Source organism: Hoplias malabaricus, chromosome 17 (genome assembly GCF_029633855.1).
Source record: "Hoplias malabaricus isolate fHopMal1 chromosome 17, fHopMal1.hap1, whole genome shotgun sequence".
Taxonomy (NCBI): domain Eukaryota; kingdom Metazoa; phylum Chordata; class Actinopteri; order Characiformes; family Erythrinidae; genus Hoplias; species Hoplias malabaricus.
This window is the reverse complement of record NC_089816.1, coordinates 24,044,964-24,117,052: the sequence shown is the minus strand read 5'-3', so window position 1 is coordinate 24,117,052 and position 72,089 is coordinate 24,044,964. Positions and strand designations below refer to the sequence as shown.

The 72,089-nt window shown below is 41.0% G+C and overlaps 2 protein-coding genes across 5 annotated transcripts in view; one reads left to right on the top strand and one right to left on the bottom strand.

The window, feature by feature from the left end:
* glrbb (glycine receptor, beta b) overlaps positions 1-5,426 on the bottom strand; it is a 27,460-nt gene extending 22,034 nt beyond the window's left edge. For all 3 annotated transcript variants that reach the window (XM_066649006.1, XM_066649007.1, XM_066649008.1), the window contains exons 1-2: positions 5,188-5,426; positions 396-541 (exon numbers count right to left, since the gene is read on the bottom strand). In XM_066649006.1, the coding sequence (XP_066505103.1) occupies positions 396-541; positions 5,188-5,190 (149 nt within the window). In that variant the 5' untranslated portion in view covers positions 5,191-5,426. The remainder of the gene's footprint in view (positions 1-395; positions 542-5,187) is intronic.
* Positions 5,427-11,517: 6,091 nt separating this feature from the next.
* Positions 11,518-62,502, top strand: pdgfc (platelet derived growth factor c). Of its 2 annotated transcripts, XR_010795943.1 has the most exons (7): positions 11,518-12,896; positions 39,823-40,018; positions 48,554-48,734; positions 58,976-59,171; positions 59,292-59,512; positions 59,935-60,608; positions 60,708-62,502. XR_010795943.1 is itself a non-coding variant. In XM_066649169.1 (6 exons), exons 1-6 carry the CDS (start codon positions 12,788-12,790, stop codon positions 60,046-60,048), a joined length of 1,017 nt encoding a protein of 338 aa, XP_066505266.1. In that variant the 5' UTR covers positions 11,518-12,787; the 3' UTR covers positions 60,049-62,502. The 2 variants fall into 2 exon arrangements, 1 of the variants encoding a protein (XP_066505266.1); XM_066649169.1 differs by having other exon boundaries at positions 59,935-62,502.
* Positions 62,503-72,089: the final 9,587 nt, after the last annotated feature.

Genomic DNA, 72,089 nt, shown 5'->3' with positions numbered 1-72,089 from the left:
AAAATGGCTAATAAACAGAACTTCTGATCCTTGATCCTCATTACTTTGGGTATAAGTCAACTGTGGCTCATTCTCATTTAAAGGAACAGGCACCAAATTAATTAATTGATCCTTGTTGGATTTTGACCAAAGCATTTATTAAAAACCCTTGTGAATGTATAGACTTGTGAAAAAATGGGTAAAATGTGTTCCTATAAAAAAATAATAATAATAAAAATTAAAAAAAATAAAAACTTTGGCCTGTGCCTTATTACTGCTATAAGATACCAACCCACTTTCATTTAAAATGATTTTCTGACCCATACAGATAAACAGCAATGTAGGTATGGTATTGATTTGCCAACATCAGATTGTTACTCAGTTATACAACAGCTTGAGAATGTCAGGAAACTTACGAGGGGCAGTAGACCTGCTTCCCTTTCTTCTTGCCCTTCTTTGTGGATTTTTCTTTGGCAGATCCTCCCTCTATCCATAGACAGAGGACACAGAGCAGCAGAAGCACTTTCAGGAACGTCATCTTCCAGCAGCTCACTCTGACAGACTGAGAAAGAGGAAAGAGACCATGAGGATATTTACATTAACCTTCATTTAGCTGTTTTCTATTTTTGAAAATACACTGAAACTATACCAGCACATATGTATATATATATATAATATAAAGGCAGCTTAATTATATTTCCTAATCCTATGTGCTCTCTCAGGACACTCTGAAACCCTTTGTTGTGCTCTGGACTGATGACTGGCTCAGGATTCTCCTGTAAATGGCTACCCAAACACAGTGGGTGGTCTCACTGTGTCATCCTGTATTACAAGGGGCTTCTCTCAGATTCCCCTCAGAGATAAAACTGAAATTCTGTAGACAGGCGCTGTAATTCTTTAGTTTATTTCTGCTGGGGAAGCATTAGAACACAGATGAGCGAATGATGAATCACTGTGATGATAAAGCTTCCTTACAGCAAATTATATATAATAAAGTTGAGCAGAGATGCAATGTTATTCTATTTGTTAGGATTATTTTAGTCATGACTCAGAGAATCTAGCATTGTATACAGTGGTGTAAAATCCTCTTGGAATCATATCTGTAATAATATACATTTTTTTCATCTGAGAGCTGCATTTTATTAATTTTACTCATTTGAAATCCTAAATCCTAAAATGTAATGATTGTTTTAGTTGATGCAGCCCCGGTCTCTGCATTTACAAATGACTTAAAGGGTATCTACAGATAGAATACTAGATATTCCCAATCCCCAAATCAGTGCATCTCTAATGCAACAATCAGCAGAAAAAAAATAAATAAACAGAGCTTCTTAGATTTAGACTTTAAAGTTTTGAATTGTTTCATGATAATATGCAAATTACAAAAAGTAAATGTGCTGATAAAATGCTGCGTAGCACTGTGGCTAACATTCGTGTGTCACACTTGTCTTCCAGAAAATCATAAATCTCTATGGTAATGTTATTTTTTTTGGCTAAATGACAAAACCTGCCCATTTGTATTCTTTTTTTTAAGATTTTTAAAAGTATATCTGATAAAAAAAAGGTAGACCAAACTAAACTTGTAATTCAGAGGATACAGTGGCATTCAGTGAATGCAGAATATATAAAAAAGTGCATAAAAAGTGTTTTGTTTCTACTAGACACGATAACAGCGATTGGTGAGAACCCCATTCATTTCTGTCAGTGAAATATTGAGCTTACGTCAATGATCTGATGGGAGCTACTGAGAGTCAACAGCAAGGAAATACGATTTAACTTATCAGCCGGTCTTGCCTCTTGGCCTGGGTTGCCACTAGTAACTTAACAATTACCTTCTTTTATTTCTTGATAGTTACAGGTCTCTTGAAATCCTAACTTCTGAAAGTGAAGGTCAATTATAAGAACCATTTCTCTGTTTATGACTTCAGATGTATAAATGTCAAAGTTTCTGTTAGGGAAGGTCACTGTGAGCTCTCGGCGAATATATGTCACATCCACTCAGGCAAGAGAAAAAAAGCCCTGGCTCAACGAAGGCCAGCAGATTTAACTGTCCCACCATCGCTGTCCAAAAGAGCCCTGAGGGACAGTGTCCTGTGTTAGAGAAGAGGGAGTACTGTAGTGGACTAGCATGAGGAATTCCCCTCCGAGGAGCTGTGCCAGAAGCTTCCCCTCTTCTAGACTCTCCAAGCCTCCACCTCTGGAATCCTGAGCCTCCGCCAGCACATTGATCATCGCCTTAGCAGAAATGGGCCAACAAATATACTGTTCCACATTCTCATTCTCTCTCTCTCTCCAATCTGCGCAAGCTGCTTTAAACATCTATTTCTTCTTGTTCTCTGTTTATTTCCCATTTCCCTGCCTCAGCAGCATCAGCCAAAGGATGTCCATAATACAGATAAATACACGAATCCACACTCTTACTTCACCTTTTAGTTTTGTCTACTCACTTTGATTTGGCTCATTGATGCTGATGGCTCTGAGGCTGAACAAGTGCTGATTAACATTTAAACAGCTTAGCTCTCATAACCGGACCAAGCAACCATTCATAATACTGGCTAACAGTGGAACATACAGCTCTGCAAATGGAGGATTGCAGGTAACTAGAGTGGAAAACTGAGTCTAATAATACACAAGCAGATGAATCCAGGCCTACTGCTACGCAACAGCCTGGAACATGCACAAGAATGGCTCAGTGGAAACTAAGTATTAACACTCCAACGATCTTGGAAATACATTTTCATGAAAAAAACAGCCTCTAGTGTGCTACACCTCAGTAACAAACTGGTAGCCAGCCAAAAGTGAGACTTGCCATTAAAGATTATGGCCTCACTGCCGTTCCTCTGAACTTCTATCAATGTGCATATGTCTCTAAAGTTAATAGCCTGTATAAATCATTCTTTAAACACTCAACCAGAGCTTGGTGCTTGGACTGATTTGACTAAACCCAAAATGTTTAAGAATTATGGATCAACTAGGCCTAGACTTCCGTGGTAGCTGCTATGGATTCATATAGTTAGGCTTTCCATGACTGTGAGATTTCAGTTGATGATTACTACCATATAAAAGACCCTTAGCTGTCAATACTTAGAAGCTCGCAACTGATGACAGAAACATGCATTACGCCAACGTTATTATAACACAAGCCTGAGGTTACAGTTTGTTTTTGTGATCTCTCATCTTCATGCCTCAATGAACAATGATCTTTCATATATTTATACAACTTTGCCTCAACTTGACTGAGGAAAATCCTTAATTTTTTGTTTGTTTTGGTGTGAATATGAGATTGAGAAATGCAAGAATTGTGGTATAACTTTGGTCAGCTTAAACAACTGCAAACAAGTGATAATGTAATGATAATAACATCTATAAGAACGACGGCGGCACCGTCGCACAGTTCCAGGGTCCTGGAGGTTGTGGGTTCGAGTCCCGCTCCGGGTGACTGTATGTGAGGAGTGTGGTGTGTTCTCCCTGTGTCTGTGTGGGTTTCCTCCAGTGAATGTTTGTGAGGAGTGTGGTGTGTTCTCCCTGTGTCTGCATGAGTTTCCTCCGGGTGACTGTCTGTGAGGAGTGTGGTGTGTTCTCTGTGTCTGCGTCGGTTTCCTCCAGGTGACTGTCTGTGAGGAGTGTGGTGTGTTCTCCCTGTGTCTGCGTGGGTTTCCTCCGGGTGACTGTCTGTGAGAATTGTGGTGTCTTCTCCCTGTGTCTGCGTGGGTTTCCTCCGGGTGATTGTCTGTGAGGAGTGTGGTGTGTTCTCCCTGTGTCTGCGTGGGTTTCCTCCGGGTGACTGTCTGTGAGAAGTGTGGTGTCTTCTCCCTGTGTCTGCGTGGGTTTCCTCCAGGTGACTGTCTGTGAGGAGTGTGGTGTGTTCTCCCTGTGTCTGCGTGGGTTTCCTCCGGGTGACTGTCTGTGAGAAGTGTGGTGTCTTCTCCCTGTGTCTGCGTGGGTTTCCTCCGGGTGACTGTCTGTGAGGAGTGTGGTGTGTTCTCCCTGTGTCTGCGTGGGTTTCCTCCGGGTGCTCCGGTTTCCTCCCATGGTTCAAAAACATACATTGGTAGGTGGATTGGCGACTCAAAAGTGTCCATAGGTGTGTGTGTGTCACCCTGTGAAGGACTGGCGCTCCCTGCAAGGTGTGTTCCTACCTTGTGCCCAGTGATTCCGGGTAGTCTCTGGACCCACCGCGGCCTTGAACTGAATAAGTGGTTACAGATAATGAATGAATGAATCTATAAGAATGAGAATTAAGTAGTCAGTCCAGTATTACATAGTTTTCAGTGTGTAGCTACTAAATAAGTCAATATATGAATATAAAGAGAGTCCATAACAAACGGCAATTTAACAAACTGTATGTATTTACACCCTCAGACAATACTGCATAATTGGGCAGCGATACAAGAAAAGAGCCACTTCAAGGAATAAAGGAATTAGGTGTCAAAGCTCATATCTGATATCTCTGATGATTATACTGTGGAAACAGCCTCAGCGCAAACAGACATCAGCAAAACTCCAGGAGAGTCATGTGCCCCAGTTCGTGCAGATCTGGGCTCGGCCCCAGCACTGCCTCCTGGGTCCATGGCCTCAGCAAACCCCCACTGCTGATACTCTGGAGGGTCAGGCCTCAGATACTAATACTGATACAGAAACATGTTAACATGTTATCATAGGACTTAATCCATAGTATCAGCTAGCTCTGTTAATAGAGAGATGTAGTAAAAGGCCACAAAACACTGATTAAATCCAAACATCTGTTTAATGCTGATATGTTTGTCAATGTTTTTCAAACTGATACTGATACCATCCCCATATTAATGTGCATCTCTGTACATTTTCTTTCGCAGTGTCAGCAACACACACCTAGCAGATACACCACTTTGCATTTCCTCTGCTTGTTTACAGCAACACAACCTGTGGATTATGTTAGGATTAAGTTAGCTGAAGTTTTAGGGGGGAACCCCAAGCATAGGGGATGAGAGAAGAAGCCACCAACAGCATCCTCCATCATGATGAGGAGGAGAAGGGGGTGGAGGAGGAGGAGGAGCAGGAAAAGGGACAGAGATGGAGAGGGGGTTGGGCAGATGTAGGCAGAGATGGCCATTAGCATGCATACCACGACAGCAATGCATGCATCATGTTATTCACATAGAGTCAACATGCATATAACACATATATAACAACTCCACAACACATAAACAACCTGCTGTGTACACTCACCATCACTGGGATGTGTGGAGCGCGCGCCTGGCGGGTCGCTGGTGCAGCAGTGATGCAGAGCGGGCGTTATAGGGGGATGACCGCGGGCATGCTGCTCTGTGTCCGGTCCCGTGTCCGTTTGCTCACGCCACGCGTCTGGGCACCATGCCGCGGTCAGCTCGTGCTGCTTCTTTTTTGGCACAGTATTCGGTAAATTTTCCGTCGCTCTCTCGCCGCCTAAACGCCGCCTGCCCAAGATGGAGGATCTGCGTGTGCGTGCGCGCGTGTGTGCGCCCGTCATGTAACATGCGCAGTAGAGCAGCCAGCAGCTCTAGGAGCAGCACATGCACAATATGGAAGGCCAGCAAGCCCCTGGCACTGTACAGCAAACTGCACGTGTGGGGATAAAACAGAGGGAGGAAAGAATATAAAACTTGTTTTTGAAATAATACCTTTGTTTTTGGAATAATAATCCATAAAAAATTGCATCTATTGAAGGACTAGTACCAGCTCTTACGTCATTTCACCATTAAAGTGCACGTTCTTCTTGGGGCAAAAATGGCGTGGAGTGTGAAGAGCTACTGAGCAAATGAAAACAGTTAAAGACGAACCTGACAACCACACATATACACCAGAGTGAGTGAGTGAGAGAGAGAGAGAGAGTCTGTGCTATTGTCTCAGAAAATTCTTAATGAGGTCATATATAAGTGTATATTAGACAAGAGGTCACTGATTTAATTGAAGATACATTGATTGAGGTCACATTCCAAGTTCATAGGCTGCGACTAATGTGATAAATTCCTTGTGAGGTCAGAAATATCCTGCCTGTGATGTCACTGATATGAGAGGAAATCATGGATAATAAACAATGTCACAGATTCATATTGTTTTCCAATATTCTTAGTGATGTCACATATTCTTATTGTTTACAATATATTTTGTGATGTCACAGATTCTTACTGGTTTCCCAGATTCCTAGTGATGTCACAGATTCTTATTTGTTGCCCAAATCCCTAATGATGTCACAGATTCTCATTGTTGTCATAGATTCTTATTGTTGTCACGGAGTCTTATTGTTGTCACAGATTCTTCTTTTTTATATATATGTATATTATTTACTTTATTTTATTGTTTTGATTGTCACAGATAATATTGTTATCCCAGACGTCAAAGAATCTTGCTGCTGTCACACAATTCTGGAGAGAACAGTGTTGCAAAATATGGCCAAATAAAAGGCAGAGCTGGATTAAATTCTATAAAACACAAAAAGTAGATTAAAATATTTAGAGACTTATAAAAGAATTATAAAAAATGTATACTGCCTTTGTAATAGTATGATTTTACAAATACTTATTGGCAAGGCAGATTTTGTGAGGTTACATATTCTAACAGAGAAGTCCCAGATTGTGCAAATTCTTCAGAGGTCAATAGAGAGGTGAGCATTTATAAAGGTAAACTCAGCTCTTTTTGTTCACTCATCCAGGAGTGCTTGCTCTGTGCTGTTTGCATTACACATGAATGAAAACAAAGACATTCACAAATCTCCACAGAGGGCTGTGAAGCTTAGCTTAGCTCCAAAGTCCAGAGGCACTGTTCACATGTGTCATTCTATACGTTTTCTTCAAGTTCTGGCAGAAACTTGGACGCCGGCGGCCTCGGATTCGGGTCCTCTTCGCGGGGGTCTGATAGTTTCAATAACACACTTATATAAACTAAATTACTGAATCAGGCCAAATGAATTAATATCTAGCCCGAGCACTGTAATATTATAATCAAGCTCTAAACGGTGGGGAACAAAAGGAGCCTTGTTTTTAAAATACATTCTACATTTGGAGAGGAGCCATGTAGCTGACGGACAACGCAGCACCAATCCAAAAACATGTCAGTACACTCCTGCACACAGAATACACTATTATATCTGGCATGTAAGCCCAGCTCTGCTATCAGTCTCCACACACCCGTCTGTTGACACATCCCTCCTTTATAAGGAAAATAAAATCAACACGTAGGACTTCCCTCTTTTGAAAAACTCTTTCCTTTCCCCCTGAGGTGGTGAGGAGCTCTCTGAAGGTGACTGACGAGCGTTCCAGAGGATGAGAATCTAGTGTTCAACAGAATGCAGAAAAGACATCTAAGGATTACATTAACAAAGACAAGTAATGTCAAACATAAAGGTGGACTGTATGGCAAACACTGTGATCATTATGCTTTCATTATACATTTAATACATACTAAGATCATTTGCAGATAACATGAAAGACTTTAGTTCCATATTTTTAAAGCACTAATACAAATATTATAATAATATTAGAGTTAGGAGTAACGATGATACCTATGACTTAATCTGGGAACTGTATTGTGTGCCATTGTAGGCAAAAGAGTTTGTCCGCATTTAAACATAGGCCTTCGCCTATAAGTGTGGGACACTGTTATCAGTGATGAAACTGTGAAGAAAATGGGCAAAGCAATAAAACAAAATAAAAGTCAAGTGTGGCCTGATTTTGCACAATAATGGTAATATACTGTTACTGTTTCTAAGCCTATGCAAGGTTACTGCTGGCATTACATGATGTGAGAAGCAGAGGGATGTTCCAGGCAGTAAGAAATCCTGGCAGGTCTAAGCCACTAAAAAGCAGATCAGAAAGCATTTAGAGAGAGCGCTGGAGAGCTGGGATTGATTGGTAGTCTATTAATAAGGCTGAGCAGAAAAGTCCATGTCTGATTTAGTATAAAAGTGCTTGTCATGGTAATTCACTGCATACTGCTGCTCCTGCCAAGACAGCCTCGTTTAAAGCATCACTTCTCCTGGATGCTCTTTTCGCCTTTATAGACTTTATAGACTGCGTTACAAGATGAAACAATCACTTTCCTGTGATTCTCATGTTCAGAAATGCTTGATCAGAATGAAATGATGGTCCTGTAGTGATCACTGACACTTAGTTGTTGTCCCAAGTGAATGGGACCTTCTGAGCTTTCAGGTCTTTATTGTTTTTAGTGGGAGAAAATTAAAGAATTAATTATAAACATGGCCTGCATTAATTTATTCATTAATTTATTTACCGTCTGAAACTGCCGATCCAGTTCAGTGTTGCGGTGGATACAGAGCCTACCTGGAATCACTGGGTGCAAGGCTGACCTGCGTTTAGTTTTATTCTATATTGTAAAGGGAGTTTAAAGAGTTTTCAAAAATACTTGAATCAGGGCAAATTCTCTGTATTTTTGGAAGCTGGGTGTGAAAAAGGGATGTGTATGGATGTATGTAGCTACGTATGTATTTATTTTATTTTTTTTTACATTAGAAAATTAAAAGAATATATATTTTATTAAAGCTTTATTCATTAACAAAATACATAATAGACAAACATCTGAAGTGCTGTATTTACTTGGATTAATTCATCACAGAAGATGTACGGCCACCTCAGTGTACACAATAACCAATCACAAATAAGACACGTTCTTAACCTGACTGTAGCATTGAAGGACACCACAAGGTGTCTCTAGCCTCCAAGTAGAACTTCATAATTATTACAAAGAAAACATTTTGGATTGACCAGCACATTTTTCTTTTGTGTAGTTAATTTTAAGACTCCTCCTGAAATCCTACTGTTTGATTACAACGGTTGGACTGTGAATAAAAACATTCTTTATGTGTTCTCAGAGTCGCCCACCCAGTGATTAATTTCATTTCACGCCCAACGTGACCTGTCGTGCTCTGTGAGATTGATATTTACCAGGACAGAAGGTGAGGCTGCGTTTGTTTACTCTGCATCCATTTCAGGGGAAATGTGCTTTTTGCTCTGGAAGATTTTTGGACCGGACACATAACAGTGCGTTCGCTGACCCTGCGTGGTGACCTCCTTTACTGAAACCTCCAAAAAAATCTGTGCTGGTTTTAATTTCACTGTTTACACATTGCTTTTTTCTGGTATCAAAGTGATTCGCAGGACCACCAAGAAAGCACAAAACATTGTAGTGTCTACACGGAACAAAATTCCAATCTTCTGAAATGCTCCCACAGAGGGGGAGAGAGAGAGAGAGAGAGAGAGAGAGAGAGAGAGAGAGAGATTCCTTCTGGCTGAGGTGCTGACATCTGCTGTAGGCTTTGGGGATGGAATGTGATCCTCTCCCACAGACAGCTCACGAACTCACAGTCCAGACGCAGCCACCAGATCCTTCTCTGTAGACCATACCTGCAGGCCCAAATACAGAAACATCCATGCTTTCATTATTGTCTTTTGTCTACTCCATGTTATAAGAAATCCCTTCAAAAGGACATCAGCAGAGCATAGACATTTGTGTTGAGCAAACTACAAGCAAAAGTATTACAATATATCCATTATCTGTAACCGCTTATCCAATTTAGGGTTGCGGTGGGTCCAGAGCCTACCTGGAATCATCGGGCACAAGGCGGGAATACACCCTGGAGGGGGCGCCAGTCCTTCACAGGGCAACACACACACTCAAACATTCACACCTACGGACACTTTTGAGGACCAACGTGTTTTTGGAGCGTGGGAGGAAACGGGAGCACCTGGAAGAAACCCACGTGGACACAGGGAGAACACACCAAACTCCTCCCAGACAGTCACCTGGAAGAAACCCACGCGGACACAGGGAGAACACACCACATTCCTCACAGACAGTCACCCGGAGGAAACCCACGCAGACACAGGGAGAACACACCACATTCCTCACAGACAGTCACCTGGAGGAAACCCACGCAGACACAGGGAGAACACACCAAACTCCTCACAGACCGTCAACTGGAGGAAACCCACGTGGACACAGGGAGAACACACCACACCCCTCACAGACAGTCAACTGGAGGAAACCCACGCAGACACAGGGAGAACACACCAATCTCCTCACAGACATTCACCCGGAGGAAACCCACGCGGACACAGGGAGAATACACCACACTCCTCACAGACAGTCACCCGGAGGAAACCCACGCAGACACAGGGAGAACACACCAAACACCTCACAGACAGTCACCCGGAGGAAACCCATGCGGACACAGGGAGAACACACCACACTCCTCACAGACAGTCACTCAGAGGAAACCCACGCAGACACAGGGAGAACACACAACACTCCTCACATACAGTCACCTGGAACGGGAATCAAACCCACAACCTCCAGGCCCCTGGAGCTGTGTGACTGCGACACTACCTGCTGCGCCACCGTGCCGCCCTGACATTCATTTATTCATTCTTTCAACACAAGATTGTGTGATTTTAATAGATTGCTAGTCTTGACTTGTCAAGTGTGTGAAGTTATTAAATAATTTTCTATGTGTTTTCTGTCACTACATGGTACATTGTTGTCTGTAAAAATAGCTTAGCTAAAAAAAATTAGATATTGTAGATGCTAAAGTATATTTGTTACGTCACATGATTTTGTCCACTTATAGATTACAATGTCAATGTCAGAAACTATCTAACAAGTATTTTTAGGGTTACTTTGATACTTGAAATGATTAGAGTCAAGTATGTGATGACATAGATATGGAGTTAGCATGATGTCATCAGCTTCCTTTGTACTAACTAGCTATTTTAGCTTTGTAGCTCCTGTACGTTTTGACTGATTTGAGGTAAAGCATGTGCTTGGTCAAATTTAAATATTGATTTGTATAGCATGATGCAACAAAAATCATATTTGTTTAAATACAAACTGGAACCACAGTATATTATGTGTTTTGGCACATCAGCCTTTTAGCTCTGTAGATCACAGCACTTTTCGTCTGACTAAAAACTTCCTCAGCATTAGACGTGTGCCGATGTCAGCTGAATTCGGACCTCCTCTGATTCACCCTCCTGGACGCATCCCTCTTCCCCCACCCCCCTTTCGTCTCTCCTCCTGTAGTGATCTGAGGCTGAAAGCGAAATTGCTTTACCATTGCATCATATGTCTGGCAGAATCACTTCAATGTGTGTGCCCTTGCTCGGATTGTTTAGTCTGCCATAGGAGTCTATGGGGGTAAAGGCACACGTAAGGAACCCATTGGCAGCAGGGAGATGAGATTAACCACATGAAAAGGCTTTTATGAGGTGATGTATTGAGCTGGCGAAAGGAAATGGCTTACACACAGGCGGGGGAGAGCATGCCGTCCACTGCTTTGATAAGACAAATTGAGGAGTCCACCAACATTTCCCAAAAGGCACATTAGACATTGTTCTCTTTTAACAATGAAGGAATCCCCCAATGCAACCATGGAAATTATTAGGACACAAGGCTCATTCATTGCCAAAACATTTTAATTGAAAGAGCACATGTTGAGGAAGCCTTAAATATCTGGTGCAGGTACGACTACAAAAAAAGTTAAGATCAAGCATAGCTGTAAAAATGGGTGGAATAGTATTGAGATGCTATATATTTATTTCTGTAGAAAACATGAAGAGAAACAGGTAAACCAGGTAAGTGACTTATTTCATGTGGAGAGCCAAAGTTTATTAAACTCTACACCTGCACAGTGCTGCACTGTAGGCAAATAGTGGAGAGATAAAAGTGGAGAAAAAGGGAGATTAAGTGCATATTTATAGAGCAGTGTGTACTGAATTAAGGTAAAGGTGTACAGTAATATCACATTTTAAGCCATTAGGGGACTATTTGTGTTGGAAATAGATTCTAAACAGAGGTAAGAGTGATTTTGATTGATGCCCTGAGGGTGAGTGTGTATAATTCCATTTTGAAAATCCTCAAGAATATACAAATCCATCAACAACGTGAACTCATTTGTAACTAACAAATGAATAACCTTGAATAATAAACACACAATTCATTTCACAAACTATCATTCATAGCAAATCTGGGCTTAATTCATGAAGACAAATTCAGCCCTTAGATCTGTGACTATGGAGCACAGCAGCAGCAGTAGTTTCTCCCAGGTCTCCGCCTTTCTGGGGAGGTTTTTTCATCAGCTTTCTTTTTTTTTTTTTTGGCCCCTGCTGAGTTTCCTTTGAGTGCAGCACCTGTTGGGTGGTCACTTTTCTCTCAGCTTTCCACAAACTCGACCCTCTGTCTCTTCCTCAGCTTTTCTAGCTTTCAGACTGCAGCTTTATACAATAATGTCTTCTCATTTTGCGTTACTGTATCCACTTGTTTCTGATACTACTGCTTCCAGTCTTGCAAAGGAAGAATGTCTAAGCTGACTTGCGCGCGGATGGACCACCGTTACCTCAGAGTTCCTCAGAAATGTAGAAACGCATTCCAGAAGTTTCCGAGAAGACTGCCATGAACTGTGGATGGTAACATTGTGTGTGTGTGTGTTTTTTTATTCTTTGAGAAACATTTCCTCGTGTACTGTGGCTTTGACGTGCTCTTTAACCAATATTTAAGTGTACATCGTCCACGAAGTGAGCAGGTGTGTGCTCCCCCTTTCAGCCCAGCAACTCTTGAGGAGAAATCAGCGCTAAGTTTTCGTCCTTCTCTTTCGAAGTATCTTCTTGAAAAAAACCGTCGGTTCGGCTGGGACTATGAGGTGTTTAGTCCGCGTTTTCTCTCTGCTTTGTCCGGACTGGGATAGCTGCTGCTGGGGCGTTAGGAAAGGCTGAAGGTTGAAGGCTCACCTGACTGAACACCTTCTCCACCGCGTTAGCATCCGCTGCTAACTCCGAGCCAAATGCCTCCTCTTCTCCTCCTCTGCCTGCTGTGGTCTTTTCTGCAGAGCTGCAGGGCTGAGTCCGCTCTCATCTCTAAACTCCAGCACTCAGAGCTCAAAGAGCACAACGGTGAGTTTGAACCCTCCATTTCAAACACAAACCCCATTACAGGCTTGTTTAAAACTCAGTTACAGTGACAGATTCCATTACAGACCTGCTTTAAACACAAACTCTCTTACAGACCTGTTTCAAACTCTTTGACATACACAGGCTCCATCACAGTCTCCATAGACAATTCTCTGACAGTCATAGACTCCTTTAAGATACTATCTTTATATCTGTCTATTTATCTGTAGTTCTCTCCCTCCAATCCTTCTATCCCTTTATCTTTATATATATAAATATATATAAAATCATCACTCTATCTACTGCTCTGACTGCCTACCCCCCCCCCCCCTCTCTCTCTCTCTCTCTCTCTCTCTGAATGAACTCGTTTGTTCGCCTTGAGCCCCATTATGGCAGGTAGGATGTGGAAATTACCTTTGGCTTTAAACTCAATCCCTGTGTATGTTTAAGCGTCCCGCAGGAGGGCTGCGTCTCTCTGATGGCAGAATGAATGTATTCATGTGGCTGCTGATGTGCTCACCTCTGAACCTTGCTCACACACTCACATCACTTACACACTCTGTAAAACTGACTTTTTTTTCCCCCTCAACATGAACTTGTAACACAACTTTGTTGACATGTTGCATAAACAGAGGTAGGTGGGGACAAACTTACCCTCAGCCTCCAACACACAGCAATAAATTAAATATGAATAATAAATGTTCACTTGGTAAATGTGCAGAGGGATATATGTATGTATATATAGCTCCAGAAAGATATACAAGCACTTAATCTGGGTGGAGAGTTGCATAAACAATGTATAGGAAAAGTTTTATTTAGAACTTGTGCATCATGATTTTAAATATTAATTTGAAATACAGATTAAAAAAGAAAGCTGTGTAAAAAACAAAATCAAACATTTCACCACACCTTTGTTTTTTTTTCACCATTGATGTAGTTATATAAGCTACCTGAAATAGCACTTCACTTTTTGGCATGTGTTTCACGTCAGTAAGCTAAGAGTAAAACCCCTGAGAAAGGGTTGGATGGGGCACCAGGTTCTAACTGCCCTTCTTTATCCCCCTTGACTGAAAGAAATAAAGAATAGAGGTGAATGAGTGGCGTACTCTGCCAAGTGTAACTGAAAGGTGAGGCTTGTTCTTGAGCCCTCTTTTATCACCTCAACAATGCGTGCCTTATCGGAGCTGTTCTTTACCCCTGTTGAATGAAGCTGCCACTAACTGTTGATTTGAGACCAGCCTACGTTTCCAGCTGGAGAAGGTTCGGATCAGGAATAGCATTTTAGACCTGTTTAGGCAAGGGTTAGCTCATTGTTTAAACAGATTCTCTTCAGGTGGTGGAGATCCACAACTTCTTGAAGTTTTAATGCAGTGCCAGTTGAACTTCATTGATTTTGGAATGTTAGAATAGTTTCTGAATGCATATGATAATGTACAAAAGGTATGCACTCATAGTTTCGGGTTGAAATAGGACTGCTGTTGTGTATGTGGTTGTTTCAGGTCAGCAATAGTTCACAACAATAATGAATTGCACAAAAAGGTCTTATTGAATTGAACTGTAATGAAATTTGATTCATGTTGCAAGCTCCTGCCTAATCAATAGATATAAACATGCATTAGAGTATGGCCTGTTGTGCTGCTGAATATGAAATGCTGATGGATTTGGCAGAGATTTTTCATAGGTTCTGTTCCTCATTGGCAACTTTACCCACATCTTTAGGAATGTTTCACAAATGAGCCCCATGAGAAGGCTTAAATCAGTGTGTTTTACTTATGGCTATTCAGTGCATGCAGTTTATGCAAAATCCCATTTTCTGAGCTGTGAAGGAGCTTATTGACAGCTTTCTGCAGTTTGAACTCACTGAAATACTTTTGCTCATGCAGTGATCTTAATCTGTAGTCTGAAATGTGACCCTGGAGATATTTGTAATGGCATTTATTTGTTGGTGGAAACACTCTGAACCCACTGACACCTGAAAACTGATGAGTGATTGCATGTAGGCAGTGATATAATATTTTAATATTGCACTCACTAAATTTATTTAGCTACACTTCTGAACCATTTTGAACTGCTCTGATGTTTCCAAAGGGCCAAATAAGGCTGAAGATTTAATACAAGAGTTAATTATATTGCTACATCTGGCACTAGAAGTTTGCTTGTTCAACAGGAACTTCAACTTCTGTGATTGGTCAAGAATCTCACTGCTTAAAGTAGCAGTTTTGAGATTGGTTAGAAAGATGTTGGCATAGTGCAGCCCTGTGCATTTATTTGTTTATTTATTTATTTATTTATTTTAAACCATCACATTAAGAATTAGCAAGTGGTAGATCATTTTGTCCAAACGCCAAAGTCCAGTAGGCACATACGCTGATTTTATTGTAAGTTTGTTGAGACTTGTTGCTGGATCCTCCCGTGAGTGCTACATGGTTGAGTATTTTCACCTGCAGGCATTTTGTGTTGAAGCCAAATTATCCCTCATTAATCTGCTGTAGTCCCTCCAGCATCACCCACAGAGCAAACAGGGATATACTTGTATAGAAGGACGGCAAACACTATCAGCAGCAGCATTCAACGTTTCCGGTATTTACAGGATCTACTGGATCACCCAGAGTGGAATGTGGTTAATATGACTCTTGAGTTAACTGGTAGTGCAGTTTTTGCTTCTTGACCACGCACAGGTGGTGAAGGTAACATAGGACCTATTCTTGTTCTTGGGGTGGCACAGTTATATGATTGTTGGAAGATTATTCCATACTCGAGTGAACCATAATGATCATAATAAGATCAGCATCAGCTGTAATTACACCGCAATTACACCACATTCAGAGAATAATAGATATGACCATAGAAAGAGCACAATGAGTATGTTACAGGGCATAAGTAATATTGCACATATTACCTCAATTTGTGAGTAGTATTGCAGATATTAGCTTTGTTTTATAGGCCTCTGCCATGGGGATTGTATGGTAGCTGGCAGGATTGTGTCTTGGCTTCTGCTTCCACATCACCAGTGTGTTGTGTTAAGTGGTTTCCATAGCTTTTATCTACTGTGCATGTACTGTGGCACTGTCGTAACCAGTAGGACTTTGCCAAAAGGATTTTCAGTGTCCCAGTTGTACTGTGAAATTAAACAAGATTTTCAGTGTGTGGCATGCATATGCACACACACACACACACTCATACAACTGAGACAAATGACTCCCTGTTAAAGTAAGAGGCTGCCCTGACCCTTTTTTACACCAAGCGCTCCTGGCTGCAATTCTGTAGGCATTGAAGCTAGCTGTCAGTCGACACCCTGTACCCTGCCAATTCAAAAGTCGCATTTCAAAAGCTGAAAGGGGAGCAAAAGCTTTCTCACTGAGCATACTTAAAACTCCTGGGACAGGGAAAAAAAACTGGCATATTCAGAGCATTAAGTTTACATGCAGCACAACACACGTGATTGTCTAAAAGCAAATCTCTCTTTAGGAACCCATTGAGGGTTGGAGATTACAGGGTAACTTTGTCCAGGACACTTTGGCATATAGACAGATTCTGCAAGAAGAGCAAGTCGGTGCCTGCCTGATGTTTGCAATGTCGTCCCGCCAGCACACATACCTCTCCGTAACAGGACTCCAGGCTGAAGGGACTGGGTGCAGAAGTGCATTTCCTTTAAGGATCTGGGTCACCGATGTGATTTGTTTTGTCATTCGTCCTACATTTTTCTGAGCCTAAAATTGTTGTGCTCCACCCCTCTACCTGCACCATCTGTGCGTCTGTTGACTAGTCACATATCTCTTACAGTTCTTAGAATTGACCTTTTTTGGTCTTGAAGTTATTGATTGATTGATTGATTGATTGATTGGAGGTTGCTGGTTCGATCCCCATTACTGGCAGGAGATTTGGGGTGGTCCTCTTCCCTCAATGCATTTGGAGTGCCCTCGAGCAAGGCATCTAACCCCCAACGGCTCCCCGGGTCCCCAGGATGGCTGGCCACTGCTCTGGGTGTGTGTTTAATGCCACAGATGAGTTAAATGTGGAAAACATATTTAAAAAAAAATTGTAACATGCTCAAAAAATCATTGGTAGCTTTATCAGGGAATGAAACGATGTTCTTGCCATTTATGTTAATATAGATAGTCTTGGAAACACTATTTGTAAAGATCATTTTTACAAAACCCTTATAAAGAGCTGTTATGTTCAAGTGATGTAGAGATTTGAAAGCCACATTACGCTGTGTGCATATCAAAGCCTATTGCAGTGCTTTTCACAACAGCAGCTATATGGGGCCGTACAATGTGGTAAAGAAGAAAATATGTATTTTTTAACCCATGTTAAATAATCATTATTTAGACCAAGATTTGTAGCACCATGTCCGGTAACCCCAGCCTGCTCTCGAATCAGTAACATTAGTCTTTGTGCTTGCTCGCCATTTGATTGATCTGGACATCTGTTTGAATCTCTTTGATCTGCATAGGGAAAGAGTTCTTCAGAGATAATAACAGGTTTAGAGTAACATGCCAGACCCCCAAAATTGGCGATGGAAGACCTCTTGCCTGTGACGGCCTGGCTCTTCCGTGACATAAGAGATAAAGAGAAATATAAATGAGGTCTGAAAGTCTATAATCTTGCAAAACTGTTTCCTCTTGGTGGCTGTTCATGCTGAAAGATTATATGTTGTGTCTTAGCCACAGGCCATGGACGTGCCCTTATAGAGTAGTTCTGGGCCAAAAGAAGATTGGCCATTTGATGGATCTCCAATAAAAAGAATGTTATGTGTCATTTCAGTGCATGGATGGCCATGGATGACTGATCTTTATTGAGAAGAAAATTAACATTTATTTATGCAATGCTAGTGTTTGGCTTCTACAGTTTGTCTGTTTTGGCCATTTGTTCCACTACACTATGTTCCTGCTGCATAGGTGGGTGATATTGACTTCTTTTGCTGAATTTTTGCTGTTTCAGATCACTTAAGTTGGAAAACTGAACCCCAAACTTGGGTTAAGGCAGACTGCACTACCTAAAGTGCTACAAAACGGAGTTACAATGAGTTTCTTTGGTAATTCAAACAGTGAATAAAAACTTAAAGACAAGGTAATCCACCTACAAACAACTGTCATTTTTTCCCCTCAATCACACCATTCCACTTTAAATAATGCAATGCTTAGTACTGTGTTTCCCCACAGTCATAGACGTTTCTTGTAAAGCATCAGTAGGTATTGCTGATGGAAGGCCTTGCACTAATAAAAGGCATGAAGTAAATGTGAATTTAATTATAGAGAACACAATGTTGGTTATGAAGCTGAGTCTGTCTAGTGTCTTCTGTTTCGTATGGAAAAGGTGGAGTAACTGGCCCTCAGGTCCTACTTACCTGACTCCATAAATACCCGTCCACCTCTCCCCAGACGACAGCACTTCCTTCACCTTGACACCTTTATACTGTTCTTCATACCCGTCATCCATCAAAGTCCTGACAGCTCTGAGACACTCGTGTCAGCCATTTTTAACCCTGACCGGCTGTCCTGCCAGCGGGACACAATTCAGTGTTACTTTACAGGTCTTTGAATGAATGGGATGCAGTTTCATTGATGTTGGATTTACACAGATACGACTAACTTTAGTTGTAAAGTCCTACTATTCAACTGCCTCCTATATGTGCGCACAGACACACAACCCACCCAGCTGTCAATCATAAACTTGTTACCATCACCTTGTTTCTACACTCACTGTGCGTACTCATTTATAGGTTACACTCAATACTCTGTTTACCTATTTTGACAGTGTTTTTCTGTGGTCATGACCCTGACAGGACCACAGCAAAGCATGCATTATTTGAGTGGTGGATCCTTGAGGGGGTTGAACTTCAATCTGTAATTGTAAAGCTGCAAAGGAAGGTGGTCATAATGCCGTGGTTGATCAACGTGTAGGCATAGTCATGAAGGCTGTATTATGGATGTTAACGAGTAAAGTCATGTGCCTATTTTTGGTACCATCTAGTCCAGTAAAAGACTGAGGACTGTGCTTAGATGCTTTCTTGGCCTGGGGTTAGTCACTGTTCTCAAAAAATCTGCCTCCAGGTCAAACTAAATCCTCCACGTTGAAACACGAGGATAACCTGTAACTGTTTGTGATTGCTTGCACCCTGCCGGAACAGATAATTCTGCGTTATTAGCCGTAAGCTGTCTGTGGATATTGCCTGTTTTCAGAGCAAACTGAATTCCTGAGGCTTTAGGGTTTTTTGGCAGGAGGTAAATGTGACGACTTGACCTTGCTTACCGTCTCTTCCAGGCATGTCTACATACCTTGGCAGATTTTAGCTCTCGCTGTCAGAGAGGTATTTTGAATGCCCCCCCCCACCCTTTTCTCTCCTTTCTCTCTGACTTTTTTCTGTCTCATTTCTCGTTTCCTTTCTCTTCATTTTCTCCGTCCCCAAGTGAGTCATTTTTATCCATGCTGCAGTCTTTCGGCTGCCTGCCGCTGATGACTGATGTCTGAGTCTGCCCCCAGATCACGTTGTGAAAGCAGAAGCGTGAAAACTGGCAGATGATTGGCTCAGAGGGACATTCATAAGTAGCCATGTTTATTTCTGCCAAACCATGATATTTGTCATGGAATTGTGAGCAGCTTTTGGCATTTAGTGTTGCTGAGACATCACATTGTCAGTCAGATGAATTTGGTATAATTTGGATTAATTCAGACTTTGGAATAACATAAAAGAATACTTGCTGTATGCTGTGTTTAATGAATATGACAACGTACAGGGGTCAGAACAGTGGTGCACGAGAATATCGAGAACGATCAATACAGAAAAACTAGTTGTGATAACATATTCAGCCATATCACCCAGCTCTAATTATTATACATAACTATTTTCCAGAATTAATAACTTGAATTTCAAAAGAATAACTTAGACTGTGAGTAATTAAATTTTTGACTGGATATTAAAGAACGGAAGACTGGCCTTTGCACATCGCTATATATCGTTACACCCCTCGGGAGCAGCCACCTGTTGTGGAGGAGACTAACACATTTTTTGGAATTGATTTTGGAATTATATCGTTATTGGCTGTGTTTGCCGATATTTCATATCAATAATTACAGACACGTATACGCTGGAAGAAGACTGGATGCCACAATCTTTCATAAAAATAAATGAATACAATAAATAAAATAAATTAAAATACTTAAAAATACTTAAAATTGTTCCCCATCTGCCAGTGGGGAGAAGCACAAAGGCAGTTCTGAAGCTTTTATTTCTGTAATACTGTATTGCTGACATTGCTAAAGGTCCATTGGTATGTATTTGTATTTAATTCTTTGTTTTAAGTCGCCTTCTCACAGTGGAATTATGGAAACACAAGTGTTTTTTTTTTTTTTTTTTTTTTTTCAGTTCATGTTGATTTTCTCCTCTTATAAAAATGAAACCTTTAAATGCTGCTTTCCTGGGAGGATATTTTGGTAGTTTACCAGATTTTGCATGATTGATATTAGTCCAATTTTCAATGTGTATTTTAATTAGTGCTGGGTGATAACAGAGCTCAGGTAACAGAGCTCAATAAACCTTCATTTCAACATTACACAGCCAGCTACATGCTATCAGGCGTGTATACTCCTTACGGTAAATGAACATAGGAGAACACATGAACGTGAGAACATAAACAAGACTAATTCAAGTGCTTGTATGTATTAAATATATATATTAAATATGTTAAATATGTATATATATATTAAATATGTCTTCTGTTCACGCTGTGTTTTGGGGTGTATTTTGTTTGGTGTGGTGACCCCTGTCAGAACACGTCCAGAAACTTACCAGGTGGGTTTTTCTTCCCTCAAAGTGTATTTTCCTCCCAGGAAATGTTTTCCTGTTTGCGAGAGCACTGTTCGTTGCCTCACTTTCCGCTCGGATCCGACACCATAGATGCTGCTTCTCTTGAGTAAACTTTTTCCGTGACTCTAGGTACAGGCCACCACACTGCGACCCTGAACTGGATAAATGGTTACACACAATGAATGAATATATATATATATATATATATATATATATATATATATATGTGTGTGTGTGTGTGTGTTTGTGTGGGGGTTAATATTGTGATAAATATCGAGAACGATCAATACAGAAAAACTAGTTGTGATAACATATTCAGCCATATCACCCAGCTCTAATTATTATACATAAATATTTTCCAGAATTAATAACTTGAATTTCAAAAGAATAACTTAGACTGTGAGTAATTAAATTTTTGACTGGATATTAAAGAACGGAAGACTGGCCTTTGCACATCGCTGTATATCGTTACACCCCTCGGGAACAGCCACCTGTTGTGGAGGAGACTAACACATTTTTCAGCATTGCACAACTGTCTGTAACAAGTCTGTAAGGATATGTCTCATGGGTGGTGATGGCTTGGCACTGAAGCCTGCTGGCTTTAGATGATCCCTATAATTAGGTCTTAAAGATTATGTATGGCCACGTTTTTTTCTTGGTTTTGCACATCTAGCGTATGACTGAGTCGGGATCTTTTAAGCATTTTACAGGAAGTGATGAGGACACAGTTTAAAAAGCAGTGCTGGTTTTACGGGAAAGTGTGTTTCGTCAGTGTTTGGTGGGTTGTGGCCTTGGTTTCAGTGAATGTGTGTGTCAGCCCACACACACACACACACTATCAGGGAAGAATGATCCAGAATTATGACTGCTGTATTTGTGCTCTGGCTCAGAAATGAAGGGAGTCTGTTCTGAGGAAATGTAATGTTGTAGAAACAACGCAACGCTATAATGGTGCCATACGGTCAGCTCGTTCCTCAAGAGAATACCCTGCATTCTTCCATCTGCCACTTGGTTTTTCATCCCTTAATTCCCTTTTTTCTATGTGAAGGGACAGAGAGAGAAAGCAAAACTCATGTATATATGTCTTAAAACGTTTCAAAGAAAGTCCCCTACTCACAAAGTCAGATTTATTTCATTCTTTCCGTGCGGTCTTTGTGTGAAAATATTTCCATGCCTTGGGTATCTCTGCAAGCTCCTTAAATTAGTAGTCTTGGGTGTGGGAATAGGTGAATAAATTAAATGTACATGTTCTTTAACTATTGTTACCGCCCTCTCTCTTTGCTTGTTTTTAACGACCAGGGGTAAGAGAGGACATAACATGAGATGTGTGAAAATCAGGTACTATTGATGACAGTTAAGATAACACACACCCACACAACTGCTGCTCTTTATTAGATTTAATTTAACACAGGTTACAATACAAAGAAAAACAAACATGGAAAAAGAAGGAAAGAGCACAAAAAAACTTGACAAGTGAAGCTACATTTAGAGTTCACAAAAAAGGTACAAAGGTGAGTTAATTCACATAGCCAACACACTCAGGTGGACTATGGACGGTGCCAAAGAAAAGAAAAGAACAAAACAACTTGCCTGCCTATCCTACTAACTTCCCTAAGATGAAGATAAAATACATGAGTGGCACTTGCCCCTTACCTAGTGTATACAATAATTTACTATCAGTACTGTTGGGTGTTTTACTAGCCTGTCCACACTGAGGTAGTGAACAACTGAAGGTTAGCACATAGTCACATTTGCTTACATAACAACTTTAACTCCACAAGCAAAAACAAGTAGCTTAGCCACAAACAAGCAAGTTAGCCACAAACAAGCAAGTTAGCCACAAACAAAAACAAAATGGCCTCCTCTCCCCAGCTCTCTCTCTCCTTTCTTCCAGCATGGGCCACCTTTAAACCAGAAGCCCCGCCTTCACTCCAGAAATAGCTCCTTTCATTGGTCAGATACGGGGGTTGCTGTTGATTACCTGTAATAGGACAGGATTAAGAGAGCAAGGAAAAAGGGGTGTGGAGAGAAAAAAAAACAAAAAAAACAGACAGCCTTCCAATATTAATTAATGGAACACTTAAGTGTTACATGAGCTATTGATGCCTGAGGTATCACAGTTTTCACCTACCAGCCATTCAATGATTTCTTTTGGATGAACCAAATTCAAGAAAGACCCCATATCTTCATTTCAAACAGCCACACCACCTGTCTGCAGATCAGTTTATTGTACAATTCCTAATTGAAATGAAGAAAGAATTGTTGGAAGAAGATGTTTCCAGTAAAGAGGCTGTAGTTTCATTATTAGCCAGAGTGACCAGGCCATTGAAAACGGGTGAGGTAGGAAGTCGCTAATGAGAAAATGAAGCCAGAAGATGCTGAGCCAGTAAAAGCCTGTGTTTTCTTTGGGAAAATGGTTGTGTTCATTTTGCTCTGTAGTGGCATTCCTGAGGTTTAGGAGATGTGCTATCATTCCTGTGGTTTTGCAGATGAACCTGAACCACTGTTTAAAGACACTTTACCCCAAAACATCGCTAACCAGTGCCTGATAGCTAGAAGAGGACAGTTAGTGTTATGCAAACAAAATCATGCTGATAGCGTTCAAGAACAAAAGCCAGAGATAGAACTGTCACTTGAACTCCTCTAAAGGGAATTGGGCTCATCATCCTTCAGTCCAGAGCCTCATTACTCGTGTAACTGATACTTATACATGGTGACAATGGGATTGTGTGGTTGCCCAAAGCATCAAGTTGACAGTGATTTTCCATGAAGATGTGGGAATTAGTTTCTTCCAACATATACATTGGGAATATACAATGGCTGGGATGTTTTGAATCGTCTTTCTGTTTTACTGAACAAAAATATAGAATCTCTGCTCATAACTGGAATGTTGTCTGTTGTTGATTTCCGTGTGCTGCCTCTAGTTATGTCTCTCAGATTTTTCCAGTATTTTAGAAAATACCCCTTGATGCTACGCTATGATGGTGGAATGCAGCATTCAGTGGCTTCACCATCATTCTGTCAACAGTTGAGCATTCACCACTGATATATGCACATTATATTTGTGGAAGGAAAAAAAAAAAGTAGCAGGGCCCACCTGTCGCAGGACTGCGCTGGTGGAGTGGCGGGTAAATTGCATTATGCGTCTGCACACATGCTGCGATTTGATATACGGCCGTGTGTCACACACCCCGGCGTGTGTAACTCAATCACACGGGGTGTGAGGAGAATGCTTGGCTTTGGGCCTGAGCACAAATAGGTTTACTGCGCACACACACACACACACACTATAGGAAGGCAGATATTTGGGCCTGGTACTGGCTCTTTCCCTGGAGACTTCAGATCCGTTTCTCGAGCCGCAAGTAGGGGTACAGCAGCTGTCTTCCTGTCGACTCAGGCAGACTTCGTCCATGATTTATGGTTTGCTGTGTTGTGTCCGCGTGTTTGAGTCAAGAGACTTCAATCAAGCCCCTGCTGAAGCTACATTTATGTAACAAATGACATTGGATCTATTCACGTTGTAACTGAGAAATATGTTCATCTATGCTGCCTGTCAAAAAGTATTTCAAATAGCATGCCTTACTCAAAAAAGATATATGGTACCATTTACTCAGTATGAATATTCATTCATTCATTCATTTATAGTCTGTGATGGCTTATCCAGTTCAGGGTCAGGGGGGGTTCATACCCTGCTCTGAACCACTGAGCACAAAGCGGGAACACAACTTGGACAGCGGGTCAACACACACTCACGTTTACTTATGAGTTGCCAATCCATGTACCAACATGTGTTTTTGGACCGAAACCTACACAGACGCAGGGAGAACACACCAAACTTCTGGAGTGGGGCTTGAACCAGGACCGTGGAGCTGTGTGACAGCGACACTACGCCACCCTGCCTGCCCTCAGTATTAATATCTTCTCACAAATTAGCTATCCTCATTCTTGACTATAGTTCTATAGTTATATTTATAGTATATTTCATTGATATTCAGCATGGTGGCGCTGCAGGTAGAGTCTCTGTCGCTGTCACACAGAGCCTGGGGTTGTGGGTTCGAGCCCCACTCCGGATGACTGTCTGTGAGGAGTTGTGAGGTGTGTTCTCCTCGTGTCTGCGAGGTGCTCCGGTTTCTTTCCACGCTCCAAAAACACACGTCGGTAGGTGTATTGGTGACTCACAAGTATGAATGTGTAAGTGAATGTGTGAGTGTGTGTCACTCTTCGAAGGCCTGTCTCCCCCTCCAGGGTGTGTATAGACAATGAATGAACGAATGATGATATCCCAATAAGAGGATTAAAATGTATGGGCTATAACATTGATCCCGTAATAAGACACAAGGACTGATTTGGTCAAGCTGCTTTTTTCCATTTGATAGTTTAGAATGCAAAAGAACTGCATTAAAGATGAGTGTTCATTTTCCTGCTTCCTTCCTCTGAACATCTGCTCAGCTGGTCTTCATTAGCATCCTGAGCTAACACTGTTTATTCACACTGGAAACGCCACCAGTTAATGAGGCACTGGAAGCATCCGTCTTAAACTCACCTCTCTGTGTGAACTGCTCCTAATCTGCTGCATCTTTCAAACTTCTGACCTCACAACTATTTCTGGTCATCACTGGCTAAGCTTTGGACCTCAGGTTCTCTGTTCTTCAACTGTTATTTCTGAGATGACAGGATGCATACAGATGATGTGATCGGCCTCCCTGAATATTGTAAATATATCCAATGCTTTTTTAAAGCAAGCATGTATTCAAAACCTTTCGTTGAGGTTATTTATGTAGTCTACACCCTTTTGGCCCATTGCTTTCCATTCTTGTAGACTTTGCAGCCCAATTCATTGTTAAATCTTTTCTATTTTAGTTTCCTTACATCTCAAAAAAGAAATATACCTTACAGTTAACTTCTTCTATTAGTAAATGTTGTATTTATTTGTAGCTTGTATTGAATTTTTTGCATTCAATTTTCTCTATTGCCACCTTCACACTAATGCATTTTACAGCTCCTCCTGCTACGTTAATGAAGAATGCTGGCACTGTTGAGATGAGTTCTGAGTTTGGCATCATCTGGCACAGTTCTGAAGCTGCTTCTCTCTGCAGGGCACCTGTGTCTGAAATAGCTGCACAGACCCTTAGAACGAAACCACCTGGAGTGCCTCCTCACAGGCCAAGTGCAGCTTTAACATCTGTCTGCACATGTTGCCTTAATGCTCTTGTCTCCTCTGTGGCCTAATTTCTTTGTTGTGCCTCATATTTCTTTGCCTGTGTGATGATGGTATTCAGCTAATTCTCCCTCTCGTCGGGAACACTGTGGTTGTGTTTAGGAGCCAAATATGTAAGCTTCATTTCCACTGTAGGGGCAATTCCTTTGGTTTGGCCCTGTGCTCAGCTTGGTTTTAGGGTTTGTGCTAATAACTATACGGATAATAACACTGCTCTCCATATTGTAGACTGAGTTTTACAGGCTTCAGGTAAGCGAATCATATGCGTGAAAATGTAGATTGGTCAAAAATACTAAATATGTTCCAGTATTTGTTAGCTCACCTCATCACGTCAGTTTCCAAACACCATAAGGACACTAGCAGAAATGATATTAAATTATAGAGCTTAAGGGTTAGGGTTAGAGGTGTGTTTGAATACATATGGCTAAAACAAACAAACAAACAAACAAACAAAAAATCAACAGAAGCTGTAGCTCCAACAGCCAGGTTTCACAACTGTTGATGTTTATCTAAGAGCAGTTCAGACACTTCCCTAAGGTGAAGCCATCCTTTCATAGCATTAGGGAGGGTTCTGGAGCCCAAGCCACAATTTGGGAACGCCTCTTAAATGTGTGCGCTGCTAATCAAGAATGTCAACAAGGCTCGCCTGTGGAGTGTGGCCCTCTTCCTGCTGATATCGAGATGAATAGCAGTGAAAGGCCTTTCAGATTACCAGATTAAAGGTCTGGTGAACTTTTATAAAGTGTGCAAACAGATTGCATAAGTAACTCATGCAAGAGTTCAATGAAAAACAATTAAAGTGAATGGGCCTGCAATTATCAGGTAGCCAAACCTTTAGATGTTTGATAGATGTGTGTGTGTGTGTGGGGCACACACCCTGAACTCACTGCTTGTGGAGAATTGCAGAAACCTACTAGCGCTGCATTAACGTAGTATGATAAATAAGTACAAAGGTACATAGTTACTCATAACCGGCGTAAGCAAACTACACACATCAAATATGTGGTTGATCAACAGTTTTGTTTCATCAGATTAATAATTAAGCACAACTGATATATATAAGCTTGTTTTTTTATAATAATTTTAAATCTATTTTTTTCAACAGTGGTTATGATTTTTACTGGCCATCTCAACTCAGCACTTCATAAATTTGATCATTATCATAATTATGAAAAACATGATTAAACCAACAGTTTTGAAAAGCCAAGCTGTCTCATTTTTTACACTCATTTCCTGTCAGCCCATTTTATTTGTGCACTTTAATTGGATATTTAGGGAAGCTATCAGTCAGACATGATTGAGCAGCTGTTTTATTAGCATCTTGCGCTAACAGTAAGTGGCTGACAGATTGGGGCACTCTAATGCTTAATGATGTGTGCTGGCTGTAAAAAACACAATCAGAAACAAAGTGTTTCGTTTTTCACGCGCTTCTGTTGTTCTTGTTTACCTGAAGTTTTGAATGTAATAGGCACAAACCTTGAACATCAGAAACCCATTCTGCTAATGCAGTCTCCCTGTTTTTAAATTACCTTTGCTCTGTTGTGTCATGAATGTGTCTCCAAAGTAGAGGAGGCTTATATGATATGTTATTATTATTATGTCCTGACACATTTCTGATTTTATTTTCCCATAAATGTTTCTAGAACACGAAACGAGTGCATGAATCATGACAGACTCTTCAGACAGTAAAAAAGGCCTGATTTGACCTGCTTGAAACACACCGTCTGGGTTTGACGTTGAAAAGACTGTAAATACTGTGTTGAATCTGGCAAGTCTTAATTTTGGTTTCCTCTGTGGATTCAGTCTGGCTGCAGCAGAGCTGTAAGACACTTGTAGACCGCTCCTGCTCTGATGAACTGTAGAGGAGGTGCAGTTCATGGCAGAAACTCCTTAAATACATAAGGAGTTTACATAACATGACTAATTCAAAATAAACATGAAGAAAGCTTTTTGACATCTTCAGTAGTGTCATATCTGTGTCCTCCTTCTGTTTGGGTTTTCCACTTTGAACATCATGGATAAGACCAGTTAAAAACAAAATTTAACAAACCTCAGTTCCCGTGCTCTACTGAGATATTCTACTGCAGTTCTAGGATTTGCTCGGTACTTCAGTAATGTTTGGAGCTGCTACTTCTGTACCCTTGTTGTAGTGGATTGTCTTGCTGTATTTTTAGCACTGTGTGGACTGGCTTAGCAGTCATAAACATGCACTTATGGTATTCAAGTTGCATCATCTCTGCAATCCTCAGCCCAGTGATTCTGAGAATTACACCTTAAGATAGACCACTGTTTTTTTTGTTTTTTTTTAAATTACTCCCTTCCTTTGTGTGACTTAAATATTTCACTTAAAATTTAGGCAATAAAACCAACCTTGCTCATTTTAGATAGAACTTAGCAAGCTTTCCAAAATTCAGAAATGCATAATTATGTAATTTATCTACTGTTTTTTTTAAATGAACATACATTATGGAATAATGGAAATATATATATTCAGTTTCCTGTCATATTTCTGGCACAGGGTGCTCAGGCTAACTTCTGTTAATATATATCCAGATCTGGACCTGTTGGGCTCAGCAATATTATATTTTATTTTACTTTTTTTTAAGTCTCACATTAAAATACACAATGGAGTGTGTCTCCTTCTGTGGACCGGACTCAGTCATTCACTCTGCTGAGAATGCCATTAGATCTGAGGCCAATGGAAGAAAGTGAAGATTAGAGAAACAGATGTATTCAAGCCCATCCCTCACAATTGCTCAATCACTTGGCTAAAACACACACGCATGCACACACACACACATATGCACACACACACACCACATACTGTACTTTAAGTGGAGTCTATATTATAGTTAAGCTAGCTTGTTTATGCCTGATTTCAATACAAAGAACTGCAGTGTTTTTGCATTATATTTTAACCGTTCCTCACAGATATTTTCCACACTTTTAGCTAAATGACTGAAGAGAAATAATACATTTAAATTGGTTTGTAACAAGAGGACTGATTAACACAGTTCCATCAGTTGTATGTCCATCAAAACATTTGCTGATTTATACTTTATTATAAATCATTATCTCGCGCCTCAGTTTTTGCTAAAACACTTTTTTTTTTTTAATATAATATCCTGTAAAAACACACACACACACACACACACACACACACACACAGATAAATACACGTGCATACAGATGCAGATTGAGCTACAAAGAGCCCACAGCAATCCCAGTAGAGGACCAGCACAGCTGTGCTAGAAAAACTCAGAGATGTCTCGTGTCTATCATAGTCATCTGGTGTTAGGCTACATGCAGATGTTTTGTGTGTGTGTATGTGTGTATATAAGAGACAGCTGGACAGAGGGTGTTGAAGAGGGTGTTTTTAAGTGGAAAATGAGAGTGTTTAAATCTGGGCATTGAATAAGTGCGTTCTGCTGACTGCCATGTCTTCTCCTGCAGGTGGTCCGTTATTATATGAAAGGTTTATCTTCACAGTGGACTTTCGCTCTGGCACGTTAATGTGAGATTAGAAAGGTTTCACGACATTCATTCGGCCACCCACCTTGATGAGAACAGATTCCGGTTGAGCTTTTTTTTCGTGGAGGTGGAAAAGTGACACACAGGCATTTCATTGGTGGGCCTGTTTGCCACGTTCTGGATTAGTGGCAGAAAATGTGGGGCCTGACTGGAAATGCAATGGTGAAAATGCACAGTTGATTCCTTATATGATTTCTGACACTGTGGCATAGAGAAAAATGACTGCTACAAGGCTAATTGACATACTTTATTTGTGCCCAGTGATTGTAAGCTTTGCACTTATCATGAACCTGAACAGGATGAAGTGGTTATAGAAAATGAACAAACGACTATATGATGTCTTTAAAACACTGGATTAACATTTCTACATTTCTATGCCTCATCCACTTTGGAGTTTTTCATATATGAGGTCATGTCTAAGTGTAGCCTGTCAGGGTCAGAGGTCATCTGTAGAAGGCCTAAACTCTGTGTGTATAAACGATTTGTAGTGAAAGAGCAGGGCCAGGAAGGACAGGACCTATTAGAGGGTCTCGGATGTGTGTGTTTAAGTCTAATTGGAGACCTTTCCAGCTGTTTAAAGGATACAGCCCATTAGCTACACCAGCCACAGCAGTGTGCGGTCAGAACTTTAAGAAGGAGCCAAAAGAGCATCACAAAACCTAGATGAGATAATTGGATGTAAACAGTTTTAACTCTGTTACTTTAAATTGAAGTGAAAGCCAAGAAAGCATTGTTTCTGTTTAGTGAGAGTTGCACCGTGACAGGGAATGAATGCACTTTTAAATAAATACAATAATTAATTTTAAATGTGTCCAATAGGTGTACTCTGAACTTCTGTATTACAATAGTGACCAAGTCATATTATGCTTTCTTTGAAATGTTTACACACACACACACACACACACACACACACACACACACTGGAAGCTGTGAGACACTAGGCTGGGCTAGTGTGAGTGTGGCTATATGATCTGCTGTGCGGATGTTGTGGTGTGCTCTAATAGAGTGTGTTAATGGATGAATGTTGCTGTGTGTGCACCAGTGAGGGTGTAGTGGTGTTAAATTTCTGTACATGTGACAAATCACACACACAGACACACACACACACACACACACACACACAAACTCCAATATCTGCACCTGCTTCTACAGTGCTCAGGGACAGACAAACCCGTCTGCAAAGCTTTATTTTAGGCTTGTGTTCTACTTCTAGAATGGTTTCAGAGGTTGCCTCTAAGTTCTCGGCACATGCTGTCACCAAACAGTAGCAGTAAAAAAAAAAAAATAATAAAATAAATGAGCATTATTTGAATTTTAAAAACCAGTGTTATTCTAAAGCATGATTAGGCCCTTTTTGCTCTAAATACCAGGGGTACACAATGAATTCAGACAGATCACCAGCAGCTAAACCTCAGGAACAAGACGAATACCAGTTTCAGCCACTGATGTGCAGTGTGAGGGGGCAATGATGCCCAATTATATCTTCAGTTCATTACGGTGTAATTTCCGTTTATAATGGTGGCATGGAACTGAATCACTCTTAATTTAATAATGGAAAACTGATTTTATAAAATATATTGTAATTGTTATACATATTAATATTGATATCTTCATTATTATCCTTAGGCGAATCAAAGTAAAAGTAAGGAAATCAGCCAGTGGCTGAATATGTTGTGATTGTGTTGTTGTTGTTGTTGTTATTGATTCTGTCTGTGCCAGAACGATCAGAAGATATTTGATTTCTTGCTCAGAAGTATAAAGGGCCAGTGTCATGGTCACGACTGGTTCAAACAGGCGAGTGTGCAGAACTGTTATTTGCAGGATTCCTGCTCTGTGTGTGCCATTGTGTGCCAGAAGGGTCAGAATGTGATATTTGACCTATTGCCGAGAGGCCAGAGTGTAACAGGCCTGTGTCAAAGGTTTCAAGCTGCCCTGTCAATCACCCTGCCATTGATTTTAGCCTTGACTGAAGCCTTGGCATTGTGCTGCTCAGTGCTGGTGGTCCACAGAGATTTAGAGTCCAAAACAACACTCGGGATGGCTTTATGCTGTGCACATTTATAAGGAAGAAAAAGGAAGTCAGTATTTTATCAAAATCGATTGGAATTTTATACATTTTCCATCTTTTAAAGGACCACTAGGTAAGATTTGGGGTTTTGCTACTGAAGCTCCTCCTGATGTAATTCATTTTCACAGCGCTGTACTGAAATCAATGGGGACGGGGTGGTTTCCTACCCTCCTCCAAAGTTACATAGTGCAGTTTCTGCAGTGCTGAGCCCACTGTAGCGACAGCAGAGGCCCTGTTCTCCCTTTTAACAGGTCAGTGAAGAATCACAATGATTCTGACACTGTAAATTTAGATAAAAGTATTACATATGGGATGGAGAGCCTTAGTGTGTGTGTGTGTGTGTGTGTGCGTGTGTGAATGAATATGAGTCCTGTTGTGAAGTGTGAAGCCAGAAAATTGGCACTACAGATTGAATCATTTCAAAAAGGCAACCTGCTTATGAAGCCAAATTAATTTTTAATGGCATGAGAAATTCCAGTGCTGAGCTGAGTCTCTCTGCCCCCCCCCCTGTTCTCTCTGTCTTCGCCTCTCTACTCTCTCTCTCTTTGTGTTCATTCTCTCTCTCTCTGTCTATCTCTCTGTTCTCTCTGTCTGCCTTCTCTCTCTCTCTCTCTCTCTCTCTCTCTCTCTCTCTCTCTATCTATCTCTCTTTCTGTTCTCTCTGTGTCTGCCTCTCGACTCTCTCTCTCTGTTCATTCTCTCTCTCTCTCTCTCTCTCTCTCTCTCTCTGTCTATCTCTCTCTGTTCTCTCTGTGTCTGCCTCTACTCTCCCTCCCTCTCTCTGTTCATTCTTTCTCTCTCTCTCTCTCTCTCTCTCTCTCTCTCTCTCTCTTACTGTAAACCTGAAGGTAATAAATATCCTAAAGGCTGCTGTGGAATTTACAGCACCTGTAGTTACCAGCTCAGGGCCTTAACCAGCAGCAGATGTGGGACAGACTTAAAAGAGCGAGTGAGATGGGTAAAGCATGGGGGCGAAATGGTAAACGAGGGGTTTCAGTTTCACCGGCCCACTGCAGTCACCCCCAAACATATAGTTGGGGGATTAAAGCAGAGCCAGTGACTGCCATGATCCCTGGGAAAAAAGAGACATTAGCGCTGTGAGCCAGTAAAAGACACCACAGTGGATCTATACTTTTACGCTTTGTGAAATGTGTGAAATGTGTGAGGTGAAATGAATATGCACGTCGAGGTCTGTGGCCAAACAACTGGGGAGACGTGAATTTGTCAGATTGTGTGTTGCTGTGCCAAAAATCCTGCAGGAGTTGTAGAGAGGTTTTGTTCATTTGATTTACGGTGCACGCTGGATGTTTTAGGTGCCTTACACACAGTACATGTCCAATAGTTTGTGGACACATGTTTATCCAGTGTTCCTTTTGAAATCAAGGGTAAGCATAAGGAGTCGATCTTCATTTACTGCAGTGACAGCCTCAGTGCACCTGACGTAGGTACATAGGTTGGACGTTCAGTTCCATCTCCGTAGAGAACATTATTCCACTTTATCACTGGCACCACTGCAACTTTATCAGACATACACATAAAATCAGAAGCAGTAATCATCTTTTTATATCAGAAAGTTATAAGCAAGTCTGTTTGTGATCACTTAACGGCTTAAAAATGTTTTGACACATGTTTTGTAGACTCTAGTGTCCGTGGTCCCAGAGCAAAACTACAGAAACCAGCTTCAACTGCCAAAAATGTCTTGGCTGATCAACTACATTTGGGTAAAGAGGGGATAACTGTAAATGTGATTTCTGAACTGATGTTTTAAAGGGTGATTTTAGCACAAATGGCTTGCAGAAGGGAAGATGGAGCATTTTTATGATTGCAGAAGACTTACCAGGCGGTGACCATTAAAACTAAAACAATCTCAGCTTTGTCCCTCATTGATGGAGGCATATATGCTGTTGTCCAGAACGTCATGCACTGGCAGATGGGGATTCCCTGCAAGCCAATTGTTTTGTTGCCAAAGGGTTCGCCACATGACCTAAGCCGTTACATATTTATAAAATTAACAGTTACAGTGGGATTTGCAAAGTCAGTGTTTGTTGAGCAAATGAACATCAATTTGTCTTAAAAGTGTAGGGCATTTCCATAGGATTAAAATATATTTTAAATCAGCCCAGTGTTTCAGTTTACACTTGGCAAGTGTTGCGCGTATGTCATGAGTTGTATTTATGTGTAAATGGTGCGCACACGTAACACGTAAGTTCAGTGCATTGGCATTCTTGCTTTTTTTTGTGAATGGGGTGTTAAAGTGTGGTCTGTGCCGTATGTGTTTTGTGTGTGCCTGTCTGGGCTGGCTCGTTTACACATATGCACACACACGTGTGAGTACTTTCTTTGTTTTTGGCAGCTTGCGGGTTAATATTTAAACTGTGCACTCGGTCGGAGGTCCTGCATGTGAAGGTACACACAATGGTAGCACTGTGAGGCTCTGTTTATTCATCCTCAGCTTAATCAGAGAGAGAGAGAGAGAGAGAGAGAGAGAGAGAGAGAGAGAGAGAGAGAGAGAGAGAGAAGTGGGTCAAGGAAAAGTCATGTTTGAGGTAATGCACTCAGGGGGCCCACCTGTGATCACTATATGACATTATTTAACCCACTGAGATGAGGTCATCTCACAGCACGGATACGCACAGGGCCCTCTCACACACTCCACCATGCCTGGGAAACACTAGTGTGTTCATGGTGTTTGAGTGAGATGAAAGCATTAATAGGGAGGGGGATCGACAGAACAGTGTTTTGTAACATTATACAAAATTAAGTCCCTGTAGGAGCCCATTAATGCTTTTGTCTTCTAGTGATTTAATATATTAAAATAAAGACCTGTATATCAGTGTGTAATCAGTGCAAATACAACAAGTGACATTCTGACAAGAGCAAGTCTTTATTTAAAAAGCCCATATTTGTCAAAATAATGTAAAAATATACAGCTGCTGAAAAGTGGGAAGGAAAACAAACAGGTTTTTATCCTCTACCAGGTTACAATGGGCATCCATGTGTTACAAAATGTGGGTCTCTGTGGCTCCTGCAAGCTGTAGAAAAAAACAGACTATCAACATTAAGACCTCAGAGTTTGTAAAATATGTTAAAAATTAGCATTTTAACAACAACAACAACAGCAAAAAAGAATGAATAAAAAATCTGAGAAGCACTGAATTGAGGAGGCTAATGTTGCTCAAAAATCCAGGTATCAGTGGATGTACTCTCTCTGTGTCTCTCACGCTCTCTTTCTTCCTTTCTGCCCATAATTAGCTGTATATATACTGAAATTCCACTCATCATTGAGTTGACTTTTCCCAGGGATTTATATTGGGGAACGTTTCCCCAGAAGCATGTGTGTATTTATAATTGGCTGGCTGTGTGTTAAGGGTCTGTACACGTCTTCATCAGAACCATGTGTAAAACTCTCTGTGCCATGTTTTAAGCACATTAATCTTCATGTGCCCCACTGCTTACTGTGTTTAGGTTGTAGTTAAATCAAATGAACCACCGGCTGTAACGATGCAGAGATTTTGAGATTTCATTTCATTTCATGACAAGCATTAGCGTAGCAGCATGCTATGTGCACCAGTGGTCTCATGAAACTTTGGGGTAGTATTATCAAGATATAGTTTTGAAAAGACATATTTAAACCCCACTTCCCTTACCTCATTTGTCATTGAACTAGAACTGGAGTCCAGAAGCTCTCAGAAACTCACTGCAGAGTGCCACGGAAGTGCTGCTCGTTTTTTGTTCAGATAATGTATCAGGCTCTTGAAGAGTTGCCCCAGTTTATAGGGATTAAACACTAGACCTTGTAACTCAGTTTAGGGGCGATATAAGACGGGGGAATGAGGGGTAGGAGCAAAATTATTAAATGGGATTCACCTTTAATGTGATTCATGATGAATGGTGATATCATGATTGATAGTTATTCATAACAATGAACAATGCTACAGAACGATTTAGTGCCCAATGGCCTTTATGGTTTTTAGCTGCACAGCGTAAATGTAGTATATGAATATATTAAAGTTCTTGTTTTGCATAAGCAGTGACAAACAAATTCATGTATTTTAACAGGAAGCAGAGTGTTGTGGCTGTATTTGACAAAAAATAAAATAAATAAATAAATAATAATAATAATAACCACCACAATCTTTTTGTTACCTACTGAAAAAAAAGGAAACAGTGTGTTACAAAAAAGGCAAGCTGTTGAAAACCCTTGACTTGTTGGTGTAAATAAGAGGAAAAATCATGCATTGTGTGAGGTCCCCAAGGCCAGGGTTGAAACCCATTGCTGCACACAATGGAGCACAGAGTAGGTATCCTTAAGCATTAAGCATTGCTTAAAAGCCTCAGAGCCACAGGCCTGAATTGGTGGCAGCTTGCAAGAAATGTGAACCCTTTCGTGAATGAGGCTCACTGAGGCAGGGGATTGAGGAACAAGCTGTCAATCAGCAGCTCAGACACTGCTGGAACACGCCGGAGAAAAGATGAAACGAAGCGTCACGTCATTTCCAACTTCTCTCCTGAAAGGACATCAAAGCCAAGGCTGGCAGCTGAGGCAACCTCCCTGATCTGTTTATATAACTGGATACATAAAGTGTTTTGTCTTGTGCAGCAGGCGGATCTTCGGCGCAACTTTACACCCGCCTGCCTGCGGCCGCTCATGTTTGGATAAGTTTTGCTCAAGGAATGATCTCGCTTTACCTCAGAAAGCCTGACAAGGTGAACCTTTGAGGGTGCCAAATGCACCATTAGTTAGGTGGTGTTAAAGGAATACCCCAACTAATCTCTGTCTACTCTGTCTGTAAACATGGACAATAGACAATGGTTTCAACACATTTCCCTGAACAGAAAACTAATTGGCTTGAAACGTCTTTATAAAAGATCAGCTCTGTGTTGCTAAAGTATGTAACATTTGGGTGTTTGCTCCTGAGGTTTTCCCTAGTGGACATCAACGGGGAGGTGGGTAGGTTCCCACCCTCCTGCAGACGTTACACAGTGCAGTTTCTGGAGTGTGGAACCCAAAGAAGCTACAACAGAGGCTCCATTCTCATTCTCAGTCTCATTTAAGATAGAAATATTACGTTGTGTAATTATAACTGTGTAAGGGTGCACAATTGATATCATGCCTGAATCTCCATCATGGGAGGTAAGAGAAATCTATACATTCAGCTCTGAAAGATTATGTGGTCTTCAATGAGCTTTTACTGGAAAACGGAAACAAATAAACATGAGGAATGTTTGCCAATCAAACAAAGAGGTTGATCGTGTTCTTAGAGCAATAGATTGCCCAACCCAGAGCCCAGAACTGAACATCACTCTTTGTGTTTGGGATTCGTGGGGGCTGAGTTGGAACCAACATCTATTGCAGCACAGTATTCAGTCCCTGTTGTGAAGCTCCGACTCTAGTGTGTGTTTGTGTGTGGAACGTATTGACTTTCACCTCTCCTCCCCAGAGCACAGTTAATCACCACAGGACATGCAGACATCAGAAAGAAATCAATGTCATGTTTACAAAAGCGTAATTTTATCACTCTGTCTTTTCACGTCTTTCATTTCCACCGTGATTACTTTTTCCAGACTGTTGCAAAATAGATCAAATTGTGGTGATCAAATGATTTTCTTTCCACCAGTTTCAGGCTGTCAGTGTGGTCAGATTTCTCCTGCTCTCTTTTCTAGCCTCCTGAAGTTTTGCGTTTTTGCCTGAGGCTGACCTTAAGAGCTGGGGCTGATGGGTAAATCATTACTCCTGCTGTTGCTCTTGGCACTGCCGCGGACTCCTGAGTCCTGCATGAATCACTCTCTCCCAGACAGGACTTGTAGTTTGCTCTCAAATGAAGTGGCAAATAAGTAATCTGGCTCTGTTTGTGCGAGACCGACAGTGTGGGAGGATCCTCAGAAGGGTCATGGTCTACCAATGGCATTGGGCCACCATTAACTCTTTAATGCAAGGCAATGTAATTTTTTAATGTTAAACAGAAGAAGACAAATAGCCACTTATGACGCCTTGAAATGAAAGGTCGTACGAGCTTTATTGATCACTGTACTGTCTTTTCACGTTCATATCCTCATTGTTCCTTTATTTCACTTTGAAGGTGATCTCTTACCACCAAACACTGTCTGTACAACTGTACACTGGAAAGACTAGTCATTTATTACGTTTTTTATTTTGAAAGTGGGGCAATTTGGAGCTTTTTGGCAGATAACAAGGCTGTCATTAACCAAGGGAGTGAATAATCCTGCAGATAACGCCCAGCGTAGTATATAGCGTAGATATAGATTATATGATGTATGCATAAATGCTCGCTAATAATATTTTTCCAGCTTGCCTGTTTTGTTATCAATTTTATTCTAGATTTTGAGAGAAGAATTCGGAGGGTGAAAATAAAATCATATTCAGGTTCTTAAGACTAGCTTTTACAAAACACAGAGGCTTTTTTCCCCCTCTACCAATATCATTAACAACTAGTCTGCTGCAGTGTTACTAAATAATTGTAGTAGTTACTGAATAGAAAGTCTGATGGTTAATAATTAAATAATAGTTTAAGGGGTTAAATGTTCTCTGTCAAAGAGCTGATTCTTCTCTGTGGGTGACTGGGGTTTTTTTATGTGCTTTTTTCAGGATAGGACAGACAGGAAATGCCAATTTAATGGTATGTTATTGTAAGGTGAAGTGTTTTTGTCTGCAGTCAGGCAGATTAGAGCACCTAGTGGCACTGTAGAGTTTCGGGTTTCCATCCGATTTAATAGAGATATGTCTGTATGTGTGTTGAGGTGGTGTGAAAGGTGAAGGCAAATCTGTCGGCGGGTCCCCTGGGTGGGCTCTGGGTGTGGGAAGTGTGTAAAAACCCTTTCAGCACTGCAGCATTCCAGCAGCTGTCTGTTCCCATCAGACACTTCCCTTACAACATCACACATTTCCTCTGCAGACACTTTCACCTACTCGACAACACACGTTTTTGTAGCTACTCCAAACAAATCAAAAATAAATGGAATCCAGTACGAATGTTGGACTGTTGTAGGATCACTTGTGAAAGTGAATGAATGAATGAATGGATTTGTATATGAATTAATTATTGAATAATCATATATGAGATATATTTATTACAACTCTCTGATAATGTTTCAGATGGCATGTGAGTTCCATTCTAAATACAAGTGAATCCATCAACTGAGGCTTCATCTGAGCTTCTTTATGTAGTGATAGAAACCACAGATCCCCACACAAGCCTCCTTTTCCAAATATGGACCCATTTTAAGATGACAAATGTTGGCATGCACACATGCTTCTCCAGTATGAAGAGAAACAAAAACATAGGAAAAAAATTACTGCAGATTTTTGGAAATTGTCATTGTCCATTAACACATTGAATGGAAAAAATATATATTTTGCATCACCCCACACTGTTTAAATCAGTCGTTTTGATTATATTGATATATATTCCTGCTAGATGTCTGTTAATGAAATAATAATATATAATAATCATAATAGAATAAGTGTCAGGAGTGCTCTCACATTTTTGCTTCTCTCTTGTAGATCTAAGCAGGGATTTTTCCACTCTTCTCTGTCATTATAATCCTTTGCTTTAGGGAGCAACAACTCTTAAAATCTTGTCAAAACATGAGAGAGTACGTAATCATTTCTGAAGAGTAAACGGGGCTCCAGGCCTGGGCTTGGCAGCCACTTTCTTACCAATAAATGGGTTCGATTTGGCTTGTCTTGATGATGATTTGATCATTCTTGACCTTCTAAAATGGCTCATCTTTGCATATCATTAGGACATCAGTTTGCACAGTTTTGTTTTTTTCAGCTGCTGTTTTCCTGCAAGCAAGCTTTTTTTAATGGCTAATACTGATTAACCTGATAATTACTTGTAATAAAGTGCTATTAAAAGAAGACTGTCCTTGAGGATTGTTGCTGAGATGGGAGCTGCACATTGAATGCCGTAGATGCTGTGTTCGCAGGCTGTAAACTCAGCTCAGCTAATTTCAGTATATCGATTGTACAAAATAATTTTCATATATCTCTTTTTCATACGGTTATCAGGACCTCAGTTGATCAATACTCAATAAAGAACATGCCCTTCTGCTTTGGTTTATTGCTTCCCCTGCAGAATTACAGATGTGTCTGTTACTGTAATTACTTTTATATGCCTGCTGTTAAAAGCATAAAATCACTTTCAAAGGTATACAAATATATTTTAATTCTGGCTTAAGATTTAAGAAGCACTGATCTATATAATCTGATGCCAAGAAACAATCTCTCTCTCTCTCTCTCTCTCTCTCTCTCTCTCTCTCTCTCTCGCTCTCCCTGTAGGGGTTCAGGAATCTCAGCATGAGAAAGTGGTAAGGGTGAGTGGTGAGGGAATGATACACAGCCCCGGGTTCCCACACACTTACCCCCGCAGCACTGTAATCGTGTGGAGGCTCATGGCGGTCAGTGAAGGCTCCAGGATCCAGCTGAACTTTGACTCACGTTTTGGCCTGGAGGACCCTGAAGATGGTGTCTGCAAGTAAGAAAACACTCAAAATGGTATCCAATGACCCAAGTGTGCTTCTATGGATTCACACTGACCTAATATATATATATATATATATATATATATATATATATATAACTCATATGGATTGGACTTTACCAAGACTTTTGATTGATTTCTGAAATCCTCTACTTTGGTCACATTACTATTGGCCAAACTAATAATATCAGATCTTCCTGACTAGCATTCTCTGGTAGCATTGGTCAGTGAAAGATCACTCTCCAATTTCCATGACTATGACGTGTGTATGAGTACATTTGTGTGAGAGAGTTAATTAATCTGGTAAGGAAATCAAAATGTAATGCCATACGTTCCTGCAGTTCCTGCAGTAGATGTTCTGAAATCTCAAAGTGTTTCATCGCTTAGTCATTACTTTTATCCCTCAATGTTTGCAGATCACTTGATGATGCAATCAGTAGCTGAAGAGGGCAAACAGCCTGTGTAGATCTGATTAGCTTTCAGCGTTTCAGTTTTGTGCCATTTTCAAAAATAATTCTTCAGTGCTGCATGAGGACAGATGTTTAAAGCGATGAATGCATGGCCTCACACAAATAATTAGGGTGGGAATAGATTTTTATTATATTGTCATCATACTATAGTCCTAAGTTTTCAGTATGTACCACAACACTTTAAACCAAGCACTTGATGGTTTATGGGATGCATCCTAATAGTTTCGCATTTCAAGTGTGTGTATTTGTATTAACAAACTAAAGAAAATTGATCACAAAAATGCACGTCAGTCACATTGATTTAAAAGATCAATTTTGAATGCATCACAATGAAACCGCTTATCCAGTTCAGGGTTGCGGTGGGTCCAGAGTCTACCCAGAATCACTGGGCGCAAGGCGGGAACACACCCTGGAGGTGGTGCCAGTTCTTCACAGGGCAACACACACACTCACACATTCACTCACAACTACGGATACTTCAAAGTCACCAATCCACCTACCAACGTGTGTTTTTGGACCATGGGAGGAAACCGGAGCACTCGGAGGAAACCCACGCAGACACAGGGAGAACACACCAACTCCTCACAGACAGTCAACCGGAGGAAACCCACGCAGACACAGGAGAACACACCAACTCCTCACAGACAGTCACCCGGAGGAAACCTACGCAGACACAGGGAGAACACACCAACTCCTCACAGACAGTCACCCAGAGGAAACCCACGCGGACACAGGAAGAACACATCAACTCTTCGCAGACAGTCACCCGGAGGAAACCCACGCAGACACAGAGAGAACACACCACACTCCTCACAGACAGTCACCCGGAGGAAACCTACGCAGACACAGGGAGAACACACCAACTCCTCACAGACAGTCACCTAGAGGAAACCCACGCGGACACAGGAAGAACACATCAACTCTTCACAGACAGTCACCCGGAGGAAACCCACGCAGACACAGGGAGAACACACCACACTCCTCACAGACAGTCACTCGGAGGAAACCCACGCAGACACAGGGAGAACACACCAACTCCTCACAGACAGTCATCCGGAGGAAACCCACGCAGACACAGGGAGAACACGCCAAACTCCTCACAGACAGTCACCCGGAGGAAACCCACGCAGACACAGGGAGAACACACCAACTCCTCACAGACAATCGCCCGGAGGAAACCCACGCAGACACAGAGAGAACACACCAACTCCTCACAGACAGTCACCCGGAGGTAACCCACGCGGACACAGGGAGAACACACCAACTCCTCACAGACAGTCACCCGGAGGAAACCCACGCGGACACAGGGAGAACACACCGACTCCTCACAGACGGTCACCCGGAGGAAACCCATGCAGACACAGAGAGAACACACCAACTCCTCACAGACAGTCACTCTGAGGAAACCCACGCAGACACAGAGAGAACACACCACACTCCTCACAGACAGTCACCCGGAGGAAACCCACGCAGACACAGAGAGAACACACCAACTCCTCACAGACAATCACCCGGAGGAAACTCACGCAGACACAGAGAGAACACACCAACTCCTCACAGACAATCACCCGGAGGAAACCCACGCAGACACAGAGAGAACACACCAACTCCTCACAGACAATCACCCGCAGGAAACCCACGCAGACACAGAGAGAACACACCAACTCCTCACAGACAGTCACTCTGAGGAAACCCAAGCAGACACAGGGAGAACACACCAAACTCCTCACAGACAGTCACCCGGAGGAAACCCACGCAGATACAGGGAGAACACACCAAATCCCTGGAGCTGTGTGACTGTGACACTACTTGCTGCGCCACCGTGCCATCCTGAAGCTTCTATATTACCCCATAAATCTTGAAAATGTAAGCAAGTCATGTTTAAATTATGTAAACAATTAAACAGGCAAAAGAGATAAATAAATGCAAGAAGTGTAAGACATAGGCCCGTTAACGCCTGAATGGCTTTCAAGGCTTCCAGCTCTGTGTTGTGTGTGCAGGGATGAAGGTAAGATGTATGTGCTAGCTCTTGCCATTGTTAAAGATTTAGAGTGCAGGCAAAGCTATTTGTGAGATTGCCTGTGAAGGTTAGAGCTGATGAATATTGAGAAGCACATTTGTGAAACTATTATATTCCTTTCTTTATTTGTATAGTTTCCCTGTGGTGACATGATTAAAAGACATTGTTCTTCACGTCACTCTTAGCATCTGTTTGAGATTTGAAAATGTGAGCCAAAAAAGTGGGCATATGTTTGTATTTAATTTTTTGGCCATTAAGTCAGATCAATAGCATATCCACCCTATACACTGTCACATACACAATCCTATGACACACAGTAAGGTCAGCCACTGTAAAGTGCACCTATTTTTAACATGGTACCTGTTAGTAATTACCAAGTGCTATATCATTTATTTTGTTTCTTCAGTGTCCAATTATAATGGACTTTAATTAACTGAAGAAAAAAATATCAGAAAATTTTGCGCAAAATTGCAAAAATATACAAACACATGTGCCTCCGTACACACACACACACACACGCCAGTCAGAGCCTATCCACATTAAAGTTCTTTTCAATTACAGACTAGCTCCCTCTCTTCCCCTGCTGCTGTTCATTTGGAGTAGCCATGCTTTACTGGCCTCTGCAATCAATGGCTGCTTCACATGGTGCTGTGCTCATCACACCAAAAAACAAAAGGCCAGCGTGTGCCCATGCCATCAGAACTGAACAGTCTCCTCCTGTTACAGGCCAGAGACCTGGGACACTTATTGATCTGTAACAGCAGAAATATTCCTGATGACAGATGCACTTTTTTTCCTGGACTTAAGTAATGTCTTTTTGAAATATGGACACATGAAAAGCACATTTCCTGAAGACTTCTGAGCTAGCGCTGATGCCCACAAAGACAGATGCGACATAATTTAGTGAAATCTGCTGGATCAAGGGATCACAAATCAATACAAAGCCTTCACACCCAGATTCCCTGAAGTGGCAATATTAGATCATATGACGTGTTCTCATGGATATCAGTCAAATAGCTGGAGCCTGGCCAGCTGTGTCCACAGCGCCTCCTTTTGGCCATCTGCTATGCACTTTGGATACAGTGCAGCTTTTCATTTTCCTGGGTATTTATAAATAAAGCGCTTTGGGCTGATACGTGTATTAAATGTGTTCTAGTATTTCTCTTTATGAAAAAATATTAATACCATTATATTCAAAAGTGGAGTTTCAGGATTTAACAGGTGAAACCTAACACTGCACTGTCAGCACTGCACAGTGTGAGAATATCTAGTCAACAGAAGATCAGTATTTAGGACTGGTCCAAAGCAAGCTTGATTTTCCTCCCTTGCAGCAGCTCCTGCGGATTTGAAGAGGTTTAGAAGAGTAGTATCGGTAATGTGGTTATATCCCAAAATGTGGCTCTGGGTGGGGTGCTGCTTCTGCTTATCCTGTCTGATTCTTGCATAGACCCTCAGGAAGGTGTTTGGGCCTCTAATTTAGTGAGAAAATATTTTATAGAATGTTTGTGTGTGTCTCTTACATTAGGGCTGTGGTTCTCTATGGTGCATTGCTGCGGCATTCCTGTTCTCTCTCTCTCTCTCTCTCTCTCTCTCTCTCTCTCTCTCTCTCTCTCTCTCTCTCTCTCTCTCTCTCGTGCACTCACATTATTTCTGGAAGTATTTATTCCAGTATTTCAGGGAAGCCCTATAAATGGCAGTAGGGTTCCCCTCACAAATCACAGAGAGAAAAAATAGATAATTCACACACACACAGAGAAATAGAGAGACTTGCAGATATGGTGAGACTTATCCATTCATTCATTCATTATCTGTAAGTGCTTATCCAGTTCAGGGTCACGGTGGGTCCAGAACCTACCTGGAATCATTGGGTGCAAGGCAGGAATACACCTTGGAGGGAGTGCCAGTCCTTCACAGGGCAGCATACACTCACACTCACTTCAAAGTCGCCAATCCACCTACCAACGTGTGTTTTTGGACCATGCGAGGAAACCGGAGCATCCGGAAGAAACCCACACAGACACAGGGAGAACACACCAACTCCTCACAGACTCCTCACCCAGAGTAGGACTCGAACCCACAACATCCAGGTCCCTGGAGCTGTGTGACTGCGACGCTACCTGCTGCACCACTGTGCCGCCCTGAGACTTATCCAACTCTCTATAAACACTGTCAGTAAATAAAGACAAAAGTATGTTTCTGCTCAGACATGACCTGCAGAGCAGAATGACAAAGATACACAAATGCAGTGAAATGATGCCATCAGCAAAGACACCAGAACAAAGAGGAAGACTACAGAGGATCTCTCTCTCTCTCTCTCTCTCTCTCTCTCTCTCTCTCTCTCTCTCTGACACACACACACACACACACACACACACACACTGTCTCTCATAAACTATTCTGCTTGTACAGGACTTCTTAAACTAGGTGGATTGAAGGATTTTCTAGAGAACTCAAAAAACAACTTCTGTGAGTTTTTAAATTGAAGTTTTAAATGAAATAATGATAATTTTAATACTTCTACTACTTATAATAATAATAATAATAATAATATGTAAGCCAGAGCCTGAGTACTATTAAATATGACTACTCATAGGACGTAATTTGTTGTAGAAAACTAATAAAACGTAAATCCCTCATTTGTTTTTAGTTCTCTGTTGTATTTATATTCAGCTTAATTTATTTTTTTTAACTTGTATTTTGTAATATGTACATTTATGTTTCTTTCCATTCTGTTCTTTAATAAGACTCTTATTATGGCCTCTTCCTTCTCATTATTTTGACTCTGTTCCTGATCGACCAGTATCATGCTGTGATTTGTGTCAGTTTTTCATGAAGATAAGCTTCAGCAATATGATGCAACACTGGTCAGTTCAGAGAAATATCCCTGTGTTCAAACTAAACTTGACACTGTTTCTGCAGCACTTTAAACTATGAAACACACTTCAGTTCATCACTCCAACTCCACCATTTGACCTTTAGTTTTATAGTAGTTTATAGAAGGTAAAGGATCATAGTTGTTGTTGTTGTTGTAAACACTGAAATATGTAATACGTATATTAGGTTTTTGTTGTAAACATTACATTTAATAACTTTTTAATAAGATTAGGCTGTAAGTGTTCTGTGTCAGTTATATTATTCATTCATTGTCTGTAAGCCCTAATCCAGTGTGTGTTTTTGGACCGTGGGAAGAAACCGGAGCACCCACGCAGACACAGGGAGAACACACCACAATCCTCACAGACAGTCACCCAGAGGAACCCCACGCAGACACAGGGAGAACACACCACACTCCTCACAGACAGTCACCCAGAGGAAACCCACGCAGACACAGGGAGAGCACACCACACTCCTCACAGACAGTCACCCGGAGGAAACCCACGCAGCCACATGGAGAACACACCACACTCCTCACAGACAGTCACCCGGAGGAAACCCACGCAACCACATGGAGAACACACCACATTCCTCACAGACAGTCACCCGGAGGAAACCCACGCAGACACAGGGAGAGCACACCACACTCCTCACAGACAGTCACCTGGAGGAAACCCACACAGACACAGGGAGAACAGACCACACTCCTCACAGACAGTCACAACCCACAACCTCCACGTCCCTGTAGCTATGTGACTGTGACACTACCTGCTGCACCACTGAGTCGCCCCGGAGAACACATCTAAGAGATTAGATTAAGTTTTATTAAACCTTGTAATTCATTTATTATTTTTCCTATAGAACTTTCAAATTGTGTGAAACGTCTTTAAACCCTAACAGAAATGGTACTGTAGAAACCCCAGAAATGGTGCAGAACCAACTTTAAAATGGTCACCGAAACCAGTGAATGTCACTGATGTTTTCAGTGGTTTCTTCACTAAATGAGCTGCTTGAGATTTACACGAGGCAGAGTTGAAGAGCACACGTTCAAAACAGGTTATAATTAAAGCACTTTGCATTATTGATGAACCATCTGCCCACTGTGGAGTTTATTATGGAGTTCATCTCTCACCTAAAAAATAGAGAGAGAGAGAGAGAGAGAGAACACATAATATGCCTTTAATTACAGGGCATTATGTATATGTGACCTTGCTAAAGCGCTAAATGAGTGCTGTGTTGTTTTGTTTCAGTCAGAGAAAAGCTCTTTCAAATGGAGCGAGATCACCATTTGACTGCTAATGAAGGTTCTCAGCCAGTGTTTGTTCTCTATCTATAGCTGAATAAACCATGCTCTGTCCAAAATAGCAGCTCTGGCTTTTACTTCTCCACCTCCTTTTGATCTATCCATGTATATGTTCATTTTAAGTTACACTTTAACACTTGTTTGGTTATTGTTTTGATTGAGATTTCTGTTTATTTAATATTTTATATGCTGTGTCAGTTTCGTGTGGCCTTAAAGGAACTTGGCCATCGTGTGTGTGTTGAGCATCTTAGTAAATATCTGTTTTTAAGTGTAGTGTGACAACTGTTTTTGTTTTTACTGAATATGGGCAGAGAGTAAACACACACACACACACACACACACACACACACACACACACACACACAGTTAGCATGCCTGTCCCATTGAGTCAAATGATTAGTAGCAGGCCTTGGCACTGACCACTGAAACCAAGCTTTATTGAGTGCTGTAGACCCAGTGCACCCACTAAGGCAAGAAAAACACCAACTATGTGTGTGTGTGTATTCTTTTCATCCTCTTTTAAAATTGTTTGGCTGGGACATTCAGGCCAATCTACATCAAAGGACTGTGGCATGAAACCCCAAAAGAGTCACAGGAGGGATACAGTTAGAGAGAGTGTGTGTGTGTGTGTGTGTGTGTGTGTGTTTGTGTTAGGAAATGTTATGGCACAGGTCTAATTTAAACCAGTTTTGAGAGTCAGTTAGGTTTTTTGCCTCTCATTCAGTTACGGCTGTGAATTATTCTGGGAAATTAAGATAAACCTTTGTTATGTTTTTTTTTTTCCTATTTAAAGCAGTTGAACACATTTTGTACTTCTGAATTGTCTGTGTGATAATGGATAGATGGGTGATGGATGGACAGAAAACCAAGAAAAAATCATTCAACAGTACAAAGACCCTTTATTTATGCACTATTTCCCTGATTACCCAGACTGTTATTACTAAAGCCCTTTTATATGAAGTGTCCAGGTCTCATTATGTGCCGAGGCTGTAACTGGCCTTAATGAGGAGCACAAGCGGCTACCTGTAGATGATGGTCAGGCTTGTTGAGCTTAATTGTTTTTTGTCTGAGGGAGGCCATCGAAAAAATTATGGCTAAATAGAAATGATGGGCTTTAATTTCAACACTGTCGTCCACTAATATCCCACTCCATCTTTCTCTGTTTCTCTTAGCATTTTTTTCTCCTCATATTTCTTCCCTCCCACTTGTCGCTGTTGAAGGTGTGTGTGTGTGTGTTTAATTGGGTTGTAGTTAATAATCTCACTGCCATGCCTCTCAGTGGAGCGCTTGGAGCATTAGCCCTACAGTGCAGTTATTTCCTATTTATGTAGCCGTTAGTTTGCTGGTGTAATTCCACACACAGAACACAGAGGGACAGAGGGTGAAACAAAATGGTGAGCAGACGTCAAGGGACAGAGATGCACTCACGCGTACACAGAACACAGAAACATGGTGCGCTGCAGGTGGCCTTCATTTTAAGCAGCACATTGCTGATGTGTAGGTAATCTAAGCCAACTTTCCCACGACAAAGATTTATGTGCTCTGAATGAAAGCTCTGCTCAGCCAGTCGCAAAGTCATGCAGAGCCTGTGAAAAGTGCTGAGTCTTTAGAATTAGAGTTTATTAAATATCATTTTATTTATTCATATTTTTTATAATTGACTTCACATACAGTGCTCACTTTTTTTTACCATAAAAATGAAATTATTGACAGTGATTTGGTTAGTTTTGACATTGTTTGTGAATAGGCCACTGCCATAAACATTGAATATACAGTAACTCCAGTATCATCCTGCATCGTAAATAATTAGCATTTTAATTTGTAACAAAACTGATATTTATTCATTGTCTGTTCTGTTTCAGGTACGATTATGTGGAGGTGGAGGAGCCCTCTGAAGGCTTGGTTCTGGGTCGCTGGTGTGGTTCTCAGGATACTCCCAGTCCTCAGGTGTCCAAAGGAAATCAAATTCTGGTCCGCTTTGTTTCAGACGAATACTTCCCCTCTGACCCAGGCTTCTGTGTTCATTACACTCTGCTCCAGCAGGTAAAGCACAGCTGTCCCTCCCTCACTAAACTTGGTCAAATTAGTTTTTTCTCAGATTTACTGGTGAATTTGTATGTTGTTTGTGTATTTGATGATTTTGGTGTAAATATGTCTCTTTATTTTGATAACTTGACTAAAAAAAAAATATATATATATATATATATTTGTGTAATGTCTAGTGCCCCCTTAACAAGTCTGGAATAAATTTAGTGAGGCATCATTTGGGATTCTCCCACAGTCCAAAAAACACACGTTGGTAGGTGGTTTGGCTACTCAAAAGTGTCCATAGGTGTGAATGTGTGTCACCCTGCGAGTGTGTTTTCCCATCTTGTATCCAGGTAGGCTCTGGACTCACTGCGACCCTGAACTGGAAAAGCAGTTACAGACAATGAGTGAATTAATGAATTGTGTGGAATTCCCACAGTCAGCAACTGTAATCTAACAGGAGGTCCTCGGGTTACGTCAGTCCGAGTTACGATGTTTCGTGGTTACGACTCATCTCCCATTTACGTAAATGTCGTAACGCGAACTTCGTGTTTGGTGTGCGCGGCGGAAGAATACACGGTTACGCGGCTCTGGACCAAGGAGGATAGGTGTTAGGATAGGATAAGTGCTTACAGTATGTTATTTACGTACAGTATGTGCGTATGTTCCGACTTAGGAACGGATCAACGTCGTAAGTCGAGGACCCCCTGTATAACAATTGTGGACTAATTTTAATATAGTACAGATCGGCAGTGTGTTATTTTAATTCTAATAATTCTTTAGTCTAATATTTAAAGAGTGGATAGAACAGATGGGAAAGATGGATAAATGTATCTTATACACAGCTCTGCTCCCTGCACTAGAGAGTCTCACAACACTCAGAAGCACACTGCCTCATTGCTTCAGGGGGTAGAGGATCCCACAGTGTTGCATAACGAGGAGAAAAAGACTGCTTTTTCACTGCTTTTGTGGCAATCTGTGTGAGTTATTCTTAAATAGATCATATATAAGCTTCAGTAATCATTATTTCACAGGATAAGGTTTTATCATGACTGTCTCTGATTTGGCATAAAGATTTATAAAGTAGTTCTCCTTTTCTAAAAATGCAAGAGATATTTCTGTGCTGCAGCATCCTGGGGCTGAGTCCCAGATGTCTTTATATATCATCTGTAGAGCATAATATAACTTTGTGCACTCAGCATGTCAAAAAGTATCATAGTCATTTATCAGTTTCATATTTTAGTTTAGTGTTTTTAGTTGTATGTGATGTGCACTATATAGGGAGGACTAAAGTTGTTGACAGGAACAATAAAACCATTAAATATCACAGTTGTATCACAGTAAGCACCCAGTATGGTGGCTACTGTACACTGTGACATCACCTGCAACCCTTGGGTATGTCTCAAAGTTTAGGGACTTTACACTGCACCCATTGCTGATGCAAACAGCAAATCAAATCTCATTACAAGATCTTCTCTGGGTAAGCTAATAGTGCTCTGGTAGGACACAATGTTGTATATCCAATTATCACTTATACACCAGGGACTGGAGAGAGAGGCATGCAGTGCAAGGCTATTTTTCACATTGCGTGATTGAGACTGAAATCGCGTCCCCCTGGATACACCTGTTTGGATTTCTCTCTCTCTCTCTCTCTCTCTCTCTCTCTCTCTCTCTCTCTCTCTCTCTCTCATTCCCACCCTGTCTCTGAAGAGGAGGCTACAAGCCTTTACTGAAAGGTGCTGCTATTTTTGCGGCCTGTTTGAGGTTTCATCCAAGCATAGCTCTGTCTTTTCTGTCGGCCTGGCACAGCTAACATCCTCCTTTTGTTTTTCCACACTGAAAGCAGGAGGATTAGAGGGCAGGAAAGCTAAACCTGGGGAAAAAAGCAACATCACGCTGTGTCACTCTGCACGCTTTATCTCACTGTGTACATTTCCCCTTTCTGTCTTTCCTCCCACCTTTTTCTCAATAATAATTTTTCTCTGTCTCATGTTCTGTCCCCCCCATGTCCTTCCTTTCCAGACCACACAAACACACACACACACACACACACACACACACACACACACACACACAGGTTGGTTTGTTTCCAAAGTTAGGATGTAGAGTAATACATATGTCCTGTATGTATTTATCTATATGTAACTATAATACGGTGCATATGTTTTATATAGAGGACTGTGCAAAATTCAGACACACCCTTCATTTAATATCATGACTTGATATTAAAGTCTGGGCTCTGGGGTTGTGACCGTTTTTCTGACAAACCCATCATCTTGGAAAAAAATGTATACTTAATAGGTGCTTTAGCAAGAAATTGAATTTATGAAGCATAGTCTCTGATCATTGCACAGTACTCAGTACTTCATTTGTAGCTAACTATATGTATCAATATGCCTCTTAGCTGTATTATACCCTTAACCCTATGAATCAAAACAGAAATTGTTTAGCATTTTAAAGAGGAAAAAAAAGTATTTTTATGATCCTGTTTTTCTCTTTCTGTTTTGTCCTGAAAATACATGAAAACAGATACACACACACACACACACACACACACACACATCCCCACCTTCCGCACCCCATTAGTTTCTCTAACAAAAGCTCGGGGGTCTGGCCAGGCTGCGTATTTGAACTTGTTACTATGCTTGTGCCTCTGTCAGTTGTCTGAGTAAACACATTTCTCCCCCCATAAAGTCCCAATGACTCTGCACTAAATGTGCTCATCTCTACAGCTGATGAAGCCCTGGAATGTAGGAAGAAAGGTCAGCAGATGTCTCTCATGTCCTTTCCTATGTTTTGAGTCAATGTAGGGCATCGTTTCTCAAAGTGTGGGGCACGCCCCACTAGTGGGGCTTTTAGCTCCTACTGGGGCTTGTGGCCCTTGCACCTAATAGTTTAATTCGGCCAGTTTTCTGTATTTTTGAACATTAATGTTAAGCTACTGATGTAGAAATAGAAGTTGATGTTACTTTAAAAAATTAGAAAATTGTAAACTTGCATGTGAATTTTATCACCATTTTTGGGGGAGATATGGGACAGAAGGGGCATGGAAATTCCCTTTCGTCTGAGGTGCGGAATTATAGAAAAAAAAATGAGAACCACTGATAAGGCCAAAAAGGTTCTAGAAAACCTTTTGGTGAAGTGACAAGCAAGTGTTATGCTAATGTTAAGTGTATTCCTCAGTAAACTATAAATTAGCTGCTTTTTTAAAGAATTAAAAGAATTAAATTCACACAATTTCACGCAATTGAGACGTAGTTGATTAGCCAAGACATGTTGGCGGTCCAGTGTTTACTTCTTTAGAGCTGCACGCCCAAATAGCTGCACATTTGCTTTGAACTCTGCGTTGTAAAATAATTTAAATGAGACTGATTACACAGACTGTTAATGCATCATAAGTGAATTTAAGGTGAACCCACTGAGGACACATACATTCAGATGAGTGATGTTTCAGTCCAGAAATTACCCTCAGTACCTTACATTAATATGCTCAGCTCTAGAACGACTTTTCATTAAAATTTAAACCGGATTTACAATTTACAAAGGCTTGTCCATTGTGGACACCTCTCTCTCCCTGGCTAATTGTAGTGCAGCTCGGTCAGTAATCACTGCTGCTTCACCGGAGTGACCCTCTGCCCTGAGATCACACCTGCAGTAATAGGTGGGAAATTTGGAGGCTGTGGTGATGAGAGAGTGTCCCGCTTGCGTCAGCGCCTCTGGGCCAACAGCACAATTTCCTCCCTTTAATTTCTACCTTGCCAGGTTTCACATGGCACATTTGGGGTGGATTATTCCCCTGAAATGATTTAATAGACATGCTTGGCTTTGATGTGTGATGCCTGTCAGGATTTTACGAGAGCTCTCTCTCTCTCACTCTACCCATCTCTCCTTCTCGTTTACAGAAGCATCAGAGCGTGTCTCGACGCTTTTCAGTGCTGGCAGAAGCCACTTTCCTTTCACAGTGAACAAAGCCATTCTTTATCTCTTTGTCTCAATGACTTCTTTAAAAATGTACCGATAGTTATTACGGCTGTGATGTGGGGTGAAATTTGTTGCTATTGGCCAAATGAGAGAAACCTCATATCCTGCAGTCTAACAGGTGTATTGTTTCAGAGTACACCATGAGGGTTTTACACACAATGTCAGTTTAATTCCTTCCGTACATAATGGCCTGTGGCAATGGTAACAGCATGCAGTAATTTTAAATGAATTATTTCACTGTCATAGAGCCCAATGAAAGAAAGCAAGAAGTCATGTGGAAAGTACTGATTCTAAAAATCAGTTTTTACATGTAAATATAATTTAGTATGATGTTGTTACTAAACATGTAACATGTAATGTTTATTCATCTCAGATACAGTCTTTTAATCATCCGTTTCAATTTGAACGGAATAGTGCTGAATGATCATTGTTTACATTGAAACTACAGTTTAAACCAGTGCAGTTTATGCTACATTTCAGGTTTAAGATTCAAGACCTAAAGAAAATGAGGTGCTCAAACTCTTGGCAGTATAAATGGGTATGTTGTCATTCATTCTCAGAAGAACAATATTGTGACTTTGCCATAAAACCGGTAGCTGTGCAGTGGTGTATTTTTCTTTGAGCAGTTGTGTGTTATGGTAAAAGGAAAGGAGATTTTGTGAGCGTTTTAGATTGTTTGTGGGTGCACAGCTCCACTCTCAGAAGGTGTGGCTGAGTGATAGAGCTCTATTTATAGAGTGAGGAGGTGGACAGAAAGCTTTAACCTACAATTCCAGCGTCCAGCCCATTTAAACCTGACTCACAGCACTTCAGATTCTGTTTGCTTTATTCTCTCGCCGAGCTTTTTTGTAATCAAGATGACTGTGGTCAGATTAGTACTAAATTTATCTATACATCAATTTACAAGGTCTGTTTCATTATCAGATGATTTTATACAGATGCACACACATTCCTCCTAAGTGTTCTCTCTCAGGTATGAGCTGCACTCACACAAGATTTAATTTTATTTAAACAGAACATCTCTTTCTAACAGTCATTTTAGGAGATTTTAAGCAGAAAGTGTTCTGGGCAAAGGAACATCCGTTTTTTTTTATCTTCTAAGTGCATTAAGTTGTATTCCCAGTTCACCAGGCACCGTATGTCTGTACACATTAGCACGTGGCATCTCTGGCATAGATTCAGGGAGCTAATTGGAACCGATTTTTTAGCTGTTTTCATGATGATGTCTGTTTGACTGAGCAGATTGTATTTGTAGTCTTTATAGATTTTGTAGACTTACCAAAGAGAGTACATTGCTAATAGTCCATGTCTAAATTCCCTTTGTGTTGTATTGAAAGCCACCTTTCATGTTCAGAAGTTTGTACATATCCAGTGTTTCATCTGTAATGAAATTAGTGAAAATGGGCAGACTGGCCCTTTAAGCATGAGCTGAAGATTTTGCTGTCGGCCTGGAACAGCAGAGCTCTGTTTCGCTGTGGTCAGCCTCAAATGCTGGATCCCCCAGCCTTGCACACTCCGCCTAAATAAGCAATCACTCCCCTTCGCCACTTCCATCAGGAGGAGAGGAAAATCAGCCTCAACCATAAAACCCCAGGAAGAGCCTCTGGAAAGCGCTAAGGGTTTGAGTGAAGAGGTTGTTAAAATAGCACCTAGCTCTGCAAACAAGGAAGAGGAGGGGGAGCTGCTGCTGTTGGCTTCAGGGAGGGCAGGATTGAGAGATTAAATCACACACACTACCCAAAGGAACAGCCAAGAGGCTTTCCACAGTTATTCTACTTCCTACTGACCCTCATTTGAATGGACTGAGATGGATGGTGGAGTGGGGAGAGGAAGCTAGATGCTGAGCACAGAGGATATAGAAGCTGGAGATGGTTAACAATTTGCCAGACCTTGCCCTTGTGTAGAATCTAGAGATAAAACACATAATTGATAAAAATTTGGAAAATTAAAATGTGTTCATATTATAATCAGTATAAAATTGTATGCAGACGGGGTGTGAGTAGGTGGGATCTAAATCCAGTCTGAAAGCTTGATTTTTATTTGCTTACAGGGATTAATTAAAGTTCCTCATCGCTACAACAGATCTCATGACAGCCAGCCATTACCTGGTCAGCTGCGTCATGCTGCTGAAGGTTAAGGAGGTGCTGCTCTGATAAATGTGGTGTGCTTAATATATTAATCACATGCCCGAATAACAGATGATAAGAAATAGTGAACGTTTGTGACACTTGCTGGCAGAGAAGAGAATTACAGCTTTGAAATGCCGGAGATATCCCTGCCAACAGGGAGCCTGCTAGCAGTTCTGCACAGATAAGAGCAAAATCGATTTAAGCTAGCATTCACATGAGTGATTTCAAGAGGTTAAGGTTCCTAAGTTAAAAAAAAGAACAATTCTGGGTAAAGTCATAAGGAGAGGGTTCTCTGAAACTTGATCTGATACTAATTCACGTTTTGAGGTCGCTGCAGTCAGATGACCGGTGTTCAGTGCTTCTAGTGATACATTACTGCCTCTAGTTCCAGCCTCTTTCTCCTTGTCCGACACTTCTAGAGTCATAGCCATTACACCTGTGGAAGCCACCCTGAAATGTGTATCTGGGGTAGCAAAATGTAAGGCTCATGGTTTCAGTGCCACAATGCAAAAATATGAATAAAAGATTTGCACTTATTTCAAGAATTAAAGAATTAAAATGCTCATATAGGAAAAACATAGAAAAGCTGTTCAATAACAAATTCATCCCTTAAACACTGTTGGTACGAGATAAAGTGTAGGTTAAAAGTTGAGGTTTAAACCTCAAAAGTTTCCCATTCAGTGTTTTTTTCTGTGTTTTCATTGTTTTTAACATTGTAAATGAATGTGGAAGACATTAAATCTATATTGAATTATGTAGTGAACAAAAAAATGTTAAACAAACCAGAATGTTTTATACTTGGAATGGTTTAGATTCTTCAAAGTAGCCCCCTTTTGCTCTGATGACAGCTTTGCACATTCTCTGCGTTCTCTCAGTCAGCTTCATGAGGTCGTCACCTGGAACGGTTTTCAGTGAACAGCTGTGGCCTCGTCAAGAGTTAATTTGTAGAACTGCTCACCTTCTTAATGGGTTTGAAGTGTTGTGCAGAGGTAGGGGCTGGTACATGGTTCTACAGAGTGAACAGCCCTATTCCACCAATGACTCATGAGAAGATGTGTCCACACTTTTGATGTGTATTGTAAAATGTTTAAAAATAAAGTAAAATTTAAAGGTATGTTAAAATTCAAATAAACTGTATTTGATTTAAAAAATATATAAAGAAATAAAGAAAAACTCATCTATTACCTGCAGAGATCAAGCAAAGCTTTTCTCAAGGAAACAACCAGAAATACACAATCAGTCCTAGGATTTGAACCCATGATCTTCGGGTCATTGCTGAGCTCCTGCTGTACTTAACTAGACCTGAGCTTAGCCAGACATCTCTCGTTCAAACAATTCCCTGGCTTCATAAGAGTGAAGAAATGAGTCACAACATTTTATGTACACTCACCGTAATGCTCCTATTAGTGCAGTACCCCACTTCTGTGTCGACTGATTGCAACCCTTTAATTAAACTACACAAGACTGTGTGTAATGTATAGATTTGATACCTTTTGTGTCTCCGGATATCTCACTGCAGTTTATTGAGTTGCTGTATTTGGGTGAATCCCACAATAGTCTCTAACTACATGCACTTAGTCACATGTTTTAGGTGGAGCTCTTCATCCATATACTCGCCTCCTCTCTCTTGCGAACACTGCTGGCAGAAAGCTCCATCAGGTCGGCCCTCTGAAGCCCTTATGCTTGTAAAAGCCCCACACAGCCTGCAACCAATTTGAAACACCTTGTTGTCAGAGCTGCACAACACAATGGAAACCATTATTTTACTGAGGGGTTTGTACCTCGCGAGATCAATTCGTCAGCTTTGAGCTTGTGCTCAACATAAAAGGGAGTTTTTTTAAAGAAAAGGGCAGAGGAATAAGATCATGCTAACTCCCCTTAAGGGGGAAAATATTTGGTAGGTTGCTATGCATGAGGATGTCAGAGGTTATGAAATGTAATGGAGATACTAATAGTTAGGAAATGTTTCAGATTAATGTGTCTTATTATGGCTTGGACGCAGGGTGTTTCTGTTTATTACTTTCTTTGATTCATTGCCTAATTTGCTGGGTGTTCAGTGGGCTGTAATAATCAAGCATGTTGTATTTAAACTCGTCATTATTATACTAGCAATCTTAAGTTTTTGTTGGAAACAAAAGAGAGGCCTTCGATGTTAGGATAATTACCAAAATTAGAGTGGACTTTTGTAAGACACCAGTAGAGAGATGTGGAAGGTTTAGAGGGGTTTAGAGACACTGAACAGTTGTGGACAAGTTTTTGTTTGAGGAATTTTCTGCCTGATGGGCAGTTTTGCGTGTTGCTCTGAAGACAGTGAGGCCGTGAAAAGTGAGCTGGCCTGTTTAGCGCTGTGTAAAGATGATAAAGCATGGTTTGACGGGGGCAGTGAATGGGGTCAGTATGATTGAACGAGAACATTCAGAGTCAAATGGGCATGCAGTGGGGGCCTGCTATTGTGAGGATGAGCAAGGTTGAGTAGAGAATAATGACACAGGTGATTTAGCTATCACAGCAGCACAGCAACATAATTATATTCATTCTTTAGGAACTGGTTTTACACTGCCGTACGGTCATGAGACGATTCATTGACATGCATGAATAAACTCAGAATCAAACCAATATTTTTCATGTAAAGCCTTCTCACAACAGTAGGAGCTGTTACTACATCAAAAAAAACAACAACAAAAAAACAACAGACAAACCACCTGTGATAGCACTGATTTATTTATTTATTTAATTTAGAAAAACAGTAAATAATAAAATAAACTTTATGTTACACACAGGTATATGTTAAACCGATATAGTGCATCGTTAAAATGTCGTCAAGAGTCACAAAGTTATATTATTTTGCCAAAGCACACAGCTTTACTTCACTTCAGTCGTCCCTTTTCTTTAGTTCTGAGCCAAGCCGATTAGTTACAGTAGCGTTTACACTCAATAGTGCCTGTTCTTTTAGATATCCATCAATGCCCAGGCCTCTCTCTCTCTCTCTCTCTCTCTCTCTCTTTCTCTCTCTCGCTCCCCCCCCCCCCCCCTCTCTCCCAATAAGTCCTGGCAGTTGTCAGACGTGTGGAATGGAAACCATTAACAGCTAGTGAATGCAAGGCGCTCTCCCATTCTGTCAATTAACGAGTGTGTGGAGCCTCAGCCAAGCGCTCCTGCTGAGGTGAACAGAGCTCCACGCGTGCCGCTGCGGTCGCCAGATTACAGGGATTTCTGAGCGAATCTCTGACATAACCCATCTGCAGCCCTGCCACAGAGTCGCACATGTTAGGTTGCCTTAGCACGGTAAATCTTTCACACAGCTTTAGTCGCTTGAAGCTTGCATGAAACTGAATTTCATGTGCATAACCGTTTAAAGCCTGCGAGAACTCGCTTTAGAATTGTGTGATAGCCTCTCTCAAGTTGGTGAAACGAGGTTAATAAGCAGCCAAATTCCCAAACAATGTACCCCTAGTACTTAGAGTTGTTATGCATTGTACAAAATGGAAATGGCAACAGCTAATGTGCCACTGTGTAAATGTTAGCTTGGTAACAAACACAACTACATCCATATTTTGACTAAAGGATAAACTGAGTGTACCACATGAGGTCAAATGGGATTTTATCCAGTGTTTCGTAAATATTTCCAGCCTAACAACGGTAGCTGAAAGGACTCTTTTTTTGGGCTGAGCATGGATAGGTCAATTAGCCCTGGGTGGGAATGATGTTATTGTTTCCTTCTGCTTTGTTCGTTCATTATGTTCGGGTTTCAGCTGCTCTAATGAGCTGCTTTAATTAACAAATGTCATACGGGGTTGTCATGCTCCTTTTGATTCCTCGCGTCCATCATTAGATGATATAAAACTCTCTGCCACGCATATTTAGTGCAGTTGTGTTTGGATATTTTTGTTAGACAGTGTTCATTTTAGCTTCAACTGAGCAGGAGGTGCAGAAGGAAAATTTGACCACATTTACTGTTTATTATCTGTTGCCACAGTAAGTTTTCAGTTTGTCCCTGAATCTGTGTGAATAACTTGGTTAATTCTCACCTGCCACCCCACGTCAACAGTTTTCTGCAGAAACTATACTGTGATGAAAGACACTTACGCCAAACATGTACATTATGAAGTTCATGGAAGTGTCCCATGTCCGTGTGTCTGATCACAGATCCCTGCTGTAATGCCAGTGACACCAGCTGTGCAGAATATGGAGATTTTTGGGGAAACTGTAGCTGGCTTCAGCACTGTGGAGGAACTGCTGAAATACCTGGAGCCTGACCGCTGGCAGCTGGACCTGGAGGAGCTTTATAAGCCCACCTGGCAGGTGCTGGGCAAGTCCTTCGTTCTTCAGAAGAAAGCCAGAGGTACTAAACCACACTTTTATTCTTCATACTGTACATTTAACGACTACACTTCTGTCTGAATATAAAAACCTAAAAGACATAGATTTCTACACCTGTACATGTCTGTATCTGTTTGTGAAGGTGTAGTGGATCTGAACCTGCTGCGTGAGGACGTAAGGCTGTACAGCTGCACACCACGGAACGTGTCAGTGTCGTTGCGTGAGGAGTTAAAGCGGACAGATGTCCTCTACTGGCCCAGCTGTCTGCTGGTGAAGCGCTGTGGGGGAAACTGTGCCTGCTGCTCACATCGCTGCTATGATTGCCACTGCACCCCCACCAAAGTGGTCAGGAAATATCATGAGGTACAGCCCCGCACATAAAATTCTGTGTAATCTTCCAAAAGCACCAACGGGATAAAGTTTGGCAAAATATCAGATCTACTCCTTTTTCCCCTTCAACTTCAATGCAGTTGATCTGTCAAGGCATGTTTGCTGTGATGCTTTAGGCATGCGGTTAGCACAAAGCACAATGGACACCGTACATGTACTGGCTGATCCACTACACAGGAGGTAAAGGGAAAATAGTCTTAATGTAATTATTTTGTCAAATTGTCCAATTATCATTTTCTGAACAAAACATTTTCTTTATTGGAGTCATTTTGAGGAATATGTTACTTGGGGACGAGACATAGTCAATGGAATATAATTCAAACACTGGTGTATATATATATTCTGGTAAGTGTTAAAAAAGGCTAAATGTAGCATTCATATTTCTGTCTGTCCAGGTACTCATGCTGAAAATCAGATCGGGTGGCCGAGGGCCTCAGAAGTCCTTGACAGACGTCCCATTGGAGCACCATGAGGAGTGTAACTGTGTGTGCAAGAATGGCTCGGACTGAATCTGACCGGGAACGGAGCTTTATTGGCCCCTGTGCGGACTGAGCTTCACCTGGGGAGATATTTATTTGCGTCTTACTGACAGAGCCATCTTTCTACCGCGATGTTCAAACTAATGAAACATAGAGACAGACGTATTCTTATCTTGGCTTCTCTAAGCCTTTCTAAGGGCACCAATATTCCTGCTCTCAAGGATCTCTGCGTATCTCTTTAAGATATTTTCATTACCCTGTTTGAATATCAAGCATTTGGAGGGAAAATTCAGCGTAAGTGTGTGTAGGGGAATTAAGGAGGATGAAGGTATGTCGACTAGCTGTGCCTAGGCTGACGTTGGCTAGTTCTTATGGTGTTTATAGAGCTTTCCAGATGGCGTTGTATTAGCAACATCATTATAACTAGCCCACATTTGACCTTATGTAGAGCTGGTCCAGCTTAATACTGGACTGTAAAGTGTGTTGAGTGTTGACAGAAAGAGAAAGAGGAGAACAAAAAGGTGGAAGGAGAACAAATGAACAAAGTGAGAGAGTGGGACATTCAGAGGGACAGAGAGTGACTTGTCTTGGTAAGAAAGGAACTGATCTTTGCTACTAATTGCTCTCCTGAAGAGAGCTGTCCACCAGCAGCTATTGTCTGTCCTTTTTTGTTTTTTTTCTTTTTCCAGCTCCAAACATCACAGCATTTCAGAAGTACTGCTTTATGGAATGGTGCCTTTGGTGTGGACCAGAGGTGGACATTCTATCCTTTACATAACAATCCCACAGAGCAACTATTGCTTCAGTTCCTACAGAGAGATGCTTTAATCTGAGAGAAAGAGGGACAGATGGTTCTAGGACTGCTACATCTCTTCTGTGCTGCATTTGGACTTTATAAACATATAAAAAGAGGTAAATTTCATGAAAGATGAAAGTGTTTTTTTTTTCCTTTCATTTTGTTGCTGTCCTAAAAAGACCTCATAAATTTATAGGAGAAGAAAAGCACTGTTTACGACTGAAATTAATTCTCCAGTGCTTTTAATGCTAATCTGTGTTTGCCACCTTTGCATCACATGGTCCATTACCACTGACAGAACAAAAGATTTAGTCTTAGAACATTTCCAGTGGGAACCAATGGTCAGTTGCTGAATTCCATTTATTTGTTTATGGAAAACAATTACTGTGTTGTTGAATCACTGCAGGTTTTTCTGTAGCCCGTAAGAGCTCACGGTGACCTGTGTGTCACAAACCCTTTATAAGGTCTGGAAATTCCATACTCAGCTTTATCCTTCACTTTAAATCATGACGTCTTTAAGTGGCATTTACTGAACGTCCTGGATCCTGACCTCGGTGAGCTTGGTGAATTCACAGAGATCATGGAAATGCTATTTTAAAAGCATAAGTTGTGTTCCAACATTTTTAACAATTTGAATGCTTTAGTGACCTGTCCGGTTACATACGGCCCATTCTGATCCCATTTCAACAACAAAATGTTGTTACAAAATGTTTATTATGTTTAAGGCAATGAAAATTTAACCCAAAAATAATTATGGAATATTTCCGTGTGGTTTTGTCTTCATGGTGAAATGAGTCTGGGGTCTTATGGATGAGGAAGTGGGTCAGAGGTACCTGATTGTTCCAGTGGTCAAGGTGACTGAGGACAGCTGCTATCCTTAAATAGTGTTGTCAAAAATATAGAAACGTGAAATTAGTTGTTGTTATGGCAGAAATTTGAGACGAGCCAGGGCCCAGTGGAGTTGTTCCTTTTTTCATTTTTGTAGATAGTATTTTCATCTTGTTTGTAAATAGACATTCATTTCTGCATTCTTGAGTATTATCTCTATTCCATGCAGTTATTCTTATGAAAGTTGTGCGCAATCACACTGTCTTATTTCTTTTTTGTTACAGTATTCATCAGACTTGGGTAGATATGAAAGTACAGTTTTGTAGAATCTATTATTTGTAGCAGTTGCAGTTGGTCAGAGTTTAAATCAAATTTTTCAGAAATATGCGCTCACCCTCGACTTTATTAGAAATGACTTCTCTTTCCTCTCAGTGACCACTTTTACTAGTAACACCTATTTTATAAGTCCACTATGTAGACTGTAGTCAAGTCTGTAGTCATGCTAGGGTCAGTGTAGTCCATCACAAAAATCAGATCCTGACGATTCATCGTAGAGCTGAATGCAGCAGGCAGCCATTCCTTTATTGAAGCTTAGGTGCTGTACCCAAAATGTTCAGTGTGTATTTATGATGTAAAATATACGTTCTGCTTTTCTTTAGGATGCTGTTATAGTGTGTAGGGATGGTATTGATACATGTGCGATTGACACCTGTGTAATCTTTAGCCTTTTTAGTGGAAGCTTGTTATCTCTCTCAGGTCTGATGCACCATCCCTTGTTCCAGTCACTGGAAACTATCAGCTCTGCTTTTGTAAGTTGAACTATATCAATTCCAATTCGTCTGCAAAAGGATAATAAATAACTGGTCTTTGTACACGTGTAATGTTTTCTTTGTAAATAAGAAAAAAAATCACTAATAATGTACAGTAAAATATAAATAACTGAAAAGAAGGTTATTTTTATTATTATTTATTGTCACACTTATATAGCGCCTTTCTAGACACCCAAGGACACTTTACAATCCACATTGCTCAGAACACTCAGTCCACACACACACTGGTGAGAAGCAGCAGCCAAATGCACACAGCGTACTCTCGATCAGGAATGACCGTCCACCTGGAGGACTGCATCGGGCACTAGGGTTTCACCCAGGACAGAGCGCCAATCCATATCTGGGCACTCACACAAACAGACATTCATTCACTCACACACAAGGACAGTTATTAGAGAATCCAGTTCACCTACCCTCCATGTTTTTGGACTGTGGGAGGAAACCAGAGACCCCGGAGGAAACCCACGCAGACACTGGGAGAACATGGAAACTCCACCCAGATGGGACTTGAACCCAAGATCTCAGCGCTGAGAGGCGAACGTGCTCACCACTAAGCCACCGTGCCACCCCCACAGTCACATAATAATAATAAAAGTGGAAAAAATGGGATCTGGTAATCAAACAGAATTTCCAATTAGATATAGCTTTCATTGTTGAGCTCCTCTTCTAGCTTCAGTTCTGAGAAATCAATAAGTGCAGTCAGGAGTTGGAAAGGCTATGGAACCATCCAGAAAAACAGAAAGCAGAGAAAAGAAATTAAACAGGAAACTGCTGGTGTTCTCACAAAAGTGGACTGAACCTAGAAACCAGACCTTGACATCGCTCAGGAGCATGATCCATTTCCGGTACACGTCGACTAGAAGAGATACGGAATTCCCTTTCAGATCAGACTGATGTAAAACATATGATGACAGACTACATTTTGAAGCTGTAATCCTTTGGCTTGCAATCCCTGGATTGTAAACAATTCCCAGTTCTTTACGTATTGGCTGATGGAGCAAGATTCTTGGAGCTCTCGAGTAATTATACTAAATCACTCGTCCCAGAGAGAATTTACACAGACGATAAGTGCGGTTAGCTTTGGATGGTGCAGAACACTATCATTAATATCAGAATCTCACAGGAGGTCAGCTCTGTTATAGTCTTACAGAGGGTTTTGTTTAACAGCCACTGTGGATGAGATGTGAAAAGTGGAGCTGTTATTTATTCAAGACGATCATTAAGACTTTATAAGCAGCAGTGAGGCGTGCTTAAAACGAGACGCAATTAGGAATGAGCTTCATTTAAACCGAAACAAACAAATGAGTGCAGAAAATGAAATAAAACAGAAGCCGTTTTCAAGCCAACATTCGCAGGCTGTAATTTGTCGAAAAATGAGGATTATTGCTCCACAGAGTGGTGAAAAAATACAAATAATTTGCCCTTTTTATTCCAAATATCCAGACCATCCTGTCTTATTAGTGCAGTCGGCAACTTTATTTGGTTCAAATTGCTGACATAGGTTTCCAGTTCTGCACTTTCCATAGAAAAGCATTGGCAATAGCAGCCCAACATGAGTTTAAGGTCAAGGTTTTACCCTCCTCCCTAACCCCGCCCACTCTGATCCTCCATCAGTGGACACGGGAGGCCGCCAGCAGGATGCTGTTGGATTGCTGTTTTTCCCAGCAGTGCCGCTGAGGAGTTTAAAGACTCGAGCAAAACTGCTGTGTCTGATCCACTCGTACCAGAACAACACACACTAACACACCACCACCACCACGTCAATGTCACTGCAGCACTGAGGATGATCCACCACCCAGTGGGAGTCCTGAGCAGGTATAATATGTGGATAAGAAAGTATGCAGAGGAACAGATGGAGCTGGACAGTGAGTGTAGATACAAGGTAGGTGCACAACTGTCTGGTCATTCAGTGTAGAACAAACTGCATAAACACTTGGTAGCTACATTAACCATACGACCAACCTTCAGACCCCAAACATGTTTCAGCTGATCCATTACATCTGGAGCTGAAGTTGTGTTTAATTTGCACTCTGTCTTTAGATGCAGGACTCATCTTTTGTGAATTATTAGCATGACGCTGTCTCTCAGGTTTCGGGGCTGCTTTTGCAGCGTCTCAAATCTCAGCCCCAGACTCTTTGATGTAACAGCTTCTCAAAAGTGGCACGCTTTGGAGATGTTCCTCATAAACTTTGATCACAATGTCTTCAGACCATGAGAACCAACTCACTGGCCCGAAAGCTTCAGATCAATCATCCCTTCGTCAGTGTCTGTTTCAGCGGCAGAGAAGGAAGGAATGAACGTGCATCTGGATCATGTTGACGAGAATGAGTCGGGGTTCTCTGATGTAAAGAAGCTACAGCTTGTGGGTTCCCTACATTCTCCATCCACACTCATCCATCATCTTCAGACACACACACACACACACTATACGTATAATAGTCTTTAAAACCTGTAGGTATCACATTTATAGTGCTTGCATAATAATTTAAAAAATGAACAGAATAATTAATAGTGGCTACTTGATACTTGGGAATTCGTACTGGACACTGAGACATATTCATCACAAATTAATGATTAGGAAATCAGTACAAATCCAGATTAGATCCATTCAAAATGTACTTAGTTCATAAATCCTTCCGTCTGTAAATGCAGCAGTTGACTTAAATGAGTTAAATCACTGAAGTGAAATGCTTTGTGTTTGTCTCACTGATCTGACACCTGCTCAGAATGAACAAAGAGCAGTGAGCTCTGTAATTCAAATAAAGCTTATCATCAAAACCGCCTTCCCTGTTATGTATGGCTTTATTTCAGACTCTTCCACCCTGCTCTGTATTCTTCAGCTCTGAGCTCCAGTTCCCTATGGAGGCCATTTTCTGTCACTCTCCTACTGCAAGGCAAATGAAAGGGAAAAAACATCATGAGTCTGAGAAATGATTTCTATGGGAACTCCATCACTAAAGTAATTGGACGTGCGTCTGTAATTGGACGTGCATGTGAGTGGTGGGCAGGGTTGAGCTCTTATTTGTGTTGATTACAGGCTGCTGGGGCTGTGGTTTTCTAGGAATTGGCAGTGGTTCTGGAGGAATGGCATGTGCCTGAGCAGCATTAATCTCCAGAGTGGAGTGTTTTTGTGCTGGAGTGTGTGAGTGTGTGATAATGGCTCCACAGCCACTGTGTGATCTCCTTTCTAAGCTTCCAAGAGCCCATATCCTGCATTTTACTCGCATTTTACAATTTCCCCCTGAAACCCACTTCCTCTGTGTGATTTATTTACCAAAAATAGACATAATCCTGTTGCATTACCATTTTCAAAACGAGGATTGTTCTTGTGACTGTCCTTATGACCTCCATTCTGATTGGCTGGCTTGTATTTACCTCATTCAGTCTATGCAGAAACATTCTTTATAGCTTTAAAGCAAAAAGGTGATAAACAGCTGTAGGTTAAATGAGCGGTGATGTGTAATTGTGTACGAGGTGTAATCCCAACCATGATGAAGAGAAATGATATTGATTCCTTCATTCGTTCGTTGTCTGTAACTGCTTTTCCAGTCCAGAGCCTACCTGGAACACACCCTGGAGGGGGCGCCAGTCCTTCACAGGGTGATACACACTCACACATTCACTCACACACTCACACCTACGGACACTTTTGAATAGCCAATATTTACAAAGGAAGCCTATTATTATCCAGATTTGACTTGTGTCTGTGTAACATTCCATAATTTACTATGTACAACAAAATAATGAAAGACCATAATGCTTTGGTGTTCCCTAAATCAAAAGCAGCTCATCAGGCCTATGTGTGAGTATATGTGTATGTGGTTGTGTGTTGTGTGTGTGTGGTTGTGTGTGTGTGGTTGTGTGTGTGTGTGTGTGTGTGTGTGTGTGTGTCTGGACCAGACGTTACAGTATAAATCTGATTTGCTGAGACATCAGCTGTGGTTCTTCACTGCTGATGAGACAGACACATAATCAGCATCTATTTATTGAAAAACTTTTCATATTGCCACATCAGCATATACACACACCCACAGGCAGACACACAGCTGAATCTGTTTATTGATTGTGGCAGAGGTCAGAGATCACCAGCTTAAGCATGATCAGATCAGTTCTCTGCATAAACATGCAGCAATGCACGTTAATAACACCTACAACAAGCGTGTGTTTGTGTGTGTGCATCTGTCTGTCTGTCTGTCTGTCTATGACCTTGCTGGCTCTTGGTAAAGTACCGCCATCACATCTGGCATAGTGCACACAGCTGAGATGCAACCCCACACCCACAGTCATAACCGTACACACACACACACATACATATGCACACTGTGGTTCTCCATATGGCAAAGGGGCTTAGAGAGGTCATCACTCGCCATACCTTGTGGGTAATCAATCTGGAGGGACTGACAGCTGTTTCTCTCTCTCTCGCTCTCTCTCTCTCTCTCTCTCTCTCTCTCTCAAATTTTCTATGTAAAGCATTAGCCAGAACTCGATCAAAAATAAAAATTTGCTCGTCTAAATTATTTACAATTTATGGCAAATTAGTTTTAAAAAATCACTTTTTCTTTCTCAAATGTCCATGTTCAGTCTGTAAAAGATCTTTCTGTGGGACATCCATCTAACTGAACATTATACACACCCTCAGGAATGAATAAAGCTACTGTGTGTGTGTGTGTGTGTGTGTGTGTGTGCTTCACTAACCTGAGATTAATGAAATTTAATGACATTTTGTTATTTTTACCTAAAATTAGCTTCCCCTATGCAGTGTTTTTTTCCCTCTTTTTTTCCATGCCACTATTTCCTCCCCCTACATCACTCAAGAATGGGGGAATCCCCCTCAAACATATCCCATAATGCACTGCACACACACACACACACACACACACACACACACACACACACACACACACACACCTACCTTTGGCCTGTTGTCTGTTAAAGCTCGCAGCTCCTTCAGTGATGTAAAAACAGCAGGCGGACAAAAACGCCTTTTAGTCTACTGGGTCGAGCCCTTTCCCCTTTTATGCACACACACACACACACACACAAACACACACACACACACACACACACACACCACACACTCATCCATGCCAGACATGGATACCTAAATCAACATAAATACCTTTTAAAGATGTTGTTCAAACACTCAGAGGATGTGGTTATTAATGATTTGGTTCTCTGTGAATGTATGAGTCTGCTTCTTTGGGTCTAAAGTCAACAAGCTGTAATAGACCATAGAAAACTGCATGGCATGACATTATTAAAGAGAGTTTAACTGGTTAACACAAAGCAGAAGAAACTGAAGGCTTATTATGCAGTTATTATATAATAAATAAATCTTATCCAATCTTATACAACCCTTAATTCCCTCACTTCACCTCAAATTTAGCCGATGTGTGGAGCCATATGTTAATGTAGCAAACATTTCTTACATTATTGTGTACATTTTTTTTAAAAATCTCAAAAGAGTAAAAAAGGTTTATCCCGTCTGTTTTTTCCTTCTTCTGTGTTTAGGCAAATAGTCGCGTCCCCTGGGTTACACCTTCAGGAAGTGAACCGAAGGCCTACCGTATCAGATTAACACACAACATCATTATGCACTGTGGAAGCATTTTCACATCAGTCATATTTTGGTTTACAATGAGTGGGACCACAGGCTTGAGAAATATCATTACTAGTCTAGGCCTTCATGAGGTTTTAGATTCATCACTCACTTGGCAACAATAGCTTCTCTATGTCAGGTGTCTTTACTGAAGGAGTGACTCTAAAACTGTACATAAAACATAAAATTCAGTAAGTTTAACTAATAGCAGCAAAAAAATGTGATTTAAAAGAAAACGCCATGATATAATTTTTTCAAGAGGCAAGACCAATTATTCAGTATGAGTTGCTGATATTGATCAGATATTAATCATATATATATTTATATCATGGCAAAATTATATCACAGCATTTTCTTTTAAATAAAAATAAATTTGTTGTTATTAGTTAAACTTACTGAATGTTATGTTTATATACAGTTTTAGAGTCACTCCTTCAGTAAAGTCACCTGACATAGAGAAGCTATTGTTGCCAAGTTATTGGCATGTGAGTGAGGAACTGAAGTGTGGACCATTAAAGGGTTAATTTTTTCCCCTTATACATACATGTCTTTTATACGTTTCTTATTTTCTTCTTCATTCTCAAGGACAAAATCAGGTCAGAATGCGTTTGTACTCGTTTTTTTTCTTTACTAATTTCATTTAAGCGCGGTATGTGGAGAAGTCTATAGAGGACATCTGAAAGGGAGCTTTTATTGATTTTGGAGCGTGCCGTGAATCGGGCCTTTGTATGAAGTGGACTGTAGCCTGAGACCTCGGTGAAAAAGTCAAGAATAGGGAGCTGCTAGGAGTGGAGCAATTCTCTTCTGACCAGTCTGGACATCGCTGTCAAATTAAGAGTAAGTCCCGGTGATTCTCGTACATGAAGCTGATCGCCTGACTCTGCCGAGGTCATCTGAAAGGCCAGCCAAACAATGAGAGCACGTCTGGACGCTGTGAACTGACCACTCACTCACTCGCTGTGAGGAAAGACATGTACTGAAATAGTTCAGAGACTCCAAGCTATTTAAAATATATTCATGCAAATTAGTTGTGCTCTATGAGCGCGAGAGCTTATGAAAGCTTATTCAAAGGAAGTAATATATTTGTACATTTCTACAGACATTAACATAAATGTAAATGGCAGCTGCTGTTAAAATCTAATATATATATATATATATATATATATATATAAGTATATTTTTAACAATTACACAATAACCTTCTGTGAATGAGCCCTTCTGTGATTCATTAAATATTCAAACAACTGGTTTCCATCACAAACACTGTGAACAATGTGAATGTCAATGACATTGTTTATATTTAAAGGCTAAGCACCACTTAATGGACCTCCATGAATATTTCACATTATTTTAGTTACTGACATATATAAGTATGAATTAAAATGAAAATAGCAGCTTAATTTGCTTTAAAACTGACAATTGTATTAAATTGACGGAAAAACCCGAGCTCGCTACGGAAATTCTTGAACGCGACCGTGACGTCACTAGTGGACAACAGCTGAACAACGCCGCGGTAAAACACCGTTATGACTGACTGTTATGACAGTATCTAGCTAAATAACCAACATTATTCATGACAATAGCCTAGCAATAAGCTAAACTCAAATGTAGAGGTACCGTTATTCTTGTAAATGTGATCGAAGTCGAACTCGAATTAATCAGACTCTGTAAACCTCCGTAATGCAGCTACGTAGCCGAGTATAATCTGAGACACCGAGTTTAGCAAGTCAAGCTAACGTTAACTAACACCAACTAAAACAGGCGAAGTGAGTGTCCTTACCCTGTTTACCTCCATGTTACAGAGGCTCTTGAACACCTTTCGTTGGTTCCTTACATGCCCATATTGTTGGAAAAGCGCCAGTGAAATGAGCTACAGATAACGGAGTGAGCGGAGGGTCCTTTCCAAAGTGCCCGTTTAAAGTTGACAAATTTAGTCCATTTTCTGGATATTTTGGGATCTTTGGGCCATTTGTGCACAGATGTCCCACTGTACATTGAATGCAGCCAAAAACAACACACCTTTTCACCATTTTGTATTAAATTAAGTGCGACTTCTAGAGTTGTTGTCCACCGCCTACGTCACAGGCAAGACGCCTATTAGAGTTTCCGAACACCGTTGGGGGGGGGGGGGGGTCAACTGTCTTTTAAACCTTATTCCTCGAATTAGTAAGAAATAAATATTCTGACTATCAATAAACACAAGTTAGGAACTCAAATTCCACTGTATTTATTTGTTTGACACTTTCATAGAGCTGGTGCTTAGCCTTTAAAAATGCAGAACTGCAGAAGTGGTGGAATACCCATTTAAGACACTATTAGCTTATCTGAAATGCATTATACTTTCTTAGTTCCCAGTTTATCAAACATAAACCTTTCTCTGCCACCCCTTCTTTGCTCTCCTGCTTTCTTCTGTGACCCTTGATTGAAAAAAGGGTCACTGACCACATGTAAGGCCGTCCACAGAATGCTCCATTCACGTCTAACCGTCTCTCGGCCCCGGGCTCTCTAATTCACATCAGTGATGTGGTTGACCCCAAAAAAAAACTAAAAAAAAAAAGAAAGTAAAAAAAACAGGCAGAAAAAACAACAACCAGGGTCACTTTACTCTTTAATGGTCAGAGGTTTACAAATTTAGGAAACCGCTGATGCCGAACAGCGTGGAAGGATCGAAAAGCAGAAGTTTCCGCCCTTCTCCAGCAGAGGCTTCTGGAAAGTTTCAGTGAAATGTCTCTGAACACACAGAAGGCATTGAGCCTGATCTGAAGCAAATGTGTGTTTATTTTGGCACTGGGTCCTGTGGGGGTATGACACACACACACACACGCTCACACTCCACGGGCCATCAGGAGAGGAGGAAGCAAATCTCACGCTAAATCTGTTTAATGCCAGTTAGTCCACCTTTTTTGGATTATCAAACACACTGCGCATAAAACAGAAAGGCCTTGAAGGTGAGGAAATGTGCTCTAAATACATTCAGCCATAAATGCTCCAAACTCACTGAGAAATGTAAGAGTAAATAAAAGCCCTTAATATTACTGCTAATTTCAGCTAGCATCCTTATGGGATTTCTAATGCTGTGTTAGCACTAATCTGACGTGTGTGTACTTTTACAGGCCATTCCAGATCAAACAGCTTTCTGAAACAGGTAAAAGAGCACATTTAGTAATAATTAAATGGACATAATCTGAAGCTTGTAACAGTCATTAAAATATATACTTTATCTTATATGTATCAAGTTTTCTGCAAAGAGTTCTGACATAAGCCGTCCTCTATATTGCACATTTATGATTTGACTGAAACTGATATTTATGGAGTAATATTTCATGTTATAGCATATGGAAACATTTATAGAGGTGATTTATGGATTACCTGCATATATTTGACATTGTACAACATACATTGAAATGTGTCTTCTGCATATAGCCCCTCCATAGCAGTGCACACACACACACACACACTAGTGCACTAGGGGCAGTGAACACAAACCTGGAGGGATGGAAAGTAAGATTTTGTAAAATCTATGTTTTGTATTCAATTTGTAAGTCTGTTTTGTATAAAAGCAGCATTTTTGCTGATGCAACAGTACCCCATTCTCTCTCTCTCTCTCTCTCTCTCTCTCTCTCTCTCTCTCTCTCTCTCTCTCTCTCTCTCTCTCTCTGTGGGAGTATATACAGGGTGGATCTGCCTGACTTCACTGAGATGGCCTTCGTCCAAGCCAAATGGACCAGAGTCTCCAGGGCAGGGCGCCGCTCCGGGACGTCATTGACCTAAATCACCGTGCCGCTCCGCACTCAGAGGTTACAAACTCTCACAAAATCTCTTTGAATCAGAGGTTTTGTGAGCACTGATGTATTCCTCAAAGCATCTAACAGCCTCGCCTCCTCCAGCTGGGCAGATGGCCCACGTCCTTTCATGTCCACTTTCAATCGCTACAAAACTGATCTACACATCAGCACCATGTCTCCAGAACTTCACTGCATCCGTTTATGCCACGGCCCAGGCCCTTTGATCGTCCATC

Coding starts and splice junctions, on each gene's coding strand:
- pdgfc (XM_066649169.1), top strand. CDS start 12,788: ATGCCTCCTCTTCTCCTCCTCTGCCTGCTGTGGTCTTTTCTGCAGAGC. Junction 40,019..48,553: donor CCTGAAGATGGTGTCTGCAA/GTAAGAAAACAC, acceptor GTTCTGTTTCAG/GTACGATTATGTGGAGGTGG. Junction 59,172..59,291: donor TCTTCAGAAGAAAGCCAGAG/GTACTAAACCAC, acceptor CTGTTTGTGAAG/GTGTAGTGGATCTGAACCTG.